The sequence below is a fragment of the Crassostrea angulata genome, chromosome 4 (assembly GCF_025612915.1).
Source record: "Crassostrea angulata isolate pt1a10 chromosome 4, ASM2561291v2, whole genome shotgun sequence".
In the NCBI taxonomy this organism is placed as follows: domain Eukaryota; kingdom Metazoa; phylum Mollusca; class Bivalvia; order Ostreida; family Ostreidae; genus Magallana; species Magallana angulata.
In genome coordinates, this window is record NC_069114.1 from 28,091,102 (window position 1) to 28,160,794 (window position 69,693).

At 32.3% G+C, this 69,693-nt stretch overlaps 6 protein-coding genes across 6 annotated transcripts; 5 read left to right on the top strand and 1 right to left on the bottom strand.

Annotated features, from left to right (window-relative positions):
- Positions 1–6,724: 6,724 nt before the first annotated feature.
- LOC128180054 (baculoviral IAP repeat-containing protein 7-like) lies at positions 6,725–12,962 on the top strand. The gene is made up of 5 exons (XM_052847858.1): positions 6,725–8,809; positions 8,941–9,059; positions 11,315–11,360; positions 11,510–11,638; positions 11,939–12,962. The coding sequence occupies exons 1-5, from the start codon at positions 8,293–8,295 to the stop codon at positions 12,133–12,135; spliced, it is 1,008 nt and encodes a 335-aa protein (XP_052703818.1). The 5' UTR covers positions 6,725–8,292; the 3' UTR covers positions 12,136–12,962.
- Positions 12,963–16,589: 3,627 nt separating this feature from the next.
- Positions 16,590–21,309, bottom strand: LOC128182468 (post-GPI attachment to proteins factor 4-like). Its single transcript, XM_052851101.1, has 2 exons — positions 21,197–21,309; positions 16,590–17,920 (listed from the first exon to the last, which is right to left on the bottom strand). The coding sequence occupies exon 2, from the start codon at positions 17,891–17,893 to the stop codon at positions 16,682–16,684; it is 1,212 nt and encodes a 403-aa protein (XP_052707061.1). The 5' UTR covers positions 17,894–17,920; positions 21,197–21,309; the 3' UTR covers positions 16,590–16,681.
- Positions 21,310–21,483: 174 nt separating this feature from the next.
- Positions 21,484–26,493, top strand: LOC128181421 (golgin subfamily A member 7-like). Its single transcript, XM_052849821.1, has 5 exons — positions 21,484–21,569; positions 22,461–22,589; positions 22,934–23,086; positions 23,265–23,366; positions 23,969–26,493. The coding sequence occupies exons 1-5, from the start codon at positions 21,552–21,554 to the stop codon at positions 24,005–24,007; spliced, it is 441 nt and encodes a 146-aa protein (XP_052705781.1). The 5' UTR covers positions 21,484–21,551; the 3' UTR covers positions 24,008–26,493.
- A 9,256-nt stretch (positions 26,494–35,749) lies between these two features.
- On the top strand, positions 35,750–42,484 carry LOC128182196 (5-hydroxytryptamine receptor 4-like). The gene is made up of 2 exons (XM_052850800.1): positions 35,750–35,755; positions 41,110–42,484. Exons 1-2 carry the CDS (start codon positions 35,750–35,752, stop codon positions 42,076–42,078), a joined length of 975 nt encoding a protein of 324 aa, XP_052706760.1. The 3' UTR covers positions 42,079–42,484.
- Positions 42,485–51,048: 8,564 nt separating this feature from the next.
- On the top strand, positions 51,049–52,527 carry LOC128181739 (5-hydroxytryptamine receptor 4-like). Its single transcript, XM_052850250.1, has one exon. It carries the CDS (start codon positions 51,153–51,155, stop codon positions 52,119–52,121), a length of 969 nt encoding a protein of 322 aa, XP_052706210.1. The 5' UTR covers positions 51,049–51,152; the 3' UTR covers positions 52,122–52,527.
- An 8,629-nt stretch (positions 52,528–61,156) lies between these two features.
- LOC128181756 (5-hydroxytryptamine receptor 4-like) lies at positions 61,157–62,739 on the top strand. The gene has a single exon (XM_052850271.1). It carries the CDS (start codon positions 61,251–61,253, stop codon positions 62,217–62,219), a length of 969 nt encoding a protein of 322 aa, XP_052706231.1. The 5' UTR covers positions 61,157–61,250; the 3' UTR covers positions 62,220–62,739.
- The last annotated feature ends 6,954 nt before the right edge of the window (positions 62,740–69,693 follow it).

A 69,693-nucleotide genomic window follows, 5' to 3' on the forward strand; every position in this document is an offset into this window, starting at 1 on the left:
CATTTTTTTTAGCCATATTTAAGTTAAACCTCTAGTTTATTTGCGAAGTTTCAAGAAAATCTACCATCTGGTTCTTTTTTAAGGCCATCGCAAAATAGTGGTACGTCATTAGGTATATTATAGAAATTATCATTTTCGGCGCTTCGAAGCAGATTTTAAATATACTACAATAGCAATTTTTAACCGGGTTTTCCAACGGAAAAATCCGGTTATTAAAATGGTGAAAATGGCGGGCGGGCGGGCGGGCGGGCGGGCGGCTGTCAAAAGGGTACCCTCATTGTACGGATAACTCCTCCTACAGTTTTCAAGATAGGAAGTTGTTCTTTTGCAGATCAATTGTACATATATCAGAGGTGTGCATATTGCAAGGATTTTGATTTCTGATAATTTATCGAAAAAATACCAGGTTTTGAACTTAGTCATTTTTTGGCAAAATATTGCATATAGGGTACCCTCATTGTACGGATAACTCCTCCTACAGTTTTTAAGATAGGACGTTGTTCTTTTGCTGATCAATTGTACATATATCAGAGGTGTGCATATTGATAGGATTTTGATTTCTGATAATTTATGAAAAAAATACAAGCTTTTGAACTTGGTCATTTTTTTGCAAAATGTTGCATATAGGGTACTCCATTTCACTGGATACGTGTTGACATGGATTATGGATACAGTTCACATAAAAGAAAACCCGGTTTGCTGTCACATTGACAGCTTTTCTTTTGTCTATAAATTGTATTACGTGATTAGTTGTATCATTTTCTACCTTACATATAAAAACACTTCTCTTTTGAGAAGTGGACATGCATAGCCTACATCCACTTTGGTGTAGGCTATGCCTGTCCACTTCTCAAAAGAGAATAAAAAAAACTTAATTCTACCGTTAGGTTTTTTAGTGGGCGTTATCCCAAATAATATACCAAATTTTGCTATATATTTGGAGAATTACAAATGTAGATATGTATATACGTACAATGGATTCATTTTTAAAAAAAAATCTGAATAATAATCTCGAGGATAGCATTAAGCGGTTGATAATATTTCAAGGGCGTCCGATTTATACTTTTTCTTTTATATTATTTTTTATCACATATTATTAGAAGGCTTCATTTTTATCATGACGTCATAAAAGCACAATGACAAGGTTACAACGAAAAAAAAACCCGTCAAGAAATAAAATATTTCTAAGGAAGTTGGATGGTCAACAGTAAACCATGGGATCTACCTTAAATTTTAAGGTATGATTTTTTTTTAGTAATAAATTATTATATAGTAAAAAAATATATATATATTTTCGCTTTTTCCTTCATTTTTATTTAGAGCTCTTAATTTAGAGAAGGTTCATATAGTCAAAAAATGATCAAGACCATCGAGCCCTTTCAAAAAAATATTAATATTTATCTATGTTCTGTCTGTTGTGTTCAATTAAATAAATGACATCAAATAAAATTATAAAAGGTATAAATACACTGTATTTTACAAGAATACGCAAAACCATGCTCAATTATAACTTAACGAGGTCGAGTCTAAAATAAATCAAAGTACTGAAGTACTGAAAGCCGGGCTCTTTTGGTGTGTCTTTATGTATATTGTGTAGTAAAGACTGAAAATTCTCTCTCTCTCTCTCTCTCTCTCTCTCTCTCTCTCTCTCTCTCTCTCTCTCTCATGCTTTTAATGTCGGCAAAGCATCAGAGAGCGACCAAATTTTGTAAGCGGCTATAAACAAAAAATATGTCTGTCTAGTAGAAGTAAAAAGTTTAACAGTTGCTGCCTTGAATTTTGCAACAAGCATTTATTATATTCAATCCCCGTTTCTTCAGCAAAGTAGTTCATGGAAATTCATGCGCATTGTATGTGCCCAAAATGCATTGTAATGTTTTAAAAACACGTTATTAATAAGAAAACTAAAAAAGATAGACAATTCATTCGAAATTTAAAAAAAAAGAAACAAAATGCCAACACTTTTGACAAAACGTGGATCTTTGTGTAACTAATTGGTATAGCGGAAGCTTTACCTTGACGCTGTTTGGCTTTTTGTTTATTTGTGCTATTTTTAGTAACATTGGCGATTTGCCTGCCTATAGCCAGGACTCTGCTTTCAACAGAGCCCGGCTAAAAATAGATATGACATTTAAAACTTCTGCCCTAGAGATACTTTATACTTTATCATGTTTATACATTTGTATTTAATCCACAATATAATATCAATTTTACGCACCAAACAAGCTATTTTCAACAAATTTCGCTGAATATCTCTAGTTGAAACTATCACGACATGGCGACAACCAAGCAAAAAGATGACGTCACATTACAAATGAAACGCTGCGCGAAAGCGTGCGTACTAGATCTGTACTCGGCCTCGTTAAGTCGGCCTCCTTTCTCTTTCATGCTTTTGATGTCGGAAAAGTGTCAGAAAGTGACTAAATTTTTTAAGCAGCTATTAACAAAAATAAGTTTTTCTAGTAAAAAAAATCCTCAGCGCATTAAAGGTATATATGCCGTTTTTAACGGCATTTTTGCGATGTTGAAAATCGGACCCAAATTTTGTCAGAATGACTAGATATATATACATGAAAAGGAAGTTTTTAGAAAAGAAGATGGGTGAATAAGGCGTGAAAACTTACTATATGATGAAAGATAAGATACCACAAAACTAAAATATCAACTTATCTCATAATTGTTTATTAAACTATTAAAAACAATGTTTATTTACCATAATATTGATTAAAGACACTTTTAAATATGTTAAATTCTTGAAATATGTTGATTTAAGGTATTCGATGTATAACGACCACATTTTGTACCTAATAAATGAATGGTCCGATATTCTTAATCATGATATCATTTTGAAGATGTTATCAAATTAAGATATTAATTATGGTCCAACTAATTACACCTTGAATTTAGCATTGAAGTCTATGGGCAACGTATGTTTTAATAAGATATTGTAAAAAGTAACTTAAAATTTGTAAAACTCTCTTGGTTAATACATGCATAAACGTTCTCTTTTTTAAAATATGAAATAAAATGAATCATTTACCGCAGATATTTTTACGAAATTAAAATTTTCTTTTTTTCAACACTCTAAAAAAATTTAAGGTGCAAAATGACCGGCTTCTTATTTGTGGTCAGTCATGTGAATATGGTTCATTTCACTTTTATTGTTATCTAGCAATACATATTTAACTGGTTTAAAATGATTCAAAATCGTTCAACATCCCTTCATTAAACATTGAATACCTTAAACTGGCTATGCCTGTCAAAACCTCTAAATAGTATCATTTTTAAAACTTCAATGCCTTTTCTTTTATAGAGTGGGTCTGAGCTCCATATTTTTAGCTCACCGAGACGAAGTCGAGGGGAGCTTATGCTATACCCCCAGCGTCGGCGTCCGGACCTGTTTAATGTTTTTGTTGCAGGTCCTGTATCTAAGATATTACTTGTCCTATCTTCACCAATCTTGCATGGATGGTGCATCTGGACCTACATATGGACTTGAAAGACTTGGATGCTGAATTTGGGTCCTAAATTTCAGATGCTGGAGGAGGTTAAGGTTTTTGGAGAAGGTTAAAGTTTTTGTTGCAGGTGCCCTTTGGTAGCAATATCTAAGTTACTACTGGTCCTAATTCACCAAATTTGCGTGGATGGTGCGTCTTATAATACTGATGCACCAGACAGGCTTGAATGCTGAATCTGAGCTATGGGTTTTGGATGCTGGAAGAGGTTAAGGTTTTTAGAGCTGGTTAAAGGTTTTGGAGCAGGTTGCCTCTGATGATTATATCTTTGTTACTACTGGTCCTAATTTCATCAAATTTGCATGGATGATGTGTCTTATGAAACTGATGCACCAGACAGGCTTGAATGCTGAATCTGAGCCATAGGTTTCGAATGCTGGATGAGGTTTAGTTTTTTGGAACAGGTCATGTTTTATAGATAATAGCTTGCATGGTTGATATAACTAAAGTATATTATGAATGAAACGCAGAGGTAGCTTCAGATGCAGAGCCTGATCTCCATTATCAAGGATGCTAAAAAAATCTCCAACCTCACTCAAACCTGCTTGTTAGATAGATGTTTGTTTTTAAATAATATAACATGATTCCTTTAATAAAGTATTGTATAATATACACTATTGTTTAATAAGATACAATATAATATCATATGTTATATTGCAAAAAAGTTATATGATACGATATGATATAGTATCAACTTTTTCGATTTTTTTATGATATAATATTGTATTATGATATTGTTATGTATAGAATTGTATATTATAATACAATATTTCATGATGTGATATTGTATTATTAATTTAATATATTATCACATGGTAATGTTACTTATGATATTGCAATGTATATTATTGTTTCGTATGATACGATATTGTATATAATATAATATTGTATCATACAATATTGTAAAATATGATATTGGTTTCTATAATATAGTTTTATATCACATGAAATTGTATTATATGATATTGTTATATATGTTATTGTATCACATGATACAATATGTATAATATAATATTGTATAATATAATATTCTACTATATCGCATGACATTGTATCATGTATCAAATTTTACTGTATCGTATGATACAATATCATATTATGTATCAAATATGATACAGTATCATAAAATATAATATGAAAATCATACTATATCATAAAATATTGTATCATATGTTAAAATATTATTATGTATTAGTGGTATGAAATTGTATCATATATAACTATATTGTATTATATATTATGATATTGTATTATGTGATAAAATACAATTATTTATAACACAAAACAATGTCATATCATATGTTACAATATCATATCTCATCATTGTTTATTACAGTATTTTATTGTAATATATGATATATATTGTAAGTTCTAAAGGATGCAATATTGTTTTTAACCGGGTTTTCCAACGGAAAAATCCGGTTATTAAAATGGTGAAAATGGCGGTCGGGCGGGCGGCTGCCAAAAGGGTACCCTCATTGTACTGATAACTCCTCCTACAGTTTTCAAGATAGGAAGTTGTTCTTTAGCAAATCAATTGTACCTATATCAGAGGTGTGCATATTGCTAGGATTTTGATTTCCGATAATTTATGAAAAAAAATACCAGGTTTTGAACTTAGTCATTTTTTGGCAAAATATTGCATATAGGGTACCCTCATTGTACGGATAACTCCTCCTACAGTTCTCAAGATAGGTAATTGTTCTTTTGCAGATAAATTGTACATATATCAGCTGTGTGCATATTGCAAGGATTTTGATTTCCAATAATTTATGAAAAAAATACCAGCTTTTGAACTTAGTCATTTTTTGGCAAAATATTGCATATAGGGTACCCCATTGATCGGATAACTCCTCCTACAGTTCTCAAGATAGGAAATTGTTCTTTTTCATATAAATTGTACATATATCAGAGGTGTGCATATTGCAAGGATTTTGATTTCCGATAATTTATGAAAAAAATACCAGCTTTTGAACTTAGTCATTTTTTGGCAATAATTGCATATAGGGTATCCTCATTGTACAGATAATTCCTCCTGCAGTTTTTAAGATAAGAAGTTGTTCTTTTGCAAATCATTTGAACTTATATTAGAGGTGTGCATATTGCTAGGATTTTTTTTGTTTCCGATAATTTATAGAAACAAACAGCTTTTGAACTTAATCATTTTTTGGCAAAATATTGCATATTGGGTACTCCATTTCACTGTATACGGATTGACATGGATTATGGATACAGTTCATATAAATGAAAACCCAGTTTGCTGTCACATTGACAGCTTTTCACTTGTTTATATTATTGTATTGATAAACATTGTATCTTATAATACCGTATGAAATGAACATATTATTATCATACAATGTTAACAGAGGATATACGATATTGTGTCAAAACAGTACATGTATCTATGAATATCCAAGATCATAAAGTATGATTTTCATATAAAAATATATATAAAGGTGGTCTCATACAGGTAATGCCTCATAAAGGTGATGCCTCGTTTCGGTGAGCTTTGTAATCTGTGATTACCTATGTTTCCACATTAATATCGACCCATACTACCTTAAGTTTAACCAGATTGTTAATTTTGCCCCTATGTATCACTATATATGGAGCCACCAATATATAAATAGTGCCTGTTTGGGAGGGTAACAGTTGAAATTGACACCCCGAGAAAACCATTGTCAACCGACGCGAAGCGGAGGTTGACAATGGTTTTCGAGGGGTGTCAATTTCAACTGTTATCCTCCCAAACAGGCACTATTTATTTTGTTATACTGAATGTCTTAATGTTTAAGAAAATTTTACTGCTTTTATATAGGAATAACGTGAATTCTACAGCGAACCGTACGCGCATAATTTTCGCGCATGTAACATTTTAATGTTACCCGTTGCTAAGTGCGTTGCTAACGCTGAGGGTAATAGAAAATATTATTAACTGCGTCTTAACCAATCAGATTTCAGTATTTAACATGAAAGTATAACAATTTAGAAATATCGCATTTCTCCGTATTTAACAAGACAAGTGCTTCCTTAATTGTCATAAGTTTTCAGATTATCATAATGTCAAAATAAATTTTGGGATCATTCAATAGGAATATATTATATATACAAAATATATGACAACTACATCTGTTCATGATACTTTAAAATCATTCAATATATTCATAAAGTTTTAAATTGCAAAAATTGAACTCGGACGTTTAAAATATTTACTTTTGTAAAATACAAATTTTATATTTGAAAAGATTCCATAGATGTTGTAAACGAATGTGCCTCGCAGTGAACATCCTGAAATAGTTAAACATATCTAGCTAAAATGTGTATTTATAAATCTCATATTCTAACCTTAATACTATGGGCACACATATGTCTTTACTGAAAGGCCTTTCATATACCCCGCGAGTTTAGTGTATATAAGAATCATCCTGTCCGTATGTATGTCTGTCTGTCGGTTTGTCTGTGCAATCGTGTCCGGTCCATATCTATCTTATATAGAAACATTTGAAGTCCCTACTTCACACAAAGATTGCTTATAACTGAGGTTGTGTCGGGATTTTGACCGAAGGTCATTTGGGTTATTTGAAGGAAAATGCATAATTTGTGTCCGGTCCATATCTTTATTTTGGAGAAACTTTGTAAGTTCCTACTTCTTACAAAGACCTAAGAATGAGTCACAGTCACATCATCATTCGGGCACGTTCAATTTTACTGGGGGAAAAGTGCATAATTGGCGTCTATTCCAAATACCATTTTTTGATTGAGAATCATTGGAAGTGCCTTTTTCTTATAGAGATTATTTATGATCTTATATTGCCTGTGACTTGGAAATATGTCCTGACTTTAAGCTTTTGTCATTTGTGCAAGTTCAAGGCCATTGGAAGGAAAATGGTGCATAAATTACTTTCCATTAAAGAAATATTTGTTCATTATATTTTTTAGCGGAGTTTCATTTGTGAGATCGCTTGCTGTACCTTAGTTGAATGCAAACTTGTTTTAAAAACAAGGGATCAAACATAATGATTGTTAAAGAAAAATTATAAATATATATGCAAGGTATTGAAATCAAATTATTTGAAATAATCCTGATTAGGATTCTGATTTTGAATTTTGCAATAAAGGGAAAAGAGAAATCAAAATACTTATCATAAACTTTTTTAATCTTTAAATTCGTGAAATGTTTTTCCCTTCCACTTTCCAGAAAATAACTCGGCAATAGTGCTTTGTCTTTTTTTTCCCACGATGTGTAGTGTTTCTATTTCTAATTTTATTAAAATATAGGTCATAGAAGTTTGATATCTTGCAGTTTTGTCTTTAAAACCGAATGAAATTGATATTATAAAGCATTCAGTAATTGTAAGTTATTATTTATTTATTTAGATGAAAAGAATTATATTCATTCCTAGTTTCTTAAATATGTTAACTTTGGTGCTACATTAACAATTGTTAAATTATTTACTCTTCAAATACCGTCCATGTGTATTTTACGAAGTTATATTCGTAATTTATATTTATATGTTGAACACCTATAATCAAACTTGTTTAAGTCATCTATACTTGTACACGTCTTGAGCGAAAGCAATGTACATGACGTCTGAATTTATTAAAAGGTCTCAAATTTTTAAAATGTTTTTTTAATAATGCGGTTAATTTGAATGTCCTTGTTTAAATATAGAAATCATGATTTTATCATGTTAATTCTGTATACTTTATTAGAAAAGAGTGATTTTTTAGGACGTTGGATTAATTTGAGAGTTATTACTAGTTTTGAAATCTGAACATGAGCATGGACATTATACCTCGGACTCCTTTTGAGCGATTGGCACCACTAAGACGCAATTACAACAAGCGAATCATGACATTTGATCAGCGATGGCCACCAGGGGTACCAGTCTCACCTCGAGATCTGGCAAAAGATGGATTTTATTACACAGGAATAGATGACAAAGTGCAATGTACACACTGTGGGGGGATACTTAGTGGCTGGTGTGAGGGTGATATTGTGGCTTTGGAACATCGCCAACATTTCCCAAACTGCCCCTGGGTCAAGCATGGTAGTTTAATGTTGGAAGCCTTTGCCCCTACTATTCCCACGTATGATGTTGAAGACCTGGCAATCGGTCAACCAGCTATGCCTATAAGGGAAAGCTACGAACAATATCAAAAACCTAGTGTTCCTGGACCTAAATTCCAAAACTATGCCATGGAGTCGGCTAGAAAGGCTTCATTTAGAGGATGGCCTACCCAGAGAACCCTAAGACCTGATGATCTCTGTAAAGCAGGTTTCTTTTATCTTGGTAGGTAAACACATTTCCCTTTTTGGAATCGTTGCCTTTATTTTATTTTCTCTTAATCGTAGACACCCAACGTTCAACTATTTCAGATAGGTGTTGTGTTCAATCAATAGACATCTAACATTTTTTAACAGGAGAGGGAGACAAATGTAGATGTTTTTACTGCGGGAATACTTTATTGAAATGGGACCCTGAAGATGACCCTTTGTTGGAGCACGCTAAGTGGTTCCCTGACTGTGCCTGGTTGAAGTTGGTAAGGAAGGTTTTCTTATTTATCTTACCTTATTTATCTTACCTTGTTACAAATCAGAGAAAATGATAACATAAAACCATCATTTATGTTTGTTTTCACCTTTACTGGATCTTTTAGTTGAAAGTTTTATATGAGTTTGAGTTTATTAACTTTATACAAATATATAAAATGCTAATAACACTGTGCCGGATAATTATGCCAAGGTTCCTTTTTTACACTCGTCTAAGCAGCATGTATCGAAAAGATCAACTACTTTTGTTGGGAGTTGATTTTAATCAACTCTCCTATGCAGTTACTCAGACAAACCGAAAGTGAAACAGTGTTTGGACCTCAGCACAAATTATTGCTGCTGACCAGACTTAGTTCTTGAAAATAATTGATAAATTCGATGTAATGTATGCTTAAGCATTGTTTTTCAAGGAAACTTATTTATAAATACCTTGAAAATAGTCAGATTTAAAATGGTACGAACAATTTAAATATTTTTGTAGTCGTATGTATTCCTACGCCAGAGTTCAATATAGTCTCGTTCAACTCGACGCTCGGCTGTCTCCGTAAATCCTTGTCGGAGATTTACGGTGTCAGCCGAGCGTTTGGTTGAACGAGACTAGAGTTCAATATTGCTTGGATCCATACAATTTTCGAGAAATATTTCTATTACTGATACATAGTTTGATTGAATTAATTTTATCTTTAGATATTATTTAACATGATTCATATGGGGGTTTCTCGACATTCTTGTCGAAAAAGTCCAAAAATTCATATTACAAAAGTGTACATGTAATTGTCATGCAAAATAACATATCATTGATTTTAAAATAAATAAACATCGACAAAATCAACTCCTGTCAGTTCTTTAGTACTTTGATTATCAATGTATCTCACCTGTCAGGTGAAAATTTTACTATTAAAAATATTTTCCTATTTTTCCTGTAAATTCCGATAGGATTTGAACAAAAGTTCCAATGGATTTTAAAATCCGATAGGAAATCTTAATTTCCCATAGTAAAACTACCTGTTAATTCTCCTATGGGAATTATTGTTTTCCTATGGTATATTAGTTTTAAAGGTAAATATCTAACCTGCCAGGTGAGACACACTAGAAACCAAAAGTGGCTACATACTTACTAGACAATGGTAAATCATTTCGTGTACATAGTTTTATACGAAACTGCATTTTAAGTGGATGCAAAAATGCCACTTTGGCACTGGCTAAATTATTCGGCCCAATGTTTAATGTGATTTCTTAATACTATCTGACATCTGGTGTACCAAATACGTTTGTTACATAAAAAAATGACAATAACAAACCGTCAACCATCTCAAAAATCCATACAAAGAATAAGCTAAACAAGGAAGTCGCGGCGTGGGGTCAAATGTACTTCGTTAAGTTCTCAGACAAGAATAGATATCTCACTCATTACAGTACCAATATTTGACGCTCATTCATTGTCTAGACTGGAAAACCCGGTTATTGTGTATTATGTTATGGTGAAAATGGCGGGCGGATGGGCGGCTGCGGAAGGATATCTCTATTGTACGGATAACTCCTCATACAGTTTTGACGATAGAAAAAGAAGAGCATATTACTTGGGCGTTGATTTTTTATAATAATTTATGCCAAAAATACCAGATTTTAAACTTAGTTTTTTGTGCAAAAAATTTAGAATACCATATTTCTTTGGATAGGTAGTGTTTATCAAATTAGGGTTGACAAATGGATTATGGTTAAGTGATATTTTGATTGTTCACGTATAGTTAAATAATTCTCCTGCATATTATGTTTTATTGATTAAACGATTACGTTTAGAATGTTAATAACTCTTATTAAAGTCATTGCAAATCTATACAGCATGGTACAAATATAACATGCATCTTTTAATACCGGCATTCTTCTATTACTATAAGCAAACAAAGACATGATTCAAAAAGATTGAATAACCATTGTTACGCAACAGCTTTCCTCAAATTTTTTTTGTCATTTCGTCGTGATGATTTGAGTTTGCTTCCTCATGAAATCGTGTGAATGTGTTATATATATATATGAATATGAGGAAGAAAGCCATTTTAACATTATTTTTTTAAATTAGATTAAGCTTTAGGTTAAACGCCAACAATTGATCGAATAAAGGTGATTTTACAAATGTCATGATCGATTTAATAGTCCATTGTTTATTTTAATCTCACAAATTCGGATGTATGCAATATTTATATTAAGTAAAATAAATGAGGAATTTCTTTATTCTTTTCACCAGAAAATAAACACCGTTCAGCATGCAGAAAATAGCTTTGGTCCAGTAGGTATGTGAATTAAATCCGTAGAAATGAAATACTTCCGACACATACATGTATATCTTGTACCTTTTCTCTAATATTTTGGTGTTGCAACAAGTGTAAGACGAAATCATAAATTGTAATTTTTTTGTGTTATACTTTTGACAACCAATCAGAACAAGATGAGAGATATGCTAGCAGAGCAACCAATCAACCCCATGAACAGACAAGAACCAGTTTATCCAATGAACCGAAAGTAACCAGTCAACCCTTAACGACTGAGGATGAGTCAGCTGAAAGGAAAAGTGAGTACTATTGGCTCTTAAAAGAAATATTAATGTGTGACGTAATATTGACATGATACATTGTATATCAGCGAGTCTTTAAAAACACTTTGTATATCAGCAAATCTTTAAAAAGGAAATAAAGATTAGCTAATTTTGCTTAGCATATACAATGTATTAGATTTTTACTTATCATAAACTGTATTTAAATCAACTGGGCATGTAAAAAGTTTTTGTAAAAAAATAATTAACATTAGTAAATGAACTTTGTCGTACATCTACATATTAAGAAAGATTATTTTGTTTTATTCTCAATTGTAGAATTAAACGAAATATTGAGAGAGAATCAAAACCTCAAGGAACAGAGGCTGTGCAAGATATGTCTCGATGATGATGCTGGGGTGTTGTTTGAACCTTGTGGCCACATTTGCTGCTGTACCAGCTGTGGTGTTCCCTTGCAACAATGTCCTATTTGTCGAACATCAATCACAAATATAATCAAGGCTTATATCTCATGAACACTTTTATACTTTGTTGGTGCATGTAATACCAAATTTATTAATTTTTTTTTGTTTTTTTTTTTTCGCTTTTTTGGTTTTTTTTTATTTTTTAAGAAATGAACGTGAAAAACTTCATCGAAACCACAAAACAGATCTTCCGAACTTTAGAAATGAATTTCTGTATAAAGTGGTCCTGTTTCCAGATCAATTTTATATAAATCAAATTTTATCATTTATCATTACATCTTACTGTCTAGATGATGCTTTGTATACAAATCCATGTCAAGATTTGTTGATCATACAATTTTGTCCAACTCCCATCTACTTATTATTAAGCTAGCGTTGTGATATATTTACTTAGATATTTCAATTAGATTTGCATGTTTCTGTATTCTATTTTAATATACCATAAATTACCATTATAAGTTCTTTAAACTTTTATGATAAAATTTAGAACACTATTTTTGCATTCTAATATACACTTTTGGGGTCATAATATGAATAAACATGACAAATATTCATCCAATTTTGATACTGGTTTATGATTTTCCCATGGGAATGGTATATACTAGTCCTTTTTTTGGTTTACTAAGTTTACTTGTGATTCAAAAGAATGAGATGAAAATGTAAAAAAAATAATAACGGAAAATGAATTTTTTTCAATACTAACATTTGACAAACATTTTTAAACCTATTTTTAGCAGTGTATGCATAGAGGAAAGCAAAGTTACAATGCTTCTTTTAATTGATTTCGTTCCTAATAACGGTTTCAAAAAAGATGCCAATGTGCCATATATATAGTTACATGTACCTTATTGATAAAGTAAATATTTTCATAAATAGCTCCCAATGACGCTTTCCTTTGTTACAATACAGATCACTTGGAAAATACATGTATACAAATGCAAAGTAACATACCATGCCGTACTTGCTATTGTTTCTTAAAGCATCATACATTTTAAAAGATCTAATTAATTGTTTTAAAATTTAATGCATTATTTATTAGCTATTAGAATTGTTAAAGGAGTCAGTGTTTTGAAGAGAAGAAGTAACTATTCAATATTGTATGATGATCAACAAAAGTAATTGATTAAAATCCAATCGGAACATGATAATTTTGTTTTACATCAAACCATCAATAGTCATTTCAAACACTTCCTTTAGTTGCTTAATCTAAAGTATCGTCCTTAAAAATCATCATATTGTTTTTAAATTGTATTCCTATGTTGTTTTTAGATTCAATTACAGAATACCCAAAGTTTACATTGGTATTATAGGTGCTAGAAGAGAAAAAAAAATGGTCATCATTAAAACCAAAATAAAACCTCTCTCTTAAAGACATTTTATAATTATTCTTTTAATGAAACATTCATAGAAATTTCACACTCCCTAGAAGTGCAACAATTTGATCTTTTTCCTTTAACAAGGTGTTTTCATTTTTTTTTTATAGAAAGAAATAGATTATAGTGTACTTAATTAAATGTTTTGAACAATCTAAGATTGATTTTTAACTGCGTTTTCCAACGTAAAAATCCGGTTATTGAAATGGTGAAAAGCGCGGTCGGATGGGTGGGCGGCTGCTAAAAGGGTACTCTTATTGTACGGATAACTCCTCTTACAATTTTCAAGATAGGACGTTGTTCTTTAGCAGATCAATTGTTCATATATCAGAGGTGTGCATATTGCTAGGATTTTGATTTCTAATAATTTATAGGGAAAATACCAGCTTTTGACAAAATAATTCATATAGGGTACCCCTATTTTACTGATAACGCATCCAACAGATTTCAAGATAAGTCGTTCTTTTGCAGATCAATTGTACATACACGTATTAGAGGTGTGCATATTGCTAGGATTTTGATTTCTGATAATTTATGAAAAAAATACTAGCTTTTGAACTTAGTCATTTTTGGGGCAAAATATTGCATATGGGTGCTCCATTTCTCTGGATACGGCAGGTAGCGTTTATCAATTCAGAGTTGACATGGATTAGGGATACAGTTCACTGTGAACAAAACATGGTTTTTTGTCACATTGACAGCTTTTCACTTGTGTTAAAATTGTAAGGAAGAAGACGGAAATCTTTTATCACAGTTTAATGTGAACACAGTGTATACTGTTACTGTTTACAATGCGTTCTCACGAAATGTGTAATATAGGCCTATTTCTTAGAAGATTAATTATTCATTAATATTTATGATCTTTTAGCCTTAATCTATCGAAAAATGAAAAAAAAGACCTTTATCACTACGCAACGATAACACCCTTTCTATTTCTAGCAATGATATTTTAAACTCACTAAAAAACTTTACAATCAAAGAAAAGCAAATGCAAGCCAATCCTAATTTAATAGATTTCAAGCCATATGTATAGGGAAAAAAACAAATGAAGAAAATATCTGTTTTGAAATAGACGGAATTAGGGTTCAACCTGAAAAGGAAGTAAAATTAGTTGGTGTTACCATAGATTTCGAACTTAAGTTTAGCTCTCACATATTACTATTTATCATAGTTTCATAGCGTCAAATTTTAACTTATGTCCATTAGTTTGACATTTCTGTGGTAAGAGAGAAACGTAAAAAAGGGAGAAAAAATAAAGGAAACGACATAACGATTTGTCTACGACGATTACATTAAAGGGACTTGGGCACGATTTGACTTAAAATTTTCAAATTTTATTTTTCCATTTTCAATGTTTATACTGATAAATATAGAAGTTTATAATGCTATGTCAAAATTTGAAAGTCAAATATCAAGTTATTAGCAAGATACACAGTTCATAATTCTTTGTTTTGTAAACAAAGCTCGACTATTGTCATTTTTACATATGTGTTGTATTTGTGTAAGTTTCAATCAAATATATCTTTCTTTTGTTGATAATAGTGTTTATGAAGATATTGAACAAGTTTAAAATGTTTTTTTACATGTCATTTTGTCTAAGAATGGTAATTCTCTACATAACATTTTTGTAAACAACTATAAGACTTGAGCTTTGTTTACATAACAATCAGTTCTTTCCTCTGTATCTCGCTCGTAACTTGATTTTAACATTCAATATTTTGGTCAATCATTTAAAATGCACCAGTAAATCATTTTAAACATAAAAAATAAAAATAAAAGTTTTGGTCTCAAATCGTGTCAAAGTCCTTTTAATTCATATACTAGTAGTTATTAATAACTTCCTCAAAAATCAAAACTACCATGTCTTAAACTCCGGCGTTTCAGAACAATGGCAATAGAGTATTTTAAGATTTTAAATAAACAAAGTTCTTCTTACCACAGAATTTTATCCAAATTAAAGAAATGCCATATTCTTTTAGATATACAAATACAGCTGTTTTACCGATTGTAGGATCAACAACATATAGTCTAAAATCTTTTAGATTTGAAACTGCAAAATTCTGGATTTCTCTAACAGAGTCATTTAAAAATATTATTACTTTTAATAAATTCAAATCAAACATAAGTACGGAATTGTATTGTATGGAAACTACTGTTAGTGAATGTTGCACTTGTCGCTTTTCCTTATAAAAGGTTTGAATTCAGAAGGTCTGAAGTATTGAGGTGTTCATTGTCTTAGAGTATCATTGCGGTATGTTTTTAGTTGTGTAATATTGATATTGTATATTTTATGTTGTAATTATATGTAATGGTATCATGTGGTCGGAAAATAGCTCCTCGGAGCTAATGTTTATTGTTGTAAAACAAACCCGACTTTAAAAAAATATTATATCTTAAGAAGTCAAAATATTTCAGCTTTGGGATAGGATATACATATATTTACATCCTTCAAATAGTTAACAATCTTTATTTTCCATATCGCCATTGATGTAGTCTGTAAATACCCTGCTAAAATCAAGAAACTGCACAACATAACCAAATGTGGAGCCGCTGTCAAATAAGTAACGTGTAAGGCCTTTCCATCGTGTAACAAACTGATCAAAAAATCGATGATTTGTCCATTTATATCATCAATTTTAGGAAATGTAATTATATTTTGTCCCTTGTTGTTACTACTGTAGAAATTTTTTTATCACCCGCATCATAGAAAACCCGTGACAATCTTGCATAAGCTTTCACGCCATATACATGTGCCAAATAATTGAAGTTTTCTCGTACCCCTAAATATTTATTATATACTGCATGAGTTATTATATACCTCATGAGTATATTATCAATCCACAAAGTAAAAAATATACTTTTTTGGTTTGGGAGATATTAATACTTGTCAATATATGAAAACATTCCGTTGTAATGCATACGTAAACATTAATGCGATTGGTGAGATTTCCAGCGAAAAACAGTAAAGGAGCCAATCGAAAAAGAGCAAAAAATAAGACACGAAAACAATAAAAATTCAGTGAGTTTGTCTACGCCAGTAATTAATACTTGGCCGAAAATTTCCAATGATGCATGACTGCCTATATGTCTAAATTAAATGTATTTTGTATGCAATAACAACAACAAAAATCATTGTTCAAATTAATACTTTTTTCATGCGAAAATATAATAATAATCAATTATGTTGGAAAGAAATAAATATATCTAAATTGAATAACAAAGCTTTAAACAATGAATGGATCCAGAACTTGGTCTCTCAGAGAAGAATACATTCCAATATGTCTAAAGAGATTAGGCTGGATTAACAAAGCCTTTAAACCCGGATTCATCTCACGTAACTTGTCAATAGCCGTGTCTTTTCCAAACCCTCTTTTACATGTTACTGACTTTAAGTATGACGAGATGGTTTGAAAACCTGACTTTGTGTAAACAATGGCTGGTGTACAGCAAGAGGGAGCTGGTGTGATCTGGTAGAGGTACTTTGACAGCCTTCTGATTGCTGTAAAATTCTGTCTGCCAACAGCCAACACCAGAATGCAAGAGTACACAAAGAAGCCCAGCCATATGATTTTTCTGTGTTTTGCTTCGACTGGATGGATGATCAGATAAACTTTCACAAAACATGTAGTCAGAATCAATCCCAAACAAAATAATTCTGGTAACCGTTCCCTCTCTAAGCTGATGAAGCCCAAGAGGCGATCTGGATGATAAAGCTTGATAAATGTGATGTTTTGTTTAGGTGGATGTCCTCCACCTAGCCCCAATTTGTACAGATGATGATCAATAACTGTTATCATATCATCATTGGGTAATGCATCATCTTCCATTAGGAGAAGATTTGAAACATTCTGTTTGAACGTTTCCTCTCCACAGAAGGCATAGTCTTCCTTTTCCTTTTCGAGGGTCTGGTCAATGGATCTTTGAAATGGTAGTCTTGAGGATGAGTTCTGGAATCTGTTGAATGTTGGCACTTTGCGAGTCAAAGGTTCTAATTCATAGTAAGAGGATGGTTCATCATCAACATTACAAATAAATAAACTGTATGACAATTTCAAATGCTTTGCTTTGTGAAGGAGCTGAAGAGATTTCCCAACAACTTGTGTTAAGTACTTAGGTTCATATTGATCCAACATATGACGATTTCTTGATACGGTTATAATGGTAATTCCAACACTGATTTGACTTTCTTGCGTAAGTTTGCCCCTTCCATCATATTTGGCAAGAAAGGACTGAGCCTCAGCTATTCTCTGGTCATTCACATTCCTCATTAATTTCTGGGCTTGAGACTTTTCTTTGCGCCACAGTGTGTCATACGCTGTATATCTGTATCTCAGAGAAAGCAATGGCAGTCCAATAAAAAATGTCACTACAGTTATGAATACTAAATGTTTCACAAATTTGTATTTGAAAATTGTTCTGCACCATCTCAGCATCATACACAATCATGTAGGTTTCTTTTAAACCTGAAAGAATTAAATCATGGTATTAAATATGTACATTTTCTATTTCTGATATTAACTTGTGTGACAAATTCACTTGCTTCTACAGTACTTTGACAAATAGCATTATATGCACGTTCTTCTGTATAACAGTTTTTTTCTTTATTTACTTCTACAGTACACAAACAAGTCTGCATGGAGAAATTAATATAATGATGGATATGACAGCCCAGTGGATTAATGATCAAACCTAACCCCCTTGAATCTCAAAAGTTAAGAGCTAGCTCTACCACTCAACTTCTTTGGCACTGGTTTTCAAATAGGTCTGATCTTAAAATTTCTCCCCCTAAAATAATCCTTGCCCTTGCCCAAAGTATATCAGTGAGTCCATAGTGAATACCAGCGAAGAACTAGGCTTAGAACAAGTAATAACCTGCAAGACAAGAGGGGATAATATCCTAGATCTACTATTTACTTCCCACCCAACCCTGATAGAAAAGATTAGGAGTTTACCACCCATTGGCAAAGCTGATCACGATGTTATCTTATGTGATGCAGCAGTGGAACCAGTAAGATCGAAACACCAAAGAAGAGAGACCTTTCTGTGGAAAAGGGCCAATATGGATGCCATCAGAGAAGAAATAAAAAACAACTATAAGGAATGTGACAACATCAGGGACATCAATCTAATATGGGCCAAGTTCAAGGGTATGATCAATGACTTGATGAGGAAACATATACCAACTAAGTTTACTAGATCAAGGCCATCACATCCATGGATTGATACCCACCTAAACAGGCTCACAAGAAGAAAAAATAGAGCACATCAAAAAGCAAGAAGAACCAAAAACAACAGAGACAGAAATCGATACAACAAACTGAAAACATCATGCCAGCGAGAGATACGACTGGCAAGGGAAAAATACCTACAGGAAGTGATAAGTGAGGATTCAAAGAGATTCTGGTCCTACATTAAACATCAAAAACAGGACTCCAGCGGCGTGTCTCCACTTAAGGGTCCAGATGGACTGCTCCATAGTGACACAGTGTCCAAGGCAGAAATCCTAAACAACCAATTTCATTCGGTTTACACAAAGGAAGACCTAGCAGACATGCCATCAAAAGGAGATAGCCCACATCCTTCTATGAACAACATCCGCATAGGAAGAAGTGGTGTATGCAAGCTCCTGAAGGGCCTAAATGTACACAAAGCAACCGGACCAGACACAATTCCAGCGAAATTCCTCCAGGACTTTGCACCAGAACTAACCCCAATCATGACAAAACTGTTCCAACTCTCACTTGATACCGGAAAAGTGCCAGATGACTGGAGGGAAGCATCTATTGTCCCCATATTTAAGAAAGGAGAGAGACACTTAGCCTCAAACTACCGCCCAGTCTCCTTAACTTCCATATCATGTAAGTTGTTGGAACATATCGTACATAGCCAAATCATGGATCACTACGACAGTAACCATATTCTGGCAGACCAGCAACACGGTTTTAGAGCAAGACGATCATGCGAGTCGCAGTTGTTGATTACAGTGGACGAGGTGGCCAAGTCACTGGCCCATGGAGAGCAAGTAGACATAGTGTTGTTGGACTTCTCCAAGGCCTTTGACAAAGTGCCACACCAGCGCCTCCTACACAAATTGCACTTCTATGGTATCAGAGGTAACACATGGAACTGGATCAAGGATTTCCTTGCGAAACAGACACAGCAAGTCAACTTAGAGGGTCAATCCTCTACCAGAGCTGATGTCATCTCAGGGGTTCCCCAGGGTACTGTGATGGGACCATTACTATTTCTCACCTATATCAATGACTTGCCGGAGCGTACATCATCAGACGCAAGATTATTTGCTGACGATTGTCTGCTTTATCGGAAAATAAACTCCAGAGCCGATGCTGAGCAGCTCCAAAAAGATCTGAAGTCACTAGAGAAATGGGAACGAGAATGGCAAATGGAATTCCACCCCCAGAAATGCACAGTCATCCATGTATCCAGGAAACAACGTCCCATAACCAACAACTACCTCCTCCATGGCCACACCCTCGAATCAGTCAGCCATGGAAAGTACCTAGGTGTAACCATAAACAACAGGCTGAACTGGACGGAACACATCAACAATGTCCGAGCCAAATCAAGCAAGACCCTAGGTTTTCTCCGTCGCAACATACAGGGATGTAGAGCCGACATTAAATCAGCTGCTTACAGTACAATCGTCAGGCCCACCCTGGAGTATGCAGCGACTGTCTGGGACCCATATCAGCAAGCCCAAATACAACTGTTGGAGGGTGTCCAGAGGAGAGCTGCAAGGTTTGTCAAGGGCAACTATTATGTAAGAACACCAGGCTGTGTAACATCTATGATGGAGGACCTACAATGGGAGCCCCTCGAAACACGCCGACTAAGATCACGGCTCATCATGATGTATAAGATCAGGAACAACCTCATCGACATCCCAGCAACATCATATCTAACACCAGGGGATACTCGCACAAGGGGCAGCAAATACCGTCAGCCACCAACATACAAAGACGTGTATAAGTTCTCCTTCTTCCCAAGAACCATCAGGGACTGGAACAGCCTGTCAGATGACGTTAAAGAAGCCAGTACCATCGATGGCTTCAAGAAGCAGCTAAACAACACCTTAGCTGTGTCCTATGACCCTTAAGTGACATGCAGACCATTGTTTTTACCCGATTTTAACTGTAAATAGGAGGCTTTTAGCTGTGTTCGATGCGTGCTATAACACTCGGAAACCGAGGCCAGCACATTATAGGAAGAAGAAGAAGAAGAAGATCAACATCCCTGGTCCTGGGGCCATAAAGCTTAGATTTGCCAGCCTTTGATCTTAGTCTCATTTTCAACTATTAGCATATATAGATTGTTTATGTAAAAATGACACTTAGATCAAAAGGTAGCTCATCGCCCCAGAGCCAGGCTGGGAAGCAGAAGTAAACATATCATATCTGATGTTTGTTCCCTGCACCAAACTTTCATGTAACAGAATGGGAGACATAATTAATGACAGGTGCTCGACATAATAAGCTTGCCAGCTAGTATCAGCGCCAGCTACTATATTGCTCTGACTAGTGATCGTACTAGACTGACTGTCACATTTCTTGCTGTCAAAGGTTTCCCCTGACAGTTGTCAATGTTGTCGGTGAATATTGCAGATAATTCTTTATAAGATTTCGAATTTCCTCGAAACCAAGGGAAAAATCACAGTTATCATTCCTTCGAGTGAAAAATTTAAAAATATTTGGAAACAAAGTTAGTTGTAACGCATTAACCTGTTATTTTTGGTCAGCAAACTTAATCTGTGTCAATCAAAAAATGATTGCTGCATCTGCATCCTGTTTTACCCGATCCGGGAGTTAGCGTTTTCATTTTCACTTTTACCAACATGATTACACTTTTCACTTTCGGTTTCAGGGGTTTATTTCTCTTAATTTTATATAAAAATTAAATGATTATATAAAATTGAAATTATTGTCTTTGTATGATAACTCTATACTGGTAAATTATAAAAAATATTAATTCATAACGTCAATAATAAATTCCGGAAATTTCTTCATTACTTTGTTTTCATTTTATTGTATCCGAAATTATTTACAAATGCCCGGATAATGCAAATAAATTTTCGATATGGCTGTACATCAACAGGTATTTCGATAATATAAATTTCTTTTATGAGACATAGACTGTTAAAATTGCATTTTAATGATGGCATGCTAACAGAATAGGCCATGTTTCATTTTCTGTTCATTTCATCATCGGGGTTGGTCAGATCGAATCTTTAAAACTGATCATACGGAGATTTTACAAAAAGAACGAAGATTGTGTTCATTGCAAAACTTATTTAGACAAGTACATATTAATTTAGATGAGGAGGTTCATGTAATAGGGTACAAGCAGGGATGTATATACTAACATGTTTAAAATTTAGATACTCATGTGGCATTGTACTGTAATTTGTACATATGAATTCCATGACAGTTTTAGACTATTTGTATAAAATGATAGCTAAGAAAACAGGGGCGCGGCGTCAGAAGGTATTTCATATTGGGGCAGCGAATTTGAGCAAATAGGGGGAGGGGCGATCTGGATTTGACTTGAAATGAAGATATTCTGTGATGTGTCCAATATTCTGAATTTGATAAATTATCTTGTCATAATAATCCAACTAAACAAAACTAATCTTTCATTGCCACCATCATTTTATGTATTGGGCGTAACACCAGAGCACATATGTAACAATATCAAAAAGTGGCAATTTTAAAACTCGGGACCTGCGGGCTAGTAGATCGCAGTTATACTCACTGCGATACAGAGATAGGCATCCAATTTTGGTGACATTTTTAATTATTTTTTTCAAAATTTATTTAATTGCTAAACACAACTCTTTTCTACACGTGGTAACAAACAAGATAAATGACTTTCACAAGTGTTAAGGACTTTAAGAAAAGTACACTCTTTGAACTTTTGTGTAAAAAGTGTTCATTTACAATTATTCCTTTTAACTAGATTATATTTTGGATGTTTTATCTTTTGAAGGGTCAAAAAATGGATGACATGACAAGAATCCTCCCATCTAACTGTTCTAAGGTTTTCATACAAAGAGATTTCTCAGATGGAACTGCAGTGAAGTTTCAGACAAAATTTCCGGCAGAACTTGATGGAAAGGTAAAACTTAAGTACTGAATTTCAGTTTTAAAAGTCCCCCTGTGATGTCATATCGCTTATCATGTGTCCCCATATATGATACTACCAACTTGCTCCTTGTATCATACCTAAAAAAGCACCTAAAGGATTAAAATATAACAATGTTCGAAGGAAAAAAATAATCAACCAAACAAATTTTTTTTTTAAAAGTAGGACTAAAGCTGTTTCAGTGAAATGCAGTCTGAAAAATGTTATTATGATTTTGTGTTTTAAAGTGAGTAATATGTAATGAAATTCATTGACAAGTTAACCAGAAATTAATTGTTACTTAGTGAAAGAGCTATCTCATGTTTATTTTTTAACAGATTGAAACAAAAATATTTGAAAGTACGATCAATACCCTGAATACGATGTTTTGTGAGGCAGAGTCACTGAACAGCCGGAATTATTGTGAGAGCTGCTTTGCCTGTCTGACAGCATACCTCAGTTACCTGTGTTTTGACACACATTATGAAAAAGTAAGTTGACACATGTATTATACCTGTTTGAGCTCTCAAGCAATGTATACATGAAAAAATAATTTCATTTCTCAAAAAAAGTTATGGGACTGCACAAAGCTTTATATAAAGATTAATTTCTACTTCAGATTTCATACATTAAACTTAAAGATATGTGTATGATTGTGATTTTTCCTAGATATTGAAAAAGATCGGAAAGTACGTAGCCGAGCAGAACCAGACTGTTTATGTCCCTAGAGGTCTCATGTTGGTGGATCCAGTGGAGCGGGGATTGAGAACAGTAAGTGGGGAACATTCAGGGCTCTACATAATATATAATCATCAAGATGAAAATTTGTCATTTTATACTGTATACAGGGAAATATTCACCCTAATTTTATTTTCACCCTTTTCGCCCTAGTTGTCAGCAGGCAAATTTAAAGACTAGGCATATTTCAGTGTCTTAAAAAATTATCTCTCTTTGAACACACCTATGTCTGGGCGAATACAAGACAGGGTAAAACTGTTTGCAAGTGACGAAGGGCGAAAAAAAAATAAACAACCCATTCAATATCTAGCCATGCTTTTATCAAAATGAAAATATGTCATTCCTTTTCAATATCTAGCCATACTTTTATTTAAACTTACTTGAATACTATATATTAGAACAGGCTAATAGGAAAAGGGAATTTGATTTTCAAATGAAAGAGTAAGAGTGTTAATTCAAATCATGATATGTTCAAAGTGAGCTTTGTTATCTTTGATAATGCAATGTCAATTTTACTTACTTCCACAATATTTTCAAATTTTTGGTTTTGATTTTTTTATCACAGCCTCTAGAATTAATACTTTAAGTAATAGAAGCTGCACATTTCAATATGAAATTTTCTTATTTTTTTTCAGCTGGAAATTTGCATATTAAATGAATCAAATGGAAGATGATGATGATAATGTTGACGATGATGAACTTTTCAAGGAAGATGTGTAAACAAGTGAAGCAGTTGCCCTGAAGTTCTTTCTTACTCTGGTACTAAATGTTGTGAACAGTGCGCTGTGTCAGCTATATTCTAGCCCTTGTTCATCACTCATCATATACAAAGACTACTCGTTGCAAGGTCATTTTATCATGATATGCTTCTGTTTTAGCTGTCATATATATAGGCTCGTTTCCTTTTAAGAATGCCATAAAAGTTATAAAAGTGACCTCAAAAGCAGTGGACCATGATTTAGAAATGGCTTTGAACAGTATTTTTATTGTCTGCAACATTCCATCTTTTTAACTTGTAGGTTATTGGTTGTAAATTTCTTTGTAGTTTGACTCTATCATCTATGTAGTACTCTATCATTTGTTTGTTGATATACTTCCGTGAGACAGCTGGCTGCTCATCTAATTAAGAATATGTAATACCGTGAATTCAAGGAGGCTGGATGGTCAACTAATTCACCGTCAGATCAACCTTAAAATTTTTTATATGATTTTTTTAAGCTATAAACGTCTAGTATTGTTTAGTGAAGAAAAATTCCTAATATTTGAGTTTAAAATTTTTTTAATATTTTCTTTATTTTATCTTCATCCTAAAAAAGTCTGAACATGGCCACACTCATCCAGCCTTTTTCACATTTCTTATTTATTATCTTGCACAGAAACACCCTTAGTCAATTTTCCATGACTGAAATAGAAGGTTTTCTTTAAAGACTGAACACTGCAGTTCTGTTTTGTTTCCTCGCAGTGTAGAATATTTTGTAAAGAAGGATATATTGTTGATTGAAAACATTTCTAATATTAACGGCTCCTCCGATGTGCAATTTTGATGACATGACTTCATTATTGTTTTGTGCTATTGTATTTTAATATGCTTATCTAATGCATACAGTATTGAAAATTTCAAATACCCCAGCCTTGATTTTAAAAAAAAAACCCACCCTGCTGCTCTATTTTCTTACACACTCTGTATTTTTTAATTATTGTGTGTCATTTTTGAAATTCAGAGGTTCATAATCATGTCACTAATTTGTCGAGCAATAGTTACTTTCCTGAAACTGACTCTGATTTTTCATGTCATAGAAACAAAAGAAAGTGTTAGTATGTCAATAGCAAGAAAAGGAGTTTGTTCATAACACTCTTTTTGTCTCAGATTTAAAAAAAATCTATTGATCCAGTACAAATATAATCAATGTATGGGATTCTTCAAATAGATGTTGGCTTACATAATCATGTGTCTTCTGAGAAAGTGAAATAATTTAGCCTTCTAGATGCATGTTTGTAACACATCCATTTTTCGCTGTAAGAATTCTGCATATTCAATTCCTTGGCATAATGAACCATTTTGTAATGTAAATATTTATACTGTACATATATATGTGTTGATCAATCATTAAGTGCAATCTAAAAACAGGTCAGCTTATACTTAAAAAAAAATGTATAATGAACTGTGTGTATTTTTATCAAGCAATTTTATTGATATCGCTTCAGAAAGCGTGATACTTTATGTCTCTCAAAACAACATTAATATTTGCGTAAGATTGAACACTGATATATAAATAACTAGTCCCATTCCTCTCTGAAGAAAGATCGCTGCCTTGTATCTGTGTTTCAAAGGTCATACAATCATGTATAGTAGACTGTTCTTTGACATTTTTACTGTTGAAGTCATACTGTATCTGATGATATTTTTATTTTCACTTTTATCTAAAATTTACTTGTATCTAATGTCTTCAAGTAGATAAAAGTATAATTAAGGAATTTTTGTTCACTTGCAAAGAAGTTACCTTTTGTGACAATTTTGAATAAAATGCACACTATTTCAACATGTTTTGTGGGGCAAATTATGACAGATATTGACAATGTAATTTTTTTTCCTTTTGAGAAAAATTATTAAAGGTCTTCATCCCCTTTTTTTTAGATGAAACCGACAAAAATAAAATGTACGTAATACAAACAAGTTACACGTTAGTCTGTGGAAACCAAAGAGTGGCATTTATGATACAAGAGTTTTGTCCTCTTGCCATGAATTCTGCCGATTATCTGAAATTTAACGGCTAAGATTTCAACAACATGCACTACTTATATGATGGTAATCAAACAAGATCCGATAGGTTGACAAATGGGAGGGGGAAAAAACCAACTGACTTCTAGCTGTCACTTTACATCATGATAGAGGACGATGATACGGTGTCATAATTATTAAAATCAAGAATAAGAATCAATATGATTGTATGTTACCATCAATTTATTTTCTGCCTTGATAGAGGTGTTTTTTTATTTCCAAAACAAGAAAGCCAGTAAATTGTAATTTATTGAAGTACATGTACATGTATTCGGTTTTTAAAAGTATATTGTAGAGAAAAAAAAAATTATGTTTTATCACAGTGCTTGTGTTGCTATTTATCCTACATGTACCATTCATGTGAATAAACTGTACATTGCTTATCGGTTTCACTATCTTCTTATCGATGTTTACAATTTGTTGAAAATCTTGACTTCATATTATAACAGTACCAGTGAAACCCCACAGTTTGTAGAAATGAGCACCGAGAGGACTCGGGGCTTTCTGACCATGGAATCACTGGATACTAGAAGGCTCCAATTTATTGTTTTAAGGGAAAGGAAACTAAAAATATAGGTCTAAAATAAAATTAAAACAATCTAATAAGTTACATGTAAGTGTCCATTCTTATTAATAATGGATAGATTTTTTTCGGTCCATTTTTAAAGATAACGGACAAAAAAAAAAAAACGGTAAAACTATTCCCTTACTATATGGCTACAGGTATTAAATTTGTCATCAACAAAACGTATTTACTGACTAACACATTTGGAAATGACATTTGTGTATAGCGTGACCCAGAAAGGAAACGCTGAAATGCAAGTTAAAATCCAATAAAATCGTATTTATCTACTCTGTTTTGTAGAATCAAAATTAATCATATTGATTGTAATTGTAATCAAAATCACGTCAGAACATAGATATAAACAAACTTCATTGCAGATCCTTCCAGGAAAAGGTCCTAAAATTGAGTTTTAACCTTGAACGCCCCTAGAAAAATTTCTGCATCCAAACCTGTTCATGATCATGGCTTTTTTAACTTTGGTTGGCTTATTTATTCATTTTTATCAGAGGATGCCATTATTTATCACAGTATTCCCGCCCTTCATATCCAGATTATCACTAAGAACAGTGTCAGCATTCGCAATTCTTTATTATTAAAATCCTTGCAGTTTCCGTAAAAAAAAACCCGCATTCTCCAACAGAGAATCAGATGCTGATATTGCTCTGTTAAAGATTGAAGGAATATAAATTTTTCAGCAAATAACTTTTTTTTAAACTGTCCACCATTTCGCACATTTTCTATAGTTCAAGTGTGTACAAGTATTTGGTATAGTTGTAACACAAATCACAAGTGTGAAATATTTCCCATCTTGAATCTAAGATCTATATGAAGATGGCAATAATGATATATTGATAAAAGCCATGCTGTGGTGTAGGTAGAAATTACCGTTTCAAAGGCGTTTTACACAAAAACTCTAGTAATTCGTCATCGTTTCTGTATTGAAAAAAAAACAAAAAGACAGATTACTCTGAAAGAGTTGTTGACGTTCTTTCATTTAATCAAATACAGATTATTAAAATTCATGTAAATATTGTGAAATGTGTCAACAAATATTAGACTTGTGTTACTAATAACGTTTTATTGATGTGCATGTAAATACATATTAAGATAAAATTGAATTTCTCAAATTTGTTGCTGTATAAAATAGCTGTAATAAAATTTGATATCATTTTCACATGTATGATTCCTATCACATGTCTGAAAATGTTATTCGGGGTTCATCAAAGGACATTAAACTTAAAACCTGGAGCATTCACCTACAGACAAGAACCTATATATATCCACGCATTTTTTTCAATGAATTTTTATCAACCTAATCCTGATAAAGATCGATTGATGATCTTTTAAAATATATGACAGATTTCAAAACTGTCCATTCTGAACAGTGTATACATGGTTAATTTCGCCCCGTTTTATTTTCGTTCATCTACACTTGCAAAAGGCTTCGCCCAGTCTTGAATTCGCCCAAATAAAGTAGTTTTATAAGGTATATATAAGAAATATTTATATTTGAGACATTAGAATTCGCCCAATGACAACGGGGGGGGGGGGGGGGCGAATATTTCCCTGCATGCATACAGTACGCATTACTCTGAGCACGTGTACGTTTTTTAAAGACTATTGTGTGTGATCAAAGCCCGAAAAGGGCTTTGTGAAAGATTTGATCAAACCCAACCGTATTTGGTCACCTCATAATATCCAAAAATGATTCCTTATTACTTATATTCATATAGTTTTCAGCAATTCTGCAATTTGATATTAAAAAATCATAAAACTCATGATTTCTTATTTTTCTTAAGTAATGCTACATTAATTGAAGTTATGGCAGGTAATGAGTAAAATAATTCATATGAAACTCATTAAGTAAATTAGTGGAGTTTTTTTTTATTTTACATGAATTTTTAAAACAATTATTGAAAATATGGAAAGTTTTTGGTTCAATTTGATTTTTTTTTTCACCGAACTTAATTGAATGCCATGAAAGCAGCTGATGTTTTAGTAACACATAATTTTGTAAACCGTATTGGAATGTACAACTTACATATGCCAAAAAAAGTTGTATCAATAAAAAGTTTGGGTTTAACAAGAAAGTCGAGTAAACAAAAGAAGCTTGCCCTGAAGTTCTTTTTACTCTGATGATATGTTGCCTGCTATTACTCATGTAAGTTCGTATGTTACAATTAATATACATGTATGCCCTGTATATAACTCGAAAGATTTATACATGACTACACATTTCATCGTATAATTTTTTTCTTTGCATCAACGTATCGGGACGCTAAGAAATATGGCCTCATGGGATTCCTTTGATATCAATAGATATAATAAGATGCACTTTGGTTCACCTTACAGTATTATACATTATTCAACCCATTGCCATAGCAACAACCACGAGAACTGAATTGAGTAATATAAATGTAACTGGTTGTCTGTGACCAGAGAAGACCCCAGCACTTTCACACTGTTCCTTTAAGAGGTCTAGATGGTCACTGCCATAATTAGACTTTATATGTCTCTTTCAGAAGAAGAGCTCTTTATAAAGAATTATAGGAATTTGAAACATTCCAACTTTAAGGTGGATTGTACCTCTGATAAGAGAGATAACTTCTGTAGAAAATAATATCCCTTTGTTTCTGTTAACTCACAATTATTAAGGCACGTAACAACAAGGAAGGTGGTACTGGGTCCCAATTTATGTTGGAAGGCGATACACTTATTTAAATTCAAATATAGAAAAAGAAAATTTCTTAATATAATAGTTTATCGTTGTAGCTTAACAAATCATTTTTTAAAAAGACAGATCTTATGGTTAATTTTGTTGACCATCCAGTATCCTTAATATGCATGTTACTTCAATATTTGTATTTTGTTGAAAATAAATTTAAAACAAAATAAAACCAATCTTTTTGTACGTCCGCATAATTTTATTCTTAACAAAATTTAAAATGTCTTTATTTAGAAGAAAGAATCCATAAGTTTGGGAGCACAAATTTACATTTGTTACACAAGTTCAATTAATTGTTTTAAAAGCTTTTTTGTGTATCAAACATCATGAAACCTAAAAATTTAAACTTGTAACAGGAATAAAAAAAAATTGCGTCCCAACATCAATTATTTTCTGAATATCACAACATTCTACATTGTGTAAACATACATAAAAACTGTACAATATATTACAAAGGTACGTAAGTTTATATAACATTTAAGTGATAAAATATACATGTACTAGTATAATAAAGAAAAATGAAACCCTATATTGTCATATGAGTGACTCATCATAGACTATAAATTTCAAACTTAAAAGACATGCAAAGATATTACAGACTGTAAAATACAATAAACTCAGTTAAAAGGAAGTGAGGGGCGGGGGTCATAAACTTTACAAAATTGAAAAAGATACATTATTCTTGACATTATGCTTGTATACAAATGATCAACAAATTACGGCTTATAAAAATCATTATTACAGTTTACACAATTTTTTACACATGTATATTTTTTATATATTCACTTTTTTTCCAATTTTCACCATATCTTTTTTTTCAAAAATGTTCATAGGATAATTTTACGTTTCTATAATAACAAATTTCGAAATTTACAACTGGATGTCATACTCATTTTTCACATCCAGTAGAAGCAAAAAACAAAACAAAACAAAACGAATCCATCGAAATATCTTTGGATGAAGATGAAATTGATCATTTCACATTTTATTTATAAGGCTACTTATGTTTTGACTTCGCCTTTAAAGCGGTTTTCCTCCGGATCAAAAGCTGACTTTAAAGCAGTTCTTAAGGTTTACGCACTATAACCAGAATTATTGGATCTTTTGGCCGTTTTGGACTGACTCTTGGTCAAAATATGATTTGATTTGGTTGAAACAGCCGAAACAGAAGCCGTTTCTTTTCTACAGAAAATAATATCTAACGCTTTACGTCTGAATTTTTCACTTAAGGAAAGGTAAATTAAGAATTCAATTGGTTTGGCAATGTTACTTGAAAGAGCGCTGAATATGTACCACATGGAGTTTGCTTCTCGAGCCTTTTCAATGTCACTTTGTAGGAAAGTTGTAAAGAACGGTACCTGTTGGACATTATAGCTTATCGAAAGAGCAATTGAGACTTTGGTAACAAGAATATAAGGAACACTTCGTTTACGTGCCGTTACATTTACGGAAGCAAGCCTTTTCATGTGATTACGAATTTGAACCATTAAGACTAAAGTTAAAATCCCCGTCAACATGTTGGGCAATAAATTCACATAAACGGTTGCATACATAATGCTAACCCACCCAAATGAAGCATGATCGAATCCACTTATGGACGGCTCTAAGACACAGCATTGAATAACTTGAAACAGTTGACTTCCGGGCTTAATTTGAATGGCATTTAAAGGGGTGAATGTATATTGCATCTGATTTGGAATAAACGACAGAAAGCCTATTACAGAATGACAGACGAAAAAACTGCCAACAATTTTAGGAAAGTTAATTTCCTTCATCTTCAGTGGGAAACCAAGCACCAAAACCCTATGGAACGCCATGGATGTTTTAAGCCACATCGATGTGCCATGAATTAAATATAAGGTGTTGAACATCGCCATATTAATTCGACATTCAGAATATTTAACATATCCAAACAATTCATTCAGAAGTGTTAAACGAAACAGAAAAGCGTGCATTCCCATCATGAAAATGTTGTCAATTGTCATGCAAGCTAAAATCCATTTCTGAGTAGTTCCAAATATTCTTGCTTTTACGAAAACGATAACAATGAAGATATTGACGAAGATCGCGATAGCCACCAGAAGTGGAGCAACATACACGTAGTATTGCACCCAGGAGGACATATTAAACGTCAGACATGAGTTTTCCATTATGTAGAACATTCGGAATTTTTGAATTATACCCTTTAATTTGTCCAGATAATCAGACGTATTCATGGCCATTTTATTTCTCAGAATGAAAAAATCACAAAACGTCCACCGTGGAAAATCTTAAACTATAATCATGTATTGCACAGCAACCGTATTTAAAGACATGGAGATTCCATAACATTATGAGCGTGTTTTATTAAATTCGTGTTATATGATAATCCGAGGCGAGCTTTATTAACTTTTGCGCATTAGTTTATCTATCAATTTATTTTGTATTAGTATTTGTGCACACCATCTGATGACGCATTTGCAGGTAAAATAATTAATCAAGTAAACAATAATCGCATTTTTGTTATTGTAATAGGGAATTTAATATTTTAAAAATAGAGATATTGAAGGATATTGAAAGACGTCTGAACATAATAAAGGGATCATCATATGCGTAGTAATGTACGAAAGAAAACCAGTTTATTTCCAGACATTAGTGTTTTATAAATTTGAACATTTTCTTTTACCCTTTTCTTTTTCTTCTAAACGTTCTAAAGTATATGCCAAAACAAAACGGATCTTATTAGATATTTGATTTTTAAAAAATTAAAATCTAAATAAATCAAATGTCTTAATCCATAGAAACATTCAAGAAAGAATTACTAGTATATTGGATTGCATTTTAAAAATAATAAATGGATTAGAGGAAATTCTATTTGATATTATTTTCACCCATAAATTTCATTGAATAATGAAAACCATATATTCAATATAAAGAAGAAAAGTCATCGTATGGAATATGCATCAAATTTTTGTTCATTTAACATCCTCAAGTTTTGGTTATACAATGATATTTAAGGTAAATACGCAATAAAGATGACTTTTCAACATGCACCAAATCAGCTGAGGCATTAAACTTGTCGTCTCTGTTATCTCATAATGAAAAAAAATGTTTGATTTGAACATATTTTTATTGTACAAAAATACAATTGGGATTGGGCACAAGTTCCATAACTTAGACCGCCCTCTCCCAATGTTCATTGCAATATCCGTAAACCATGCAAAAATCAATTTCTTTGACTACTTACGGAGGTTGAGATGATGCTTAGTAACAAAACTTTGATGAAACTGGGAAGCTGTCATTACTAGATTAAAATTATGGTTCCAAGCCATTGATGTTTCATCTACCTATTAATTCTTACATATCTTTGGATGAAGATGAAAAGCGGTTTTCTTCTGGATCAAAAGCTGACTTTAAAGCAGTTCTTAAGGTTTACGCACTATAACCAGAATTATTGGATCTTTTAGCCGATTTGGACTGACTCTTGGTCAAAATATGATTTGATTTGGTTGAAACAGCCGAAACAGAAGCCGTTTCTTTTCTGCAGAAAATAAAATCTAACGCTTTACGTCTGAATTTTTCACTTAAGGAAAGGTAAATTAAGAATTCAATTGGTTTGGCAATGTTACTTGAAAGAGCGCTAAATATGTACCACATGGAGTTTGCTTCCCGCGCCTTTTCAATGTCACTTTGTAGGAAAGTTGTAAAGAACGGTACCTGCTGGACGGTATAGCTTATCGAAAGAGCAATTGAGACTTTGGTAACAAGAATATAAGGAACACTTCGTTTACGTGCCGTTACATTTACGGAAGCAAGCCTTTTCATGTGATTATGAATTTGAACCATTAAGACTAAAGTTAAAATCCCCGTCAACATGTAGGGCAATAAATTCATATAAACGGTCGCATACATAATGCTAACCCAGCCAAACGAAGCATGATCGAATCCACTCATGGACGGTGTCGTATAATTTAAGGTCCGCCCTGTAAAATGGTCCGGGGCGGACCCTAAATGTTAACATTTAAGGTTCGCCTTCGCTTTAAAAGGGTCCGGCCCGTATAAGGAAAGGTCCGCCTAACGTAAAAGGTCCGGGGTATATATTTTTTCATTTGCATTTTTTTTTTTCAATTTCGCGTATTTTGTTATAAAATAATTGGTATTGTTTTGTACTTTTTTAAAGGGAGTACTTACCCGAGATGAGTTCGTATAAACATCCATCACGAAGTGTAAATGAAAATGGACAATTTTACATGTAGTTAAAACTAGTTTAAACCTGTGGTTTTTTTTATTTCAACATAAATTTTGCCAGTCGATCTTATATAAACAGGAAATGAAACTGATTGGTGTCACTAATTAAACAATGGCTTCAGTCAGGTGTTATATACACACACACCACCCTGCAGGTGTGAAGGGTTCACACCTTCAGGTGTTTGCTTGTTTGAAATGATCATGTAAACAATGGACATTTTATACGTCCTCTTTTTGCACATCTTTCCAATATGATACACGCTTAAAAACGTGACCCATTACAAAATCAAATATTTTTAGAATTATGTTAAATACCGATACCCGCAAGCGGTACGTATTATTGCTATTTTTTCATTTGTACTAGGACACATGTGCAAGTTATGCTAATTATAATAAATTGTTCAATTCATTGATCCTTTTTCCTATGATTATATTTTTGGATCATACTTTTGCCTTTGTTAATATCAAAGAAGAGGAGTATCCAAAGGAATTGATTTGTTCATAAGAAATTAAACCCATGTAATATTAGCAAAAAGGGCTGTCTTAGCATTTTGTACATGTATCTTTAAAAAATTTAAGGTGATTCAGTTTTAAAATTTGTTAAAAAGAAAATATTTGTGTGAAAAAGGCAAATGTTGACACCCCGGTAAAATTTTATTTTAAATTCCTGCTTGCTACACCCACATATAGCATTAAATTTTTTTTTCACAAGTATCATATAAACATTATGAAATGCATTTCTTGGCCCCTCCCCCAATTTAAAGAATAAAAAGGCCATTAGATGAAAATCAATACCGTCAGACAAATATCCCAAACAAAGCTTAATATTTTAAGATTATTTCAACGAGACGGACAATTGTTTACAATGGATTTCAGGCCTTTGTCACATCTTTAAATAGTAGTCGGATATAACTGCATTATAAATATGTTTTACTACAGTAACTTCTCTTACTAAACATTACATTAATTTTAAGATCTTTTTAGGGACACAATGCATTTATATATACATGTACCGGGTCTCATTCCTTTAATTGAAATATCTTACGATGAAAATCAATTATTTAAATACTATCATAAATAATGTGTAACTACTGTGAATAAATAAATAAAAAACTTCCCTGAAGTCAGTTTCATGTCCACTCATACATTAAGAAGATCAAGTGAAAAATACCACAACAAGAATCAAATGAACAATAATTGCGGACCTTTTCTTGAACTATATTATTGGGTCCTACCTCTAAAATAAAAGGTCATCGGGTAAAAATACTGTGAATTATATTTACATACATCATTTCAATGGGGGTTGGGGGGGGGCTTTTCTGTACAATGATATTGTATCCTACCCCCTAAATACAAATGTAACTTAGATGAACATCAAAACTTGTTCAATATGTAATAACTACTTGTACTTAGTTCATTGTTTAGCTACAGGTGTTAACAAGTTTTTCTCAACGCGTGGATCTTTTCTTGAGCCTTAATATTAGATCCTACCCCTGAATTAAAAGATCCTCGGGGTAAATCAAAGTAAGAAACAATACGCATATTGATTATCTGCATCCAGTATTTCAACGGCGGGCGGACCTTTTTTTGAGCCATAGTATTGGGTCCTACTCCTAAATTAAAAGATCCTCGGGGTAAATCAAAGCAGACACGCATAAAAAGGGGGGAATTTTGAATTTTCTTAAATCCCTAATCCGTGGGAGGGGGAGGGGGAGAGGGAGGGGTTGGGGTGGGGAGGGTGGGGTTGGCTGGCTGGCGTGGTATAACTTCAATTGCACTCAAAATTTCCTTCTTTTCAAGCCAATTTTTTATACATAATCTCAAAAAAGTGGGGGTTGGGCAATTCCATGGTAACTCAATTTTTTATATGTAAATTTAAGAAAATTAGTTGCTGCGAGAAAATTGGGGTGGGGGCAGGCCCCCTGCCCCCCCCCCCACTCTGCTACGTGCCTGCAAAGCAAGAGTCAATATGATTAATTGATTATCTGCATCCAGAATTTCAACAAGCGGATTTTTTTTCCTGAATCATAATATCAAATCCTACTCCTAAATTAAAAGATCATATTTTTTGAATCGGGGCAGATCTCATCTAGTGGTGTGAAATTAGGCCCCTTTCCAACATGGAAGTCAGAGAGAGAGAGAGAGAGAGAGAGAGAGAGAGAGAGAGAGAGAGAGAGAGAGAGAGAGAGAGAGAGAGAGAGAGAGAGACTAATACAAGCCTGATCTTCTTTGACACTATCTGTTTCAGTAAGGACGTCTATTTTTTACTCCAAGGGGATACATATTTTTCTTCAATTAGTAAGGATGTTACTTTTTAGGCAGTTAACAAATAGATTAATATTTCTGCTTAAAAACACTTTGTAACATATCACAGATTATATATCTTGCTTCTTATATTTCTTCCTCAACGCAATTTTTGTAAGTACGCTGTTAGTTCAACTTTAATTTTTCATAAATGAGAAATCCTAACTTGGACATACCAAAATTTATCGATGGAAAAGGATTTATCTATTAAGTGTTTACTCGTTTCAAAATCCTGCATTATTATGCATCATTATATACATGTAAAAATATTGGACGTTGTAAATAAATGAATATGGAATCAATCTTTGAGAATTTTGAGATGATCAAATACGGTCGGGAATAAACACTTTTTTTGACAAAATTGCATGCATATTATGAGAAAAAAAACAGAGAGAGAGAGAGAGAGAGAGAGAGAGAGAGAGAGAGAGAGAGATGGTGATTATTACCACAATATCAGACTTTTATTACTTTTTTAAACTAGTCGATTGAATAGAACACTCATAATTCGAAAAAAATGTATAATAATATTGTAATATTTATTGTGTGGAAGATGAATTTAATTTTCTATTGGTGTGTCATTCGTATGATCTTTTTCATAAAACATATATAAAACCATATTTTTGGAGGAAATCTTCAATGTTCAAATTTATGCAACTTTTAAGATCAGAAAAGTTCCAAATTATGAATAACCTTGTAAAGTATACAGATAATAGTTTAAAATTTATTACAAAATGAATTGCTGGCATAATTTAAGTACATTGTCTATTCTCCTGTTCCACTTGCATATCTGTACACTAGCGTCGGAAGCAAATTGAAAGTGTGTGTGGGGGGGGGGGGGGGGGGGCTAGACTAATACTCAGCAATATTAATATAAAAAAAAAACCACCTTATTCCCAAAATCATGAAAATCCTAATCCGTGGGGGGGGGGGGCAATTATATTTCCTGCGAGAAAAAGGGGGGGGGGGGGCTGAACCATCTATGATGCTATGTGCCTAATAGTTAGGTCTTACTTTGCAAAAAAGTGTGTGTGGGGGGGGGGGGGGGGGGCTCAGCCCCCGCCTAGCCCCCCCCCCCCCTGTTTCCGACGCCTATGCTGTATGTTATATGTACATGAATATGGATGGGCTGTTAAGCCTAAAGTGAATAAAGAAAGAATAAATAAACACTACATGTACCTGTAGTCAATCAAAACATGCTTTTTGATAATAGGTTCATGTGTCTTCTATATAATTAACTTCCTTTTGTTTTTTCTCGCCCTTATAGTTACCACAGTTACGTATGTTCACTATATTGTCAACGTATATCCCTTTTGTTCAGGTAATCCATATATGCAGCCTCTTATTATTCATCATACACTAAATAAATGATAAATCTACCTAGAGATGTATAAATTATTAGTATATAATCATACGTTCCTGACCTACTGAAAATTAAACGAAGCACGAGCTAAAGAGACAATCTAAGTTGTGAAGAACACTGCAGCGGAGACATTTTTTCTTTCTCAGTTCAGGGGTGTATTCTGATTAGCACAGGTGTGAATGCCTGCAGTGCTTCTTTTACACGTGTTCACCTGTCGTGAAACCCTCTGTTTATACATATACACCGGAAGAGATTTAAAAACAAAGGGACTTAATAGTGTGTGCAAATTATTGTCAAAATACTCCTGGTTTTCTTTTTTTCAGATTCTTATACAATTGGTCAAAATCTAACCCGCTAACAATATTTAATATTCCAAAAGTAATTTAATTAGTAATACGGTCATACATGTACGATACGCAAATGTCCTATTGGATTACATAAACAAAGACATCTTTAAGACACATGTACAGGAGCAAAAAGAATAATTACTTTAAGAGAACTTTTAGTAAGTGACTACGGGTAGGACCTTTTCTTATAGGGGAAAGCCGGACCCTAAATGTTAACATTAAAGGTCCGGCCGGACCATTTTACAGGGCGGACCTTAAATTATACGACAACGGCTCTAAGACACAGCATTGAATAATTTGAGACAGTTGACTTCCGGGCTTAATTTGAATGGCATTTAAAGGGGTGAATGTATATTGCATCTGATTTGGAATAAACGACAGAAAGCCTATTACAGAATGACAGACGAAAAAACTGCCAACAATTTTAGGAAAGTTAATTTCCTTCATCTTCAGTGGGAAACCAAGCACCAAAACCCTATGGAACGCCATGGATGTTTTAAGCCACATCGATGTGCCATGAATTAAATATAAGGTGTTGAACATCGCCATATTAATTCGACATTCAGAATATTTAACATATCCAAACAATTCATTCAGAAGTGTTAAACGAAACAGAAAAGCGTGCATTCCCATCATGAAAATGTTGTCAATTGTCATGCAAGCTAAAATCCATTTCTGAGTAGTTCCAAATATTCTTGCTTTTACGAAAACGATAACAATGAAGATATTGACGAGGATCGCGATAGCCACCAGAAGTGGAGCAACATACACGTAGTATTGCACCCAGGAGGACATATTAAGCGTCAGACATGAGTTTTCCATTATGTAGAACATTCCGAATTTTTGAATTATACCCTTTAATTTGTCCAGATAATCAGACGTATTCATGGCCATTTTATTTCTCAGAATGAAAAAATCACAAAACGTCCACCGTGGAAAATCTTAAACTATAATCATGTATTTCACAGCAACCGTATTTAAAGACATGGAGATTCCATAACATTATGAGCGTGTTTTATTAAATTCGTGTTCTATGATAATCCGAGGCGAGCTTTATTAACTTTTGCGCATTAGTTTATCTATCAATTTATTTTGTATTAGTATTTGTGCACGCCATCTGATGACGCATTTGCAGGTAAAATAATTAATCAAGTAACAATAATCGCATTTTTGTTATTGTAATAGGGAATTTAATATTTTAAAAATAGAGATATTGAAGGATGTTGAAAGACATCTGAACATCATAAAGGGATCATCATATGCGTAGTAATGTACGTAAGAAAACCAGTTTATTTCCAGACATTAGTGTTTTATAAATTTGAACATTTTTTTTTTACCTTTTTCTATTTCTTCTAAACGTTCTAAAGTATATGCCGAAACAAAACGGATCTTATTAGATATTTGATTTTTAAAAAATTAAAATCTAAATAAATCAAATGTCTTAATCCATAGAAACATTCAAGAAAGGATTACTAGTATATTGGATTGCATTTTTAAAATGATAAATGGATTAGAGGAAATTCTATTTGATATTATTTTCACCCATAAATTTCATTGAATAATGAAAACCATATATCCAATATAAAGAAGAATAGTCATCGTATGGAATATGCATCAAATTTTTGTTCATTTAACATCCTCAAGTTTTGGTTATACAATGATATTTTAGGTAAATACGCAATAAAGATGACTTTTCAACATGCACCAAATCAACTGAGGCATTAAACTTGTCGTCTCTGTCATCTCATAATGAAAAAAAAAATGTTTGATTTGAACATATTTTTATTGTACAAAAATACAATTGGGATTGGGCACAAGTTCCATAACTTAGACCGCCCTCTCCCAATGTACATTGCAATATCCGTAAACCATGGAAAAATCAATTTCTTTGACTACTGATGGACGTTAAGATGAATCATAGTAACAAAACTTTGATGAAATCGGGAAGCTGTCATTACTAGATTAAAATTATGTTTCCAAGCCATTGATGTTTCATCTACCTATAAATTCTTACTTGGCAATTTTTTCACGAGGGAATACTCTTTCATGTATTTTGCTTCCCTGGCAAATACATAAACAAAATCCACTATTTAGAAAAGGTACTTATTCATTAACTAATTTGTTGGTTTCAAATTCATTTACAAGAATCGGTATCACAAATTAAAATAAATATTTTACTGTTGTCCACAATCATTCTAGCTTTCAAACTTTGGAAGTGATAATCAATCTTAACCCAATAAGACAACGGTGGATAAGCAAAGAATTCTGTCTTTACTCTCTGAACTCTATCTTGCTTTTATATGAAAAATTAACAGGAAAAAACAAGAGATGTAAATTTTAAACAAATATTTTTTTTTACAACAAAATCCGTAAATACAGTTAAAATTTAGAACGATTAAAAGGAAATTGTTTCAAGAAATTGATCTCAAATGTATTTTTAAAAATACAATATTATTCTCGATTAAATTAATGGCAATGGAGAATAATACCCTGAAGATGTAGATACTTTAACTATTTAGGAGGCATGTGTGATTTGAAATAGTTCAGCCATTGTCGTAGAGATATGGTTTAAAGGCATCATATATAATCTGAGCGTTTTCATTACGACTTTCGTATGGAAATCATTTACATTAGTGCATGCTGTTCGGAAAAGCATATGACGATCAATCAAATCCGAGCGCGCCGAATCAGCTCAACAGGTGGGAGGTATCACTCGTAGCAAATAAATTTATTCATTATGATTTAACTTTTTACGATTCGAATCAGAAAACAAGGCACATTATTAAGTAAAATAACATTCATTTGTACAAAATTTAACCGTAATGCCAAACGGATTAATACGTGTTGAATGCATGTCGTATTGTGACGTAAACAATTTATGTTATACGATATACTAATATATGATGTTGTTTATCTATTCAAATTAGATGTTACAGCCAGATATATATATATATATATATATATATATATATATATATATATATATATATATATATATATATATATATATATATATATATATATATATATATATATATATATATATATATATACTGTAAATTCCTAATTAAACGCGAGGAATTAATATCCGCTTTAAATCGCGAGAAGCCCGTCTTGCGAATTTTAAAATCTCGCTTTTAATTTTCAAACATATCTAAACTACATGAAACTTTAAAAGTTAGCTTTTTCTGGTTGAATGACACCCCATAAGATTGCAAGCCATAAAACACGCATTTTAGATAATGTTTGAAAGGTGAGATGATATACTGGGTTTTATTTATTGCAGTTATTATTACAAATACACGAGTGTTTTATTTCGTACATGCATCAGGAAATCGTCTGTTGTATTTGCTAGTCACAACGTCAAATGATTATTGAATGACGGCGGAAGCTGCTCTCCATGGTCAAAGAGAACGAACTAGTTGATGCATAAGAATTGACGGGAGCTGTACTACTTTTCCCCTGCAAGTATGGAGAACGCTTCCTTAAACATTCACAGACACATGTAAAATGTGAAGAGCATGAAATCATAGGAAGCAGAACTTGGAGAATATTGTGTACGATCATTCTATTCATCATCGTGATATTAACTGTGTACGGTAACATTATCCTGATTGTCAAAGTGGTGAAAAGGAAGCAGTTTCATAGAAAAATCTATGTGTTTGTTGTGTCCCTGGCCGTAGCGGATGGTTGTGTGGGCCTGCTCGTGATGACCCCTTCCATTGTCCACGGACTACTGGGTATAGCACTGGTCAGAGAGACGATGGCCGACCGTGCACTGTTCATGTTAGACTGCTTGTTCACAACGTCATCTGTGTTACACTTCACGTGTATGAACATCGACAGATTCGTGGCCGTGAGCAAGCCGTTCAAGTATTTCCGAATCATGATCAGGAAAGTCGTAGTTGTACTCATTTGTCTATGCTGGCTCGTGTCTTTTTCTCTTTCTTTGACCATTATTTTTGTCACCGAAGAAAACAAGTGCGAAAACTTATTCATTGTTAAGGGACTTGCTGCAGTTCTTGGATCTCTCATTGCGTTTTACCTTCCACTGAGTTTGAATATATTTGCAAGTGTGAATATTTATCTAAAAGTGAGCAACAGAAAAAAGGAAATATTTAATCACATTGGCGAAAATTATTCCGGTGATAGCCAAAGGGGTAGGAAACTCGAGACGAGAGTGACGAAAACTTTGATAGTTCTGCATAGCGCATTTATCGCGTTTACAACTCCATTCTTTGTCCTTATGGTTCTTGAAAACACATTTGGATTTCAAAACTCGAAAAGGACTTGGTTTTTTATATCGTGGTTGGGATATTGTAACTCTACCATTAATCCATATCTATTTTATTTTATGAATAAGCGATTGAAAAATACAGACGAAAGCGGAAATTCAAATTTGACAGTTGATACCAACAAACTTCGATGTTCAAATTGATTTTTTTCACCGAGATTACTGAAAACAGGAGGGTTTGACGTTAATATTTTATGAAACTTTCGATTAAATTCAGAGTTTTCAGAAGTATTTTGTGTCTTTATTAAAAAAAGCTTGGAAGAGTAATCCTGGCTTCAATTAGTCAGAAATTCATTAAGTTTGCTCTTTACTTTTAATTATGTTTCTAAAATTGTCCTTAGTTACCTATTTCGCATAATTTACAGAGTTTATTGCTCAATGGACATAATGAGGAGGTAAAAATGACGGATATTCTATTGTCCCAGAAGCACTACAGAGATTGTACAATCTATCCTATTATCTTCGAAATTTTGTGAATAATTACTCAAATGATTTCATATATTAGCCTAAATGTTCAAATAATTAATGTTATCAATGCACCAACACATGTACATTATCATATATGAGTGCAAAATAAAGAAATGGATCTAAATGGAAACGTACAAATAAAAAATAAACAATGAAGAAAAAGATACCCGGTAATGTAATTCTTTTGACAAAAGTTTGTGGTTCATAAATAAATGAATTAGAAAAGAGTTTTTTGCTGTAAAATTATTAGAATTGCCACAATTATTCCCCATGAAACTTTATGTTTCAGTGTACTAAAATTCTCACTATTGGAATGCATATTATATGGGTTTTCTCTCTCTCTCTCTCTCATATATATATATATATATATATATATATATATATATATATATATATATATATATATATATATATATATATCTATCTATCTATCTATCTATCTATCTATCTATCTATCTATCTATCTATACACACAACTTTTATCTAACCAATTATATCAGTTTGATTCTCTTTAGTTGAATATGCCATGCATATTTAATTTTTCTATCATCACATTCCATCAACCTCATGGACTTATGGACGAAAATGTCACCAAAACCTCTATGGGACAATACATTCCAATAATAATAATAACATGATACTGGCTTTTCGGGCTAAATTTTAAAAAAAACTAATGGCTATTAAGACAACATTAAAGTAAGTCTAAATATTTTCTGTATCAAATAATATTTAACAATGCACAAACCTTATGTAGAGATCCTTAATATTTTAAAGTTCATATTCTTAATTAAAATATTTGGAAGCTGGTGAATAATAAGCATTTAATATGTTATTATTTTGTAATCTGAAGGCTTGGATCATAATAATATAAATCTGTTCTGTTGTTGACACCACAGAAAACCCTCTCCACAATGTGTCAAATGGCCCAAAAAGCAAAAAGGTCAGACTTTTAAACATCAATACTTACATTCAGTGTATATTTCTCCTTGTGATTGCATTGGAAATCTTCAACGTTCAATTTTTTATATTTACATTCAGTGTATATTTCCCCTTATTTTAGCATTGGAAATCAGCGACGTTTAATTTTTTTTAATACACTTTGCTAAATCATGCACCATGAGCACAAATATAAACTTCTTCACGTGTTTTGAGTGTATTTATTTTTATAAGATTAAATGAAACTTTTGATCTTACATAAGAAATTTGATGCGTACTTTTGAAAAACAATCATTATTATATATCTACTCCTTAATAAAAAAGATTTTTCTCCACAAAGTTTTTGGCACTTTATTTTTGGTCACGGAAGTTAAGTAAATAACATGTTAGTTTGGCTATTCCATGTAACTTTCATATCCTTGACTAAGCTATTATAATATAATATAATATTTATATTTGAAACATTGGAATTCGCCCAATGACAACGGGGGTGAATATTTCCCTGCATGCATACAGTACACATTTCTCTGAGCACGTCTACGTTTTTTAAAAACTATTGAGTGTGATCAAAGCCCGAAGAGGGCTTTGTGAAAGATTTGACACACCCAACCGTATTTGGTCACCTCATAATATTCAAAAAATGATTCCTTATTACTTAGATTCATATAGTTTTCAGCAATTCTGCAATTTGATATTAAAAAATCAAAAAAATCATGATTCCTTATTTTCTTAAATAATGCTACATTAATTGAAGTTATGGCAGGTATTGAGTAAAATAATTCATATGAAACTCATAAAGTAAATTAGTGGAGTTTTTTTTTTATTTTACATGAATTTTTAACACAATTATTGAAAACATGGAAAGTTTTTGGTTCAATTTTGTAAACCGTATTGGAATGTACAACTTACATATGCCAAAAAAAGTTGTATCAATGAAAAGTTTGGGTTTAACAAGAAAGTCGAGTAAACAAAAGAAGCTTACCCTGAAGTTCTTTTTACTCTGATGATATGTTGCCTGCTATTACTCATGTAAGTTCGTATGTTACAATTAATACGAGGGTCAATCAAAAAATACGAAGACAATGTGGCTGTCTATCATATATTTTTCATGAAAGTCATACGTAACAGATTAATCTGTGCATCAACACTTATGTTATTGATATGTGAAGTTTTAGTCCATTTGATGAATTGGTATTGTTGTAACCTCTTTTTAAAAACAACACGTTTTGTCACCACGGCGCACGGTAACGTTCAAAACATGACGTCAAGATTAAACACGCACAGTTTATAGATATACCTCATCTTTATATCACGCTTAGTCTCTTGTGCCTTTCTCCTTACAATTCAAATTGGCACTAAACCACTTAACATTTTATTTGCACACATTTGTTCGAGAATAGTAATTTAGTTCTTCAAAGATTTTATTTTCTAACCATGTATCTCTTAGTTTACAGTAAGGATAACCCTGAACGTCGGTTGGCGTTACTTATTTTTGGACCAAATATTTACAGATATTCTTCTCTCTTTCGGACTGTTTTATATTCAAAATACAATAACCAAACCCCCACAAATTATTTTTACAGTTAAACACAAACCTGCAAATAATTGTTTACTTATTTTTTGCACCATTGAGCATTTTCACAGCTTGTATCGGCTTTTTCCTGAGTTAAATCCATTTTGTTTGTACTTCTCGTTGCGCCGTGACGTCTGGCGACGTCGATGTTTTTTGTCTTTTCTAAAGAGGACTATCTGTCTTTAGTTACTAATATCTATTCGACAAAACAGTATATCCCGTCATTATTGGGAACATAGAATACCATGACTATACTTAATTTGAGGTTTCAATATTATTTGGTTTTAAGCCCAATTTATAGAGATATTACTTTCAACATTATATAGTTTATTGATAACATAACAAAAATGTTGACCGTGCGCCGTGACATCATTTTTGCAGGATTAGATTCTAAATAATTCTTAGAAATAGAGTAATTCATTAACTTTTTTTCTTGCAAATTGTTAAAAACTATTGCTTAATCATGTCTACCAAATTTAGTAATGATATGACGTTAAGTAACATAGCTATAACAAAAGTCTTCGTATTTTTTGATTGACCCTCGTATACATGTATGCCCTGTATATAACTCGAAAGATTTATACAAGACTACACATTTCATTATATAATTTTTTCTTTGCATCAACGTATCGGGACGCTAAGAAATATGGCCTCATGGGATTCCTTTGATATCAATAGATATAACAAGATGCACTTTGGTTCACCTTACAGTATTATATATTATTCAACCCATTGCCATTATGGCATAGCAGCAACCATGAGAACTGAATTGAGTAATATAAATGTAACTGGTTGTTCGTGACCAGAGAAGACCCCAACTCTTTTACGCTGTTCTTTAAAGAGATCTACATGGTCACTTCCATAATTGGACATAATTGGAAATATGTCTCCTTCAGAAGAAGAGCTCTTTATAAAGAATTATAGGAATTTGAACCATTCAAACTTTAAGGTGGATTGTACCTCTGATAAGAGAGATAACTTCTGTAGAAAATAAATCCCTTTGTTTCTGTTAACTCACAATTATTAAGGCACGTAACAACAAGGAAGGTGGTGCTGGGTCCCAATTTATGTTGGAAGGCGATACACTTATTTAAATCCAAATATAGAAAAAGAAAATTTCTTAATATAATAGTTTACCGTTGTAGCTTAACAAATCATTTTTAAAAAAGACAGATCTTATGGTTAATTTTGTTGACCATCCAGTCTCCTTAAAATGCATGTTACTTCAATATTTGTATTTTGTTGAAAATAGATTTAAAACAAAATAAAACAAATCATTTTGTACGTCAGCATAATTTTATTCTTAACAAAAATTAAAATGTATTAATTTAGAAGAAAAAATCCATAAGTTTTGGAGCACAAATTTACATTTGAAACACAAGTTCAATTAATTGTTTTAAAAGCTTTGTTGTGTATAATACATCATGAAATTCAAAAATTTAAACATAAAACAGGAATGAATAATTGAGTCCCAACATGAATTGTTTTCTGAATATCACAACATTCTACGTTCCATAAACATACATAAAAACTGTACAATATATTACAAAGGTACATAAGTTTATATGTAAACATTTTAGTGATAGAATATACATGTACTAGTATAATACAAAAGTATAGAAAAATGCAACCATATATATATATATATATATATATATATATATATATATATATATATATATATATATAATTTTATGAGTGACTCATCATAGACTATAGATTTCAAACTTAAAAGACATGCAAAGATATTACAGACTGTAAAATACAATATACTCAGTTAAAACAAAGTTAGGGGACGTGGGTCATAACCTTTACAAAATTGAAAAAAATACATTATTCTTGACATTATGCTTGTATACAAATGATCAACAGATTACGGCTTATAATATATAAACAGTGCCTGTTTGGGAGGGTAACAGTTGAAATTGACACCCCGAGAAAACCGTTGTCAACCGACGCGATTGATTTCCGAGGGGTGTAAATTTCAACTGTTATCCTCCCAAACAGGCACTATTTATTTTGTTATACTGAATGTCTTAATTTTAAAGAAAACATCACTGCTTTAAGATAGGAATAGCGTGAATTCTAAGGCGAACCGTACGCGCATGATTATCGCGCATATAACAATTCGTAATGTTACCCGTTGCTAAGTGCGTTGCTAACGCTAAGGGTAATAGAACAGATTATGAACTGGGTCTAAACCAATCAGATTTCAGTATTTAACATGAAAGTATATCAACAAACATTATCACAGTTTGCACAATTTTGTACACCTGTATATTTTTTTTAGCGCGGAGATTATAGATTAATTTTCTTTTAAATTTTCACCATATCTTTTTATTTCAAAAATATTCATAGAAAAGGACAATTTGTCGTTTCTATACATAACAAATTTTGAAATTTTCAACTGGATGTGATACTCATTTTTCACCTAGTAGAAGCAAAAAAAAAATCGAATCCATTGAAATATCTTTCGATGAAGATAAAAAGCGGTTTTTTTCTGGATCAAAAGCTGACTTTAAAGCAGTTCTTAAGGTTTACGCACTATAACCAGAATTATTGGATCTTTTAGCCGATTTGGACTGACTCTTGGTCAAAATATGATTTGATTTGGTTGAAACAGCCGAAACAGAAGCCGTTTCTTTTCTGCAGAAAATAATATCTAACGCTTTACGTCTGAATTTTTCACTTAAGGAAAGGTAAATTAAGAATTCAATTGGTTTCGCAATGTTACTTGAAAGTGCGCTAAATATGAACCACATGGAGTTTGCTTCTCGCGCCTTTTCAATGTCACTTTGTAGGAAAGTTGTAAAGAACGGTACCTGCTGGAGGTTATAGCTTATCGAAAGAACAATTGAGACTTTGGTAACAAGAATATAAGGAACGCTTCGTTTACGTGCCGTTACATTTACGGAAGCAAGCCTTTTCATGTGATTACGAATTTGAACCATTAAGACTAAAGTGAAAATCCCCGTCAACATGTTGGGCAATAAATTCACATAAACGGTTGCATACATAATGCTAACCCACCCAAATGAAGCATGATCGAATCCACTTATGGACGGCTCTAAGACACAGCATTGAATAACTTGAAACAGTTGACTTCCGGGCTTAATTTGAATGGCATTTAATGGGGTGAATGTATATTGCATCTGATTTGGAATAAATGATAGAAAGCCTATTACAGAATGACAGACGAAAAAGCTGCCAACAATTTTAGGAAAGTTAATTTCCTTCATCTTCAGTGGGAATCCAAGCACCAAAACCCTCTGGAACGCCATGGATGTTTTTAGCCACATCGATGTGCCATGAATTAAATATAAGGTGTTGAACATCGCCATATTAATTCGACATTCAGAATATTTAACATATCCAAACAATTCATTCAGAAGTGTTAAACGAAACAGAAATGCGTGCGTTCCCACCATGAAAATGTTGTCGAATGTCATGCAAGCCACAATCCATTTCTGAGTAGTTCCAAATATTCTTGCTTTTACGAAAACGATAACAATGAAGATATTGACGAGGATCGCGATAGCCACCAGAAGTGGAGCAACATACACGTAGTATTGCACCCAGGAGGACATATTAAGTGTCAGACATGAGTTTTCCATTATGTTGAACATTCCGAATTCTTGAATTATACCCTTAAATTTGTCCAGATAATCAGACGTATTCATGGCCATTTTATTTCTCAGAATGAAAAAATCACAAAACGTCCACTGTGGAAAATCTTAAACTATAATCATGTATTTCACAGCAACCATATTTAAAGACATGGTCATTTCATAACATTATGAGCGTGTTTTATTAAATTCGTGTTATATGATAATCCGAGGCGAGCTTTATTAACTTTCGCGCATTAGTTTATCTATCAATTTATTTTGTATTAGTACTTGTGCACATCATCTGATGACGCATTTGCAGGTAAAATAATTAATCAAGTAAATAATAATCGCATTTTTGTTGTTGTTATAGGGAATTTAATATTTTAAAAATAGAGATATTGAGGGATATTGAAAGACATCTGAACATCATAAAGGGAGCATCATATGCGTAGTAATGTACGAAAGAAAACCAGTTTATTTCAAGACATTAGTGTTTTATAAATTTGAACCATTTTTTCTTTATCTTTTTCTTCTAAATGTTCTAAAGTTTATACCGAAACAAAATGGACCTTATTAAATATTTGATTTATGAAAAAAATCCAATGTCTAATTCCATAGGAACATTCAAGAAAGGATTACTTAGTATATTGGGTTGCATTTGTGAAATAATACATGGATTAGAGGAAATCTGATATTATCAATACCCATACATTTCATTGAATAATAAAAAAACATATATCCAATATAAAGAAGAAAAGTCATCGTATGGAATATGCATCAAATTTTTGTTCATTTAACAAACAAAAGTTTTGGTTATACAATGATATTTAAGGTATATACCCAATAAAGATGACTTTTCAACATGCATCAAATCAGCTGAGGCTTTAAACTTGTCGTCTTTGTCATCTCATAATGAAAAAAAAATGTTTGATTTGAACATATTTTTATTGTACAAAAATACAATTGGGATTGGGCACAAGTTCCATAACTTAGACCGCCCTCTCCCAATGTTCATTGCAACACCCGTAAACCATGGAAAAATCAATTTCTTTGACTACTGACGGACGTTAAGATGATGCATAGAAACAAAACTTTGATGAAATTGGGAAGCTGTCATTACTAGATTAAAATTATGGTTCCAAGCCATTGTTGTTTCATCTACCTATTAATTCTCACTTGTCAATTTTTTCACGAGGGAATACTCTTTCATGTATTTTGCTTCCCTGGCAAATACATAAACAAAATCCACTATTTAGAAAAGGTACTTATTCATTAACTAATTTGTTGGTTTCAAATGCATTTACAAGAATCGGTATCACAAATTAAAATAAATATTTCACTCTTGTCCACAATCATTCTAGCTTTCGAACTTTGGAAGTGATAATCAATCTTAACCCAATAAGACAACGGTGGATAAGCAAAGAATTCTGTCTTTACTCTCTGAACTCTATCTTGCTTTTATATGAAAAATTAACAGGAAAGAACAAGAGATGTAAACTTTAAACAAATATTTTTTTTTACAACAAAATCCGTAAATATAGTTAAAATTTAGAACGATTTAAAGGAAATTGTTTCAAGAAATTGATCTCAAATGTATTTTTAAAAATACAATATTATTCTCGATTAAATTAATGGCAATGGAGAATAATACCCTGAAGATGTAGATACTTTAACTATTTAGGAGGCATGTGTGATTTGAAATAGTTCAGCCATTGTCGTGGAGATATCGTTTAAAGGCATCGTATATAATCCAAGCGTTTTCATTAATACGACATTCGTATGAACATCATTTACATTAGTGCTGTTCGGAAAAGCATACGACGATCGATCCACTCCCACAAGGTTAGTGAAGCAAGCTCGGAATTTTGAAAGGAAAACCAGCTTTTCACTGATAAGCCATGATAATGTAGCATTTCTCTTGAAGAAGGATTCTTTTTTACGGACCTTTACAGTAAACCCACTGACAAACATATTTATTTTATTACAAAAATCCAGCCACTCTGATTCTACAAAAAATATATTCTCTTTGAACTTTGTATCCGAGCGCGCCGAATCTGCTCAACAGGTGGGAGATATCACTCGTAGCAAATAAATTTATTCATTATGATTTAACTTTTTACGACTAGAATCAGAAAACAAGGCACATTATTAAGTAAAATAATATTAATTTGTACAAAATTTAACCCTAATGCCAAACGGATTAATACGTGTTGAATGCATGTCGTATTGTGACGTAAACAATTTATGTTATACGATATACCAATGTATGAATATATGATGTTGTTTAGCTATTCAAATTAGATGTTACAGCCAGATATTGAGAAATTATGTGCTTTAAAAGTTAGCTTTTTCTGGTTGAATGACACCCCATAAGATTGCAAGCCATAAAACACGCATTTTAGATAATGTTTGAAAGGTGAGATGATATACTGGGATTTATTTATTGCAGTTATTATTACAAATACACGAGTGTTTTATTTAGTACATGCATCAGGAAATCGTCTGTTGTATTTGCTAGTCACAACGCCAAATGATTATTGAATGACGGCGGAAGCTGCTCTCCATGGTCAAAGAGAACGAACTAGTTGATGCATAAGTATTGACGGGAGCTGTACTGCTTTTCCTCGGCAAGTATGGAGAACGCTACCTTAAATTATTCACAGACACATGTAAAATGTAAAGAGCATGAAATCATAGGAAGCAGAACTTGGAGAATATTGTGTACGATCATTCTATTCATCATCGTGATATTAACTGTGTACGGCAACATTATGCTGATTGTCAAAGCGGTGAAAAGGAAGCAGTTTCATAGAAAAATCTATGTGTTTGTTGTGTCCCTGGCCGTAGCGGACGGTTGTGTGGGCCTGCTCGTGATGACTCCTTCCATTGTCCACGGACTACTGGGTGTAGCACTGGTCAGAGAGACGATGGCCGACCGTGCACTGTTCATGTTAGACTGCTTGTTCACAACGTCATCTGTGTTACACTTCACGTGTATGAACATCGACAGATTCGTGGCCGTGAGCAAGCCGTTCACGTATTTTCGAATCATGAGCAGGAAAGTCGTGGTTGTACTCATTTGTCTATGCTGGCTCGTGTCTTTTTCTCTTTCTTTGACCATCATTTTTGTCACCGAAGAAAACAAGTGCGAAAACTTATTCATTGTTAAGGGACTTGCTGCAGTTCTTGGATCTCTCATTGCGTTTTACCTTCCACTGAGTTTGAATATATTTGCAAGTGTGAATATTTATCGAAAAGTGAGCAACAGAAAAAAGGAAATGTTTAACCACATTGGCGAAAATTATTCCGGTGATAGCCAAAGGGGTAGGAAACTCGAGACGAGAGTGACGAAAACTTTGATAGTTCTGCAGAGCGCATTTATCGCATTTACAACTCCATTCTTTGTTCTTATGGTTCTTGAAAACACATTTGGATTTCAAAACTCGAAAAGGACTTGGTTTTTTATATCGTGGTTGGGATATTGTAACTCTACCATAAATCCATATCTATTTTATTTCATGAATAAGCGATTGAAAAATACGGAGGAAAGCGGACATTCAAATTTGACAGTTGATACCAACAAACTTCGATGTTCAAATTGATTTTTTTCACCGAGATTACTGAAAACAGGAGGGTTTGACGTTAATATTTTATGAAACTTTCGATTAAATTCAGAGTTTTCAGAAGTATTTTGTGTCTTTATTAAAAAAAGCTTGGAAGAGTAATCCTGGCTTCAATTAGTCAGAAATTCATTAAGTTTGCTCTTTACTTTTAATTATGTTTCTAAAATTGTCCTTAGTTACCTATTTCGCATAATTTACAGAGTTTATTGCTCAATGGACATAATGAGGAGGTAAAAATGACGGATATTCTATTGTCCCAGAAGCACTACAGAGATTGTACAATCTATCCTATTATCTTCGAAATTTTGTGAATAATTACTCAAATGATTTCATATATTAGCCTAAATGTTCAAATAATTAATGTTATCAATGCACCAACACATGTACATTATCATATATGAGTGCAAAATAAAGAAATGGATCTAAATGGAAACGTACAAATAAAAAATAAACAATGAAGAAAAAGATACCCGGTAATGTAATTCTTTTGACAAAAGTTTGTGGTTCATAAATAAATGAATTAGAAAAGAGTTTTTTGCTGTAAAATTATTAGAATTGCCACAATTATTCCCCATGAAACTTTATGTTTCAGTGTACTAAAATTCTCACTATTGGAATGCATATTATATGGGTTTTCTCTCTCTCTCTCTCTCTCATATATATATATATATATATATATATATATATATATATATATATATATATATATATATCTATCTATCTATCTATCTATCTATCTATCTATCTATCTATCTATCTATCTATCTATCTATCTATCTATCTATCTATCTATCTATCTATCTATACACACAACTTTTATCTAACCAATTATATCAGTTTGATTCTCTTTAGTTGAATATGCCATGCATATTTAATTTTTCTATCATCACATTCCATCAACCTCATGGACTTATGGACGAAAATGTCACCAAAACCTCTATGGGACAATACATTCCAATAATCATAATAACATGATACTGGCTTTTCGGGCTAAATTTAAAAAAAAAACTAATGGCTATTAAGACAACATTAAAGTAAGTCTAAATATTTTCTGTATCAAATAATATTTAACAATGCACAAACCTTATGTAGAGATCCTTAATATTTTAAAGTTCATATTCTTAATTAAAATATTTGGAAGCTGGTGAATAATAAGCATTTAATATGTTATTATTTTGTAATCTGAAGGCTTGGATCATAATAATATAAATCTGTTCTGTTGTTGACACCACAGAAAACCCTCTCCACAATGTGTCAAATGGCCCAAAAAGCAAAAAGGTCAGACTTTTAAACATCAATACTTACATTCAGTGTATATTTCTCCTTGTGATTGCATTGGAAATCTTCAACGTTCAATTTTTTATATTTACATTCAGTGTATATTTCCCCTTATTTTAGCATTGGAAATCAGCGACGTTTAATTTTTTTTAATACACTTTGCTAAATCATGCACCATGAGCACAAATATAAACTTCTTCACGTGTTTTGAGTGTATTTATTTTTATAAGATTAAATGAAACTTTTGATCTTACATAAGAAATTTGATGCGTACTTTTGAAAAACAATCATTATTATATATCTACTCCTTAATAAAAAAGATTTTTCTCCACAAAGTTTTTGGCACTTTATTTTTGGTCACGGAAGTTAAGTAAATAACATGTTAGTTTGGCTATTCCATGTAACTTTCATATCCTTGACTAAGCTATTATAATATAATATAATATTTATATTTGAAACATTGGAATTCGCCCAATGACAACGGGGGTGAATATTTCCCTGCATGCATACAGTACACATTTCCCTGAGCACGTCTACGTTTTTTAAAAACTATTGAGTGTGATCAAAGCCCGAAGAGGGCTTTGTGAAAGATTTGACACACCCAACCGTATTTGGTCACCTCATAATATTCAAAAAATGATTCCTTATTACTTAGATTCATATAGTTTTCAGCAATTCTGCAATTTGATATTAAAAAATCAAAAAAATCATGATTCCTTATTTTCTTAAATAATGCTACATTAATTGAAGTTATGGCAGGTATTGAGTAAAATAATTCATATGAAACTCATAAAGTAAATTAGTGGAGTTTTTTTTTATTTTACATGAATTTTTAACACAATTATTGAAAACATGGAAAGTTTTTGGTTCAATTTTGTAAACCGTATTGGAATGTACAACTTACATATGCCAAAAAAAGTTGTATCAATGAAAAGTTTGGGTTTAACAAGAAAGTCGAGTAAACAAAAGAAGCTTACCCTGAAGTTCTTTTTACTCTGATGATATGTTGCCTGCTATTACTCATGTAAGTTCGTATGTTACAATTAATACGAGGGTCAATCAAAAAATACGAAGACAATGTGGCTGTCTATCATATATTTTTCATGAAAGTCATACGTAACAGATTAATCTGTGCATCAACACTTATGTTATTGATATGTGAAGTTTTAGTCCATTTGATGAATTGGTATTGTTGTAACCTCTTTTTAAAAACAACACGTTTTGTCACCACGGCGCACGGTAACGTTCAAAACATGACGTCAAGATTAAACACGCACAGTTTATAGATATACCTCATCTTTATATCACGCTTAGTCTCTTGTGCCTTTCTCCTTACAATTCAAATTGGCACTAAACCACTTAACATTTTATTTGCACACATTTGTTCGAGAATAGTAATTTAGTTCTTCAAAGATTTTATTTTCTAACCATGTATCTCTTAGTTTACAGTAAGGATAACCCTGAACGTCGGTTGGCGTTACTTATTTTTGGACCAAATATTTACAGATATTCTTTTCTCTTTCGGACTGTTTTATATTCAAAATACAATAACCAAACCCCCACAAATTATTTTTACAGTTAAACACAAACCTGCAAATAATTGTTTACTTATTTTTTGCACCATTGAGCATTTTCACAGCTTGTATCGGCTTTTTCCTGAGTTAAATCCATTTTGTTTGTACTTCTCGTTGCGCCGTGACGTCTGGCGACGTCGATGTTTTTTGTCTTTTCTAAAGAGGACTATCTGTCTTTAGTTACTAATATCTATTCGACAAAACAGTATATCCCGTCATTATTGGGAACATAGAATACCATGACTATACTTAATTTGAGGTTTCAATATTATTTGGTTTTAAGCCCAATTTATAGAGATATTACTTTCAACATTATATAGTTTATTGATAACATAACAAAAATGTTGACCGTGCGCCGTGACATCATTTTTGCAGGATTAGATTCTAAATAATTCTTAGAAATAGAGTAATTCATTAACTTTTTTTCTTGCAAATTGTTAAAAACTATTGCTTAATCATGTCTACCAAATTTAGTAATGATATGACGTTAAGTAACATAGCTATAACAAAAGTCTTCGTATTTTTTGATTGACCCTCGTATACATGTATGCCCTGTATATAACTCGAAAGATTTATACAAGACTACACATTTCATTATATAATTTTTTCTTTGCATCAACGTATCGGGACGCTAAGAAATATGGCCTCATGGGATTCCTTTGATATCAATAGATATAACAAGATGCACTTTGGTTCACCTTACAGTATTATATATTATTCAACCCATTGCCATTATGGCATAGCAGCAACCATGAGAACTGAATTGAGTAATATAAATGTAACTGGTTGTTCGTGACCAGAGAAGACCCCAACTCTTTTACGCTGTTCTTTAAAGAGATCTACATGGTCACTTCCATAATTGGACATAATTGGAAATATGTCTCCTTCAGAAGAAGAGCTCTTTATAAAGAATTATAGGAATTTGAACCATTCAAACTTTAAGGTGGATTGTACCTCTGATAAGAGAGATAACTTCTGTAGAAAATAAATCCCTTTGTTTCTGTTAACTCACAATTATTAAGGCACGTAACAACAAGGAAGGTGGTGCTGGGTCCCAATTTATGTTGGAAGGCGATACACTTATTTAAATCCAAATATAGAAAAAGAAAATTTCTTAATATAATAGTTTACCGTTGTAGCTTAACAAATCATTTTTAAAAAAGACAGATCTTATGGTTAATTTTGTTGACCATCCAGTCTCCTTAAAATGCATGTTACTTCAATATTTGTATTTTGTTGAAAATAGATTTAAAACAAAATAAAACAAATCATTTTGTACGTCAGCATAATTTTATTCTTAACAAAAATTAAAATGTATTAATTTAGAAGAAAAAATCCATAAGTTTTGGAGCACAAATTTACATTTGAAACACAAGTTCAATTAATTGTTTTAAAAGCTTTGTTGTGTATAATACATCATGAAATTCAAAAATTTAAACATAAAACAGGAATGAATAATTGAGTCCCAACATGAATTGTTTTCTGAATATCACAACATTCTACGTTCCATAAACATACATAAAAACTGTACAATATATTACAAAGGTACATAAGTTTATATGTAAACATTTTAGTGATAGAATATACATGTACTAGTATAATACAAAAGTATAGAAAAATGCAACCATATATATATATATATATATATATATATATATATATATATATATATATATATATATATATATATATATATAATTTTATGAGTGACTCATCATAGACTATAGATTTCAAACTTAAAAGACATGCAAAGATATTACAGACTGTAAAATACAATATACTCAGTTAAAACAAAGTTAGGGGACGTGGGTCATAACCTTTACAAAATTGAAAAAAATACATTATTCTTGACATTATGCTTGTATACAAATGATCAACAGATTACGGCTTATAATATATAAACAGTGCCTGTTTGGGAGGGTAACAGTTGAAATTGACACCCCGAGAAAACCGTTGTCAACCGACGCGATTGATTTCCGAGGGGTGTAAATTTCAACTGTTATCCTCCCAAACAGGCACTATTTATTTTGTTATACTGAATGTCTTAATTTTAAAGAAAACATCACTGCTTTAAGATAGGAATAGCGTGAATTCTAAGGCGAACCGTACGCGCATGATTATCGCGCATATAACAATTCGTAATGTTACCCGTTGCTAAGTGCGTTGCTAACGCTAAGGGTAATAGAACAGATTATGAACTGGGTCTAAACCAATCAGATTTCAGTATTTAACATGAAAGTATATCAACAAACATTATCACAGTTTGCACAATTTTGTACACCTGTATATTTTTTTTAGCGCGGAGATTATAGATTAATTTTCTTTTAAATTTTCACCATATCTTTTTATTTCAAAAATATTCATAGAAAAGGACAATTTGTCGTTTCTATACATAACAAATTTTGAAATTTTCAACTGGATGTGATACTCATTTTTCACCTAGTAGAAGCAAAAAAAAAATCGAATCCATTGAAATATCTTTCGATGAAGATAAAAAGCGGTTTTTTTCTGGATCAAAAGCTGACTTTAAAGCAGTTCTTAAGGTTTACGCACTATAACCAGAATTATTGGATCTTTTAGCCGATTTGGACTGACTCTTGGTCAAAATATGATTTGATTTGGTTGAAACAGCCGAAACAGAAGCCGTTTCTTTTCTGCAGAAAATAATATCTAACGCTTTACGTCTGAATTTTTCACTTAAGGAAAGGTAAATTAAGAATTCAATTGGTTTCGCAATGTTACTTGAAAGTGCGCTAAATATGAACCACATGGAGTTTGCTTCTCGCGCCTTTTCAATGTCACTTTGTAGGAAAGTTGTAAAGAACGGTACCTGCTGGAGGTTATAGCTTATCGAAAGAACAATTGAGACTTTGGTAACAAGAATATAAGGAACGCTTCGTTTACGTGCCGTTACATTTACGGAAGCAAGCCTTTTCATGTGATTACGAATTTGAACCATTAAGACTAAAGTGAAAATCCCCGTCAACATGTTGGGCAATAAATTCACATAAACGGTTGCATACATAATGCTAACCCACCCAAATGAAGCATGATCGAATCCACTTATGGACGGCTCTAAGACACAGCATTGAATAACTTGAAACAGTTGACTTCCGGGCTTAATTTGAATGGCATTTAATGGGGTGAATGTATATTGCATCTGATTTGGAATAAATGATAGAAAGCCTATTACAGAATGACAGACGAAAAAGCTGCCAACAATTTTAGGAAAGTTAATTTCCTTCATCTTCAGTGGGAATCCAAGCACCAAAACCCTCTGGAACGCCATGGATGTTTTTAGCCACATCGATGTGCCATGAATTAAATATAAGGTGTTGAACATCGCCATATTAATTCGACATTCAGAATATTTAACATATCCAAACAATTCATTCAGAAGTGTTAAACGAAACAGAAATGCGTGCGTTCCCACCATGAAAATGTTGTCGAATGTCATGCAAGCCACAATCCATTTCTGAGTAGTTCCAAATATTCTTGCTTTTACGAAAACGATAACAATGAAGATATTGACGAGGATCGCGATAGCCACCAGAAGTGGAGCAACATACACGTAGTATTGCACCCAGGAGGACATATTAAGTGTCAGACATGAGTTTTCCATTATGTTGAACATTCCGAATTCTTGAATTATACCCTTAAATTTGTCCAGATAATCAGACGTATTCATGGCCATTTTATTTCTCAGAATGAAAAAATCACAAAACGTCCACTGTGGAAAATCTTAAACATGTATTCATAATCATGTATTTCACAGCAACCATATTTAAAGACATGGTCATTTCATAACATTATGAGCGTGTTTTATTAAATTCGTGTTATATGATAATCCGAGGCGAGCTTTATTAACTTTCGCGCATTAGTTTATCTATCAATTTATTTTGTATTAGTACTTGTGCACATCATCTGATGACGCATTTGCAGGTAAAATAATTAATCAAGTAAATAATAATCGCATTTTTGTTGTTGTTATAGGGAATTTAATATTTTAAAAATAGAGATATTGAGGGATATTGAAAGACATCTGAACATCATAAAGGGAGCATCATATGCGTAGTAATGTACGAAAGAAAACCAGTTTATTTCAAGACATTAGTGTTTTATAAATTTGAACCATTTTTTCTTTATCTTTTTCTTCTAAATGTTCTAAAGTTTATACCGAAACAAAATGGACCTTATTAAATATTTGATTTATGAAAAAAATCCAATGTCTAATTCCATAGGAACATTCAAGAAAGGATTACTTAGTATATTGGGTTGCATTTGTGAAATAATACATGGATTAGAGGAAATCTGATATTATCAATACCCATACATTTCATTGAATAATAAAAAAACATATATCCAATATAAAGAAGAAAAGTCATCGTATGGAATATGCATCAAATTTTTGTTCATTTAACAAACAAAAGTTTTGGTTATACAATGATATTTAAGGTATATACCCAATAAAGATGACTTTTCAACATGCATCAAATCAGCTGAGGCTTTAAACTTGTCGTCTTTGTCATCTCATAATGAAAAAAAAATGTTTGATTTGAACATATTTTTATTGTACAAAAATACAATTGGGATTGGGCACAAGTTCCATAACTTAGACCGCCCTCTCCCAATGTTCATTGCAACACCCGTAAACCATGGAAAAATCAATTTCTTTGACTACTGACGGACGTTAAGATGATGCATAGAAACAAAACTTTGATGAAATTGGGAAGCTGTCATTACTAGATTAAAATTATGGTTCCAAGCCATTGTTGTTTCATCTACCTATTAATTCTCACTTGTCAATTTTTTCACGAGGGAATACTCTTTCATGTATTTTGCTTCCCTGGCAAATACATAAACAAAATCCACTATTTAGAAAAGGTACTTATTCATTAACTAATTTGTTGGTTTCAAATGCATTTACAAGAATCGGTATCACAAATTAAAATAAATATTTCACTCTTGTCCACAATCATTCTAGCTTTCGAACTTTGGAAGTGATAATCAATCTTAACCCAATAAGACAACGGTGGATAAGCAAAGAATTCTGTCTTTACTCTCTGAACTCTATCTTGCTTTTATATGAAAAATTAACAGGAAAGAACAAGAGATGTAAATTTTAAACAAATATTTTTTTTTACAACAAAATCCGTAAATATAGTTAAAATTTAGAACGATTTAAAGGAAATTGTTTCAAGAAATTGATCTCAAATGTATTTTTAAAAATACAATATTATTCTCGATTAAATTAATGGCAATGGAGAATAATACCCTGAAGATGTAGATACTTTAACTATTTAGGAGGCATGTGTGATTTGAAATAGTTCAGCCATTGTCGTGGAGATATCGTTTAAAGGCATCGTATATAATCCAAGCGTTTTCATTAATACGACATTCGTATGAACATCATTTACATTAGTGCTGTTCGGAAAAGCATACGACGATCGATCCACTCCCACAAGGTTAGTGAAGCAAGCTCGGAATTTTGAAAGGAAAACCAGCTTTTCACTGATAAGCCATGATAATGTAGCATTTCTCTTGAAGAAGGATTCTTTTTTACGGACCTTTACAGTAAACCCACTGACAAACATATTTATTTTATTACAAAAATCCAGCCACTCTGATTCTACAAAAAATATATTCTCTTTGAACTTTGTATCCGAGCGCGCCGAATCTGCTCAACAGGTGGGAGATACCACTCGTAGCAAATAAATTTATTCATTATGATTTAACTTTTTACGACTAGAATCAGAAAACAAGGCACATTATTAAGTAAAATAATATTAATTTGTACAAAATTTAACCCTAATGCCAAACGGATTAATACGTGTTGAATGCATGTCGTATTGTGACGTAAACAATTTATGTTATACGATATACCAATGTATGAATATATGATGTTGTTTAGCTATTCAAATTAGATGTTACAGCCAGATATTGAGAAATTATGTGCTTTAAAAGTTAGCTTTTTCTGGTTGAATGACACCCCATAAGATTGCAAGCCATAAAACACGCATTTTAGATAATGTTTGAAAGGTGAGATGATATACTGGGATTTATTTATTGCAGTTATTATTACAAATACACGAGTGTTTTATTTAGTACATGCATCAGGAAATCGTCTGTTGTATTTGCTAGTCACAACGCCAAATGATTATTGAATGACGGCGGAAGCTGCTCTCCATGGTCAAAGAGAACGAACTAGTTGATGCATAAGTATTGACGGGAGCTGTACTGCTTTTCCTCGGCAAGTATGGAGAACGCTACCTTAAATTATTCACAGACACATGTAAAATGTGAAGAGCATGAAATCATAGGAAGCAGAACTTGGAGAATATTGTGTACGATCATTCTATTCATCATCGTGATATTAACTGTGTACGGCAACATTATGCTGATTGTCAAAGCGGTGAAAAGGAAGCAGTTTCATAGAAAAATCTATGTGTTTGTTGTGTCCCTGGCCGTAGCGGACGGTTGTGTGGGCCTGCTCGTGATGACTCCTTCCATTGTCCACGGACTACTGGGTGTAGCACTGGTCAGAGAGACGATGGCCGACCGTGCACTGTTCATGTTAGACTGCTTGTTCACAACGTCATCTGTGTTTCACTTCACGTGTATGAACATCGACAGATTCGTGGCCGTGAGCAAGCCGTTCAAATATTTCCAAATCATGAGCAGGAAAGTCGTAGTTGTACTCATTTGTCTATGCTGGCTCGTGTCTTTTTCTCTTTCTTTGACCATTATTTTTGTCACCGAAGAAAACAAGTGCGAAAACTTATTCATTGTTAAGGGACTTGCTGCAGTTCTCGGATCTCTAATTGCGTTTTACCTTCCACTGAGTTTGAATATATTTGCAAGTGTGAATATTTATCGAAAAGTGAGCAACAGAAAAAAGGAAATGTTTAACAACATTGGCGAAAATTATTCCGGTGATAGCCAAAGGGGTAGGAAACTCGAGACGAGAGTGACGAAAACTTTGATAGTTCTGCAGAGCGCATTTATCGCATTTACAACTCCATTCTTTGTCCTTATGGTTCTTGAAAACACATTTGGATTTCAAAACTCGAAAAGGACTTGGTTTTTTATATCATGGTTGGGATATTGTAACTCTACCATAAATCCATATCTATTTTATTTCATGAATAAGCGATTGAAAAATACGGACGAAAGCGGACATTCAAATTTGACAGTTGATACCAACAAACTTCGATGTTCAAATTGATTTTTTCACCGAGATTACTGAAAACAGGAGGGTTTGACGTTAATATTTTATGAAACTTTTCGATTAAATTCAGAGTTTTCAGAAGTATTTTGTGTCTTTATTAAAAATAAACTTGGAAGAGTAATCCTGGCTTCAATTAGTCAGAAATTTATTAAGTTTGCTCTTTACTTTTAGTTATGTTTCTAAAATAAATTGTCCTTAGTTACCAATTTTGCATACAGAGTTTATTGCTTAATGGACATAATGAGGAGGTAAAACTGACGGATATTCTATTGTCCCAGAAGCACTACAGAGATTGTACAATCTATCGTATTATCTTCGAAATTTTGTGAATAATTACTCAAATGATTCCATATATTAGCCTAAATGTTCAAATAATTAGTCTTATCAATGCACCAACACATGTACATTATCATTTATGAGTGCAAAATAAAGAAATGGATCTAAATGGAATCGTACAAATAAAAAATAAACAATGAAGAAAAAGATACCCGGTATTGTAATTCTTTTGACAAAAGTTTGTGGTTCATAAATAAATGAATAAGAAAAGAGTTTTTTGCTGTAAAATTATTAGAATTGCCACAATTATTCCCCATGAAACTTTATGTTTCAGTGTACTAAAATTCTCACTATTGGAATGCATATTATATGGGTTTTCTCTTTCTCATATATATATATATATATATATATATATATATATATATATATATATATATATATATATATATATATATATATACACACACACACAACTTTTATCTAACCAATTATATCAGTTTGATTCTCTTTAGTTGAATATGCCATGCATATTTAATTCTTTTATCATCACATTCCATTAACCTCATGGACTTATGGACTTTAATGTCACCAAAACCTCTATGGGACAACACATTCCTGTAAATAATAATAATAACATGATACTGGCTTTTCGGGCTACGTTTCACAAAAGAACTAATGGCTATTAAGACAACATTAAAGTAAGTCTAAATATTTTCTGTACCAAATAATATTTAGCAATGCACAAACCTTATGTATAGAGATCCTTTATATTTTAAAGTTCATATTCTTAATTGAAATATTTGGAAGCTGGTGAATTATAAGCATTTAATATGTTATTATTTTGTAATCTGAAGGCTTGGATCATAATAATATAAATCTGTTCTGTTGTTGACACCACAGAAAACCCTCTCCACAGTGTGTCAAATGGCCCAAAAAGCAAAAATGTCAGACTTTTAAACATCAATACTTCCATTCAGTGTATATTTCTCCTTATGATTGCATTGGAAATCTGCAACGTTCAATTTTCTATATTTACATTCAGTGTATATTTCCCCTTATTTTAGCATTGGAAATCTGCGACGTTCAATTTTCTATGAATACACTTTGCTAAATCATGCACCATTAGTACAAATATAAACGTCTTCATGTGTTTTGAGTATATTTATTTTTGTAAGATTAAATGAAACTTTCAATCTTACATAAAAATTTGATATATACTTTTGAAAAACAATCATTATTATATATATACTTCTTTATAAAAGTTTTTGGCACTTTATTTTTGGTCACAGAAGTTAATTAAATAACATGTTAATTTGGCTGTTCTATGTAACTTTCATATCCATGACAAAGAGCGTATATAATGGCTTTGTAGCGGCGATTAAAAATATTTCAAACAAATAGACATCAGTATGAAAATATAAATGTAAGTGGTGCACACAAATGATCATATCGCGCTAAGTCACGGTATTCATTTTGTCTGCACCGCTTGGTATGTTTTCCAGAGTTCACCAAGGTCAGAGATAGATAGGGTTTCTTATTATATTAGGTACACTGTGCCAGATAATCATGCCAGTGCCAAAGTGACATTTGTGCAGTTTCGTAAAGCCCCATGTATACCAAATGATAGATCTAGAGAATATACAACCACTTTTGTTTTTAAGGTTTCCAATCTCATGGGTGAGATATTTACCTTTAAAATTATCATCCCACAGGAAAATAATAATCCGTATATCAGGAATACTTTTCCTACGGGAAATATTGAAAATCCTATAGGAATTTCAAAAAATCCTACAGAAATTATATTTTCTAAAGTAAGAAAATACATCCTACATGTATTTAATTCAGACAGGCAGTTTTCCTACATAAAATTTATATTTCCTATTGGACTTAATGAAATCCTTTTTCGTTCAAATCCTATCGGAATTTTTATTCCTATAGGAAAAAAACCTTTATTCCGGTAGGAAATTAAAACTATTTTACAGGAAATTGCTTTTCCTATGGGAATATAATTTTCCTGTAGGAATTTATTTTTCAACGGTAAATATTCACGCTGACATGTGAGATACATCAATGACAAAGGTGTTATAAACTGTTTTTAGTAATGGTCTATCATAAGATATGTTTAATTAAATTTTTCGACACTGGTGAAAAATCCCACCTTGACACTTACATTGTAAACGGGCACAGTGTTGTATATTACTACGTTTTACTGCTTCTTAGCAGAGTCATTTTGAATGCTTAATAGTAAATTATTTGTATTTTTCGTCCAAGTCCTTCTAATTTCGTGTAATGCAGCCCTAGTTATTAAATAGCTAGCCCTAGCTATTAAACCCGTTCAATATTTAGTTTAATAGCACGGCGTGTAATAAGGTCAGGCGTTCATCCAAATGAATAATATACATGTATGTACTAGTGTTGGTCTGAACTCACCAGCTTCAGAATGCTGCAGATATGATACAAAGGGTGTTACAACGATCTCGTACATGGCAGTTTGTCACAACGTGCAAATTCACTCTAAGCCAGGAACAGTGAACGGACAGCTTGAGCTATGTCTACATTGCTGTATTTTTTTTTTATCATATTTTTGTTCGTCTATTGTTAAATGTATGTTCCAATTCTATTGCATTTCACGAAATAATTTTAAGCATCAAAAAATGAGTAAATTTAAAGGTTGTTTAAATGGATACATATGAATTTACTTTTGATGTTTTCTTGCGATCTTATATAGATATGATTTAGCTTTCTCCATCAAATACTCATAAAAGGTGACAAAAAGTTGCGTCCCACTTTAATGGTAGACAACACACGGCATTTTCACACATAAAAATAAACTTTATAATAATATAAAAAAGTACCGGTGGTTTAAAAGGAAACTCAGCATTGTCTTTTTGTAGCAACTAAAACATTTATTAACACCAGCACACTCTGGATACCATTCGTAATGTCTCGATGGCTTCTCATTTATTCAGAAAAACTGTTGTCGCCCCAAGAACCTAATTCATAAAAACCTACACTGCTTTACTGAAAGACAAAAGACACTGATCAGAGCGCCATTATGTGTACTGATAATTGTCGTAACCTGGCTAATTCGTATATTGGTCGAACCATACATTATCTTTTACAGCCGTTTTCTCTACTTCAAGAAGTGCAAAAACAAATTTTGGCAGGCCTAGTGTATGTATATTCTGTTACGTAATACAGGTACCAAACAAACACGTGGATATTCTGTAGATCGTCCATACGAAGTAATGACCTAATGTATAGCAATGATAAACATTAAAAAAATTATCAATTACAAAAATTACAGAATTCTACCAAAATAATTTATTAACCTGTTATTTGGGCATCATCGCTAGCCCCAAAACTCGTATCCAAAGTTGTATAATTAGTACCACACATGTACATCAATGTACCTTAAAAAGATGCGGATATTGAACATAAATTTCTCCATATCATTGAAGCAAAATATGTGTGTATTTGTATTATTAGTAATTAACATTAATGTAGCTAAAAATATATCGATTTTGAACATAAGGTATTCTAAATTATTGAATCAAAATGTGTGGATTTTAAAGCTAATTTAAGCAGATACGTAGCCCAAGTTTAAAAATCTAATCAAAATGTTTTAGGATCCTGTAGTCGTCGTTGTGTGTGTCACACTTGGAAAAGGTTTCATTGTTGAAAGGGTCCAAAAAGAAAGGTTGTATCCTGAATACAAAAAACATCTATGTTTAATTTTGAAGTGTTCATGTTATCATGTTGCACGTCAATTATATTGTCCGAGTTATTTCCCTTTGTCGACATACAGTATTTTAGTAAAATTATAGAAATAATTATGCTGAAAAATAATGTTATAAAATGTCATTACTAAATATCCTTTTCTTGTTTTAGTTGTCTGTGAAAATTAAAGGAAATGCTGCAGTTACATAATATTTGAAACAGATGCTGAAAATTTCACAATAATACGTATGTAAGCCATTAGATACTGACACAGAGAGCTTAAGGTAAACGATGAATACCTAAGAACACGAATAATATAAACACGCATGTGGTGACAAAGAGTCTGCAATTTGCTAAATGAACTGGAAGCATAGATTTTGCTGGATTTCACGCATTGTTGTATGCCTACGCTTAATTAGTTGTAATACTGTATGACACGGTAAGTGGCGTTGTTTGATGAAATCTTTGCATAGTGTTCTTGCTTGTTAAAACATCAGAGAATTAGTTGATAACACGATGAAAGATGTGTTACATTCTTGTTAAAAAAAACAACAGCAACATAAGATAAACTTATTCCTGGAAAGTGTTATTGGAATCTTAAACATATAGTCTTTTTTAAATTACCGTAAAAAGTCTAATGTATCTTCTACAGTTTACAAAATGAGAATAATCCACCGAAAGTTCAAATAGACTCGAGACAAAACTACATGATCTGTTACTGTTCTTTGCTTTTCTACCCATATCCTCTAACGAATAAAGCTTTATGTTAAATAAAGCTAACACTTGTATAGGCAAAATGAATACGACAATCTTTTGACGGCAAATGACTTGAATATGATTAATAAAGCATTAATTTTATAATATAATGTTAACACACAAATCTATACAAAAATGCATACTACAAATTGCATGCTTCATTGTATATCATATTTTGTTTGACTTTATCAAAAATATTTACATTTTCCAGTGTCTTTGTCTGAGATAAAACTACAAATCAATTTTGTCCACAAACAGTTGATCAATCATTGACGATGACTATTTTAATATTTAATCGTGCAATTGCTGAATATTATAAGGTGATCAAATCTATCATAAAGACCTTCGGGCTTTTTATTTGAGTTGATCAATTCCAGACCTTATTTGATCACCTCATAATACTCATAATATGATTTGATTTCGTTCATTAAATGAAACAAAAGTAAATAATTTTAGTGAAACTTATTCTCCAGCAGCAGCATCATGATGCAGCCATGAATTGTTGTTTTAAATGTACCTGACAGGACAGACAGTTTCGTGGCGACCTTCGTAGGTATGATAAAGCAACACGTTCTGACCTCGTTGTTAATGTATATATGACAAACAGCTGTTAAGCCCATTAATAAAGCCTGTGGCTTACCATGCTGGAAACAGTTCTTAGAAATTTATTTGAAAAATATCCTAAAGCATAATGTACTAGTAAATACATACATACTTGTATACACTATTGACCATGATAACGCATGTGTATACTATACAATCCATAATCCAGTTAATTATTCAAGAACCTATCTAGCGTTAGACTTGCATCACTTTTCATAAACTTTTTAAAAGGAATGTTTTCTTATGATGGATGATGTCAACAGGTTGGCTGCAAGTAAGAGAGAAAACACCAAAATCATTGCAGTGTATCGAATTTCTATCAGTGTGTCATAATCTAGAATACTAGTACACCAGCAGGCAAAACGACGTCATACCAATTCTTAGAAGTCTGACGTGATAAATAAGATTAAAATTATGTCAATCACTTACACGTGCTGCTTAACAGTTTAATACAGAGTTACTTCACTTAACGAAAAACGAAGTTTTTAATTTTATTTTCTCAAATATACATAGAAGTGCTCTTATTCTTCGTGTATGTCAATGCAATCGGTTTTTTGGTTTGGTTTTTTTTTTTTAAGAAAAAAACGAAGAGCCACGTATTTTAACAATTTAAAACCTCCGTTTGAAAGGTGTTAATTTGATCTTTATGTAAACATTGGAGGATGCTATTAAATTATTTTCTTATATTTTTTTTCTGTTTTTAGTGAAATCACTAAGATTGTTTGAGAAATAAAATGACATCGAATTGTACAAAGTTGAAATATGACATGAAGAAAAATCGCAAATTTGAAGTCAATCTTTTTGTAACCAAGAATGGGAATAGCTTACGATTTAAAAAAAAAAAGAAAAACAAGGAGCACCCTGAAATCCCGTTAAAAATATTTTTATAATTTTTGATATGAATTTGTTTATACACTCAACAATAAAAAAAATTGGTAAATACCGATTTGTTTATCTAAGTTCTAATGCTTTCGATTTATGTAAAACAGTTGTAACCATTTCTTGTCTTATGCATGTTATACAAATCAAAAACAAAAACATAAACACACAATTCGGTCAAACTAGATAGTAATTTTCAATTTACCTAGATTCCTTTTTGCACTAGATATTTGGTGTTGCATCTTTAATGAACCTATTATAAGTTTATGGCCTCTGATGTAATTAGCTTAGGGATTGGAATAGCAAACCTACACTTGAAGAATAGAGGGTCGTTGTTGTAAGATAAACAATAGGCCTTCAGAAAATTCAGAGTAAGAAAACAGTCGTAGACAACAATTATAACAACCTAAATTAGATTACTTAAAAATTTTATTTTAAACAGATGGATGCTCATCTTTAAAACCACTTACATAGAGTTAATAGTTTTTTTCTTCCAGATTTAGTTACCGAATATTTAGAGGCACAAAATGCGCAATTCTTACTCTCTCTAAAATAATTAGAGTAACAATGATGATAAACTTTATTTACAATAGGCCGTTTTTTATAACTGTGTTCCTTGAATGGAAATATACAACGATTAATACAAAAGAAACGCCATAGATATAATAAAATCGTGCAAGTCCGCGTAAAGTGACAACATTTCGTTCTATGAAATGTCTGCCCAAGTATGTAATTCAATTCAGATCTGAAAATTTTAATGCACTGTTATTTTCATTTCTGAAGGTACTATATATTCCATAGAGCGTGAGGTACAAATAGTCGCCGCACGCTGTCAACGTCATTTATTGATTCTTGGCGTTATAATTAAACTTCATTTTTTGGGGGCAATTAACAACGATTTGGCCACAATGCGTGGTATTGACATGTCATTTGTGAAGATGGTGTCAATTATTGATTCACTATGAAAGATCTATAAAAAATCAAATTGTTTTTTAAAATTATTATTCAAGTTTTGAAGTAGCTTTTATAAGATAATTTTTTTTCCCTGTTTTCGACTGCATGCTTCATAAACAAAGTATTTCATTTTCGAACTAAATATACAAGAAAATAACCCGAACCAATTGACGACGTGATTCTGCTATTACACAGTTGTTTCAGCCACCCTGAACGTATCTGTTGCTCAACATGAAGGAACACGAGAATTCAAGTATTCAAGCCTGCTTCTCCGCGGGTCGCG

Coding starts and splice junctions, on each gene's coding strand:
- LOC128181421 (XM_052849821.1), top strand. Junction 22,590..22,933: donor CGGCAGAACTTGATGGAAAG/GTAAAACTTAAG, acceptor ATTTTTTAACAG/ATTGAAACAAAAATATTTGA. Junction 23,087..23,264: donor TTGACACACATTATGAAAAA/GTAAGTTGACAC, acceptor GATTTTTCCTAG/ATATTGAAAAAGATCGGAAA.
- LOC128180054 (XM_052847858.1), top strand. CDS start 8,293: ATGAGCATGGACATTATACCTCGGACTCCTTTTGAGCGATTGGCACCA. Junction 8,810..8,940: donor AGCAGGTTTCTTTTATCTTG/GTAGGTAAACAC, acceptor ATTTTTTAACAG/GAGAGGGAGACAAATGTAGA. Junction 11,361..11,509: donor AAATAGCTTTGGTCCAGTAG/GTATGTGAATTA, acceptor ACAACCAATCAG/AACAAGATGAGAGATATGCT.
- LOC128182468 (XM_052851101.1), bottom strand. CDS start 17,893: ATGATGCTGAGATGGTGCAGAACAATTTTCAAATACAAATTTGTGAAA.
- LOC128181739 (XM_052850250.1), top strand. CDS start 51,153: ATGGAGAACGCTACCTTAAATTATTCACAGACACATGTAAAATGTAAA.
- LOC128181756 (XM_052850271.1), top strand. CDS start 61,251: ATGGAGAACGCTACCTTAAATTATTCACAGACACATGTAAAATGTGAA.